This window comes from Homalodisca vitripennis, chromosome 1 (genome assembly GCF_021130785.1).
Source record: "Homalodisca vitripennis isolate AUS2020 chromosome 1, UT_GWSS_2.1, whole genome shotgun sequence".
NCBI classification, from domain to species: domain Eukaryota; kingdom Metazoa; phylum Arthropoda; class Insecta; order Hemiptera; family Cicadellidae; genus Homalodisca; species Homalodisca vitripennis.
The window spans coordinates 182297476-182358423 of record NC_060207.1 but is presented as its reverse complement, the minus strand read 5'-3'; the positions used below and the strand labels follow the sequence as shown (position 1 = coordinate 182358423).

Here is a 60948-nt window from a genome sequence, read left to right as displayed (position 1 = left end):
TTATGTTAACGCCAACATCCACGACACGTGCGAAGGTCCTCTCTACTTCTGCACTGTAATTCTTCATACCTAAATTGACATTCTCTATTTCTGAAAAGGCTTCAGTTACTTGCTCACTTAAGCTATTTTCAAATTTTGACATTAAATATTGATTAGTGAATAAAGGTTTTAACTGTCGTTTAGTCGTTACTCCACAGCACCAATGGGCGAAATCTCCTATCACACTTAAACTCCTCTGGACTCTAGCAGACATACTATTAGACTTTACATATACATCGGATTTCCCACTGAGGCTCGAGTTCAGCCATTTCACTTGCTGTCCTATTCTTTTATCGGCCTGAAGAATCCATGCGAACAACATACATTGGGGATCATTTAATACTCTGTTACAAAAACCATTATTCTGTGGCAGTGACAAATGAGCCATATCGACCTCTGGCAACACACTTTGATACACTAGAGGAACTGATGACTCGTACATCACCATCTCGGGTATCTCTTTCCAGTACACCCCTGTAGTTACAGATATCGGCACCCGGGTGTCGCTGTGCATCCCGGTAACTGCGACTGCAAACAAAATACACTTACACGTAACTAGATACATCACCGCTATCTGGTATTCCATAGCCGCTCACCTCGTTCCTGTCTCTGTCAGGACTTAGGTACACACACAAATAACACAATTAAACAAGAAATAAAATGTTAAACACTGTACGATAAATAGCAATTATTTGAAAATTATTAAATCAGTTCTGAGAATAAACGTATATGAATATATATAATGAACCACGATTATGGGACTCAGGTTGTCTTCAGTTCACTTATGTCCACGCGACACTGACACTAACCGAACGAATTGTCCTCAGCAAGGTCTTCACACTCTCCCCTTCCGTTCGAACTTTGATCTTGCTGACGGCACGTTCATAGTTCATTCACCGGCTATTGATTGTCGTGAAGCACACCTTCATGAGTTCCTCATTTCGTGTACTAATGTTAAGGTTTTACTACCACTCACTACAATTCACAATAAATTGGAAAGTCCAAGAATTGAACATGGTCCTACATTAATAATTATTAATCTACCTTTTACTAAATATTATTTACAACTACTTTTAGTCCATCTTGTTTTGTTTACCATAACCCTCTCACAGTGTCCTAGGGTAGTACCGCTTCAGCCGACTAACGTGAATTGTGTCCTGGAACGGAGGCTTCTTTCCTTTGGTGACTAGTATCACGTAGTTCACGTCCGATAGCTTAGCCTCGACCTGGTATGGTCCATACCATCTGTGTAGCAGCTTAGTCGATCTACCCTTCTTGCGGATGGGAGTCCACACCATTACTTGTTCCCCTGGTTCAAATTCCACATGTCGATGGGTCCTATCAAACCTCTGTTTCTGCTTCTTCTGTGTACCGCTGACTATCTTCTGTACGTCTTCACGGCACTTCTGAACTCTCTCCAGCACTTCCTCGACTTGTGGGTCCTCTGACGCATGTTGGCGTAGGGACACGTCTATGGGGAGTCGTGCTTCTCGACCATACATAAGGAAAAAGGGTGTGTGTCGAGTTGTCTCTTGTACAGACGTGTTATAGCTAAAGCAAGTAAGGCTTACATACAAATCCCAGTCTCTCTGGTTAGTGCTGACATAATTCGACAGCATTTGGGCCAAAGTACCGTTAAAATGTTCTGTCAGTCCATTACACATGGGGTGGTAGGCAGTTGTAAATAATGGTCGTATTCCCAATCCTTTTAACAATTCTTTCACCAAGGAGGATGTGAAATTCGTCCCTCTATCTGACAATATCTTCTTTGGGCATCCGAACTTACAGATTATCCTGTTTACTAGGAACTTCGCTGTTGTTTCAGCAGTCGTGGTTCTCGTTGCCTCGGCCTCTGCCCACTTTGTGGCGTAGTCTACTGCTACTATTATATACACATTCCCTTTCGCTGACCTCGGAAACGGTCCCAAGAAGTCCACTCCTATGGTGTCTAATGGCTGTCCCACGGGAATAGGTTGTAAGAACCCTGCGGCTGCTCGTTTGGGTGTCTTGCGACTCTGGCAGTCCGGGCACGTTTTTACGTATCGTTCAACTTCCTTAACCATATTTGGCCAGTAGTATCTGCTTTTTATCTTGAAGAATGTTTTACTGAACCCCAGATGGCCGCCAGATAACGGACTGTCATGACATTCAAATAACACCTCATCTCTGATACTTTTTGGGACCACTAGTAACTTCTTGTGACCTACATGTGCGACATTCTTCTTATATAGTAACCCGTCTTCAACCATAAAGCTCTTAGCCAACCGTCGATCTGCGCTAGCTGCTCCGTCGGGGTCTTGAACTGCTTCTATTATCCTCTTGCAATCGGGATCTTCTCTCTGTAGACTGGTGAGATCTTTCAGGTTAATTGCTAACATTGGGATATCATTGGTCTTGTCCTGATCCTCCGGATCGTCTGCCCCTCCGTGATTCCTTGATAGACAGTCTGGTACCACGTGCAATCTCCCTTGCTTGTGTTTAATCTTGTAGTCAAATTCCATAAGTTTGAGAGCCCAACGGCCCAGTCTGCCCGATAGGTCTCTGTTCTTGTCTAACCAACATAGCGCGTGGTGGTCCACCACTATAGTAAACTTTCGGCCCCACAAGAACTGCCTAAAATGTTGCGCCGCCCAGACCACAGCGATGCACTCTTTCTCAGTTGTAGTGTATTTCTTCTCGGCATCCGATAACCTTCGCGAACCATACGCTACTGGAAGCACTGTCTCTCCATCCTTTTGCATAAGGGCTGCGCCTACTCCTTGGTCACTCGCATCAGTGTGCAACTCAATGGGCAACTCTGGGTCAAAATGTCTCAGAATTGGAGCTGATGTCAGGCGCTCCTTCAGATCTACAAAGGCTGCCTCCTGTTCAGGACCCCAATGGAATCTTACATCCTTCCTGGTAAGATGGACTAAAGGACCAACTACCTTAGAGAAATTCGGCACAAAAGATCTGTAATAATTACACATACCAATAAAGGATCGCAGAGCTCTTAGTCGTCTTGGAGCCTCAAAGTCTTTTACTACTTGTATCTTGTCAGGGTTGGGACTTATACCTTGGGCGTTTACCGTATGTCCTAAGATCTTGACTTCGCTATACCCGAACGAACATTTGGTTGGATTAAGAGTCATAGAGGCTGATCTAAGCCTTTCCAAGACCTGCCTTAATCTGCTCAGCATGTCATCATATGCTGGTGCCATGACCAATACGTCATCAAGGTAAACCAGACAGCTCCCCCATTTCAACCCTGCTAGTACCTGGTCCATACATCTCTGGAACACCGCTGAGCTAGTCTTGAGTCCAAAGGGGGTACATTCCCACTCCCAAAGGCCGTCTGCCGTTATAAAAGCAGTTTTGTGCTTATCCTCCTCCTTAATTGGTATTTGCCAATAACCAGAGTTCAGGTCGAGGGTGCAGAACCATTGACATCCGTTCAAGTATGTCAATATATCTCCAATTAATGGTAAGGGATACGCTAGATCTTGGATACATAGGTTCAATTTACGGTAATCTACACAGAACCTCCATGTGTCGTTCTTCTTCTTTACGAGTACAACTGGGGATGCGTAAGCGCTGTTACTTTTCCGGATGACTCCTTTCGTTAGCATTTCATCCACCTGCTCCCTGATAATCTCTCGCTCACGATGCGACACCCTATAGGGAGGTTGATGCACTGGGGTATCGTCAGTGAGCGGAATGGCCAGTTCACACACGTTTGTTCGTCCTATTTGAGATTTCTTCCAGGCAAAGCGGTCTCTAAACTCTGTCAGCAGTTTAAGTAGGGCTTTTCTTTTCTCTGGGGATAATTGCGGATTAATATCTATGTTCGCCTCCTCAAGCTCGCTCTTTTCTTGTCTTGCTACCTCAACTTCGTTGGTCGGTTCTTCTCGCAGTTCACAGATTTCATATACCTCCGCTAACACTTCGCCTCTTTGTAGGCACCTTTTATCATCTGCCAGATTCATCACCAATACTTGGTTAGGTGGCTCGGCGTGAGTCAATCCGTAGGGCACTAGAACAGATTTTTCTCTAAATATTCCTTCCTTTGGTTCCATAACTCCTAAAGTGGGCAACAAACCTTCGTACTTAATTTTCAGGAGTCTCTGACTTCTTGGAGGGAGTTCAGTAGAATCATCACATATTACTCTCGCCTGTATCGGTTGTCTTTCTTCAAACTGTATCTGCTTCAACCACGAGGGGTCTGGAGGTGGACGCAAATACTTGGCGTCTTTTTCCGCGCTGAGGAAATCTACTGAGATTTTTCTTCCGTTGGCGATTATAAATTGGGCTCTTCTCCTCGAGAAATCTATTGTTGTACCAAACTTCGGGTGGAAATCGTTACCCAGGATACAACAGTCACCCACTCCTTTGGCCACAAACACTGGGAACAATAACACACAGTGGCTGATTTCTAAGATAATTTCTATTCTACCCAAAATCTGTACCGGCTCATCGGTGGCTGTCTTAACATTCATTCCTTGTACTGCTTTAATCCTGTCTCTCACGTTGGCTACCAGATTCTCATCAACACAACTCACACAGGCCCCAGTATCTAATATTATTGGCATTGTCCTCTGATTTAATTTTCCTTTTATTTCCAATACTCCCACGGTCCTAACAGTACTGGCCTCGGGACGAGGGAATTCCTTGGGTATAGCGTTGGTAAAATCCCCACGGCGATACTCATGGCGTGGATTACGGTTGTATCTCCTCCATGTGTCATGCCATTCTCGGCGCTCATGTTCTTGGCACAAGACGCTCATCCTCTGTTGTCGGGAGCTCATTCTAGCGGAACCACTCGCTCCCTGATTTAGTGGTTCCCTCTGTCGTTTCCCTGATTTCCTGAGCGACAGGCAACAGCATAATGACCGGGTCTATTGCACTGGTAGCATATCACTCGACCGTCACTAGTTCTTCCACGATTCGAGGTGGAGTAGGCTCCTCTTGCTCTCCCTCGGTTCCACCTTCCATACTGTTCACCATCTTGTGCTCTTCTTTCCCTCGGAACTTCGAACTGAACCCTTGGCTGTTGCTTATTGTTCTCAGTCATGCGGCCTCGTGTATCTCGATTCTTCTCCTGCTGTTCTAGAAGACGCATGCTTAACTTGGCAAATTCAGATGTTAAGTTTTCTAGTTTGCTTTCTAGCTCCTGTGTTCTTTCCGTCTTGGATGGCTGACTGGCGTTCCCTGTAGTTGTCGCCTTTGATGAGACTTCCCCCAGTAGGTGGTCTACCCGCTGTCCAGCCATGAAACGTGCGGTCTGGATCTTCCTTACGTTAGCCAGTAGGCTTTCTAGAGTGTCATTGGTCATCACCATCACTTTCTCCAATAGAGATGGCCTTAATCCTCTTAAAACATGTTTGATCTTAGTTCTCTCGTTCATTCCGGGGTCCACTTTTGAACATAAATTTAACACATCTTGTACATACGATTCTACGGGCTCCTCCTCCCCTTGCATCCGCATCCGCAGTCGGAACTCCATCTGTTCATCCCAAGCGATTGCTTGAAACGTATCTTTCATTCCATTCTTTACCCGCTCCCAGGTGATATTGGCTCCTAAAGATTGCTCTAGGTTTTCGTACCATTTCAGAGCTGCCCCTTCCAGGTAACAGGGGAGAATAACCAACATCTTATCCTCGTTCCAGCCATTGGCCTTTGCCACTCTCCCAAATTGGGCTAGATACTCCTCCACGTTGTCCTCCATTCCGCCCCTGAACTTTCCTGGAGTAATAACAGGCCCCCTGGCTTCAGCCATAGCTTCTACTTCCTCTTCACCGTCAGGACCACTACCAGGTAGGGGAATTAAATCGACTTCAGCTACGGTTCTTACTTCCTCAAGATGTCTTTGGGGTTGTCCTGGGTCTTCGGGAACCTCACTAACTGATGTCAGCCTTGACTGACTTCTTGTTTTTACACTAAACTTGATGTTTGGGGACGACATACGATTGCTCCACCCTATCACGAATTAAGATTTAAATAAAAACCAAATCAGAACAAAATTAAATCAAAACAAAATCACAATCACAATCCAAATCAAATCAACAATTTAAATATACATATTCCCCTGAACACAAGGGTTATTCAAAACATCACAACATTTCAATGCCGCGACAGTCGTCGTACCAATTGGGTTTGACCTGGCCTACCCATGGACAAGCTCTCTTTTTTTTTAACTACTTTATAAAAACAAAAACTATTTCTCAAAATTATTCTATTCACCAATAAAAAGAAACAGCTTTGTTTACATCACGGGTAGGTTGCCTCCCTTACCGGTACCTTGGTTCGACGCACTGTGGCTGCTAAGTAGGCTACTCTTACAACAACTACAAAATTATGTTCGGCTTACAAGCTACGAGAAAACAAATAAAATTATTTACTCCAGATTACACTTTGCTTTCAAAAGGTAACTACAATTATTTGGATCAAAAACTAACTTTCTGTCTTGTTCTTTCAATCTACACATTTTTTTTCAACTTAATCAATTTACTTAAAAAAACAATCCGAATGTTAAAAGAAATATTCACTATTATATTATATTACTATTAAATATTATATTACTAACCTGGGATCGTTAATCCGTCTTTGGTTCTGGATCACCTCAGGATACCCGGCTGCCTCCACCAATTTGTCACGCCTCCTGCTCAGCTGGGGGCGAAGGGGGTGTACTCAGGAACCAAACGCAGCTCAGATTACAGCAACTTTATTTAACTTAAACGACAACACTTCCGAACCCACGAACACCACGCGTCACGACCATCACTAGGCTAAGCCCTACACTAGATCGGCCCTCAGGGAGCTCGGACGTCCGCTCGCGCCGGAGTCCTCTCACGTACACACCGCCTCGGGCGCTCACCTTGCTGACCTCCCCCTCCAGTACTTCCAGACGGCGGGAACATGGGCCCCGACGTCACAATATATATATATATGTTTTCTCTTGATAAGAACAGTAATGCAAATGATTTTATTGCTCTGAAAATGTCTTAGACAAGAAGTGGGTTACACAAAGAGACTCATTTTAACTTGAGTAGACTTTTTAGACCAAAATATACATATATAACTTCTAAATCGAGGCAAAATGGCAAATAGTACTACAGCACCAGAAATAACTTAGATTGGAGGTTATTTAATAACTCATAATATATTATGATCTCGTTGACACTTTTGATCGAAGAAGACTAATATATGTATATATTTTCTTAATTGAGGCAAGACAAACGCCACTATGGAACCGGAAGAAAATTAAAATGGCTGAGGAGTGTTCTTGCTGATATGTTCTATAAGATTGTAAACAATCACAATATGACCACGTTAAAAGTATGCTTGCACAAGCAAGGAGCAACAATCATGTCAAAAAGTTGGTTAAAAATATATTTTTGTATCTAATTTTTATAATTATACTGGTCTTTTTTTGTTATTTCACTTTAAAAATGTTCAATATGCGTCTTTTTTAATATTAAAGCAAATCACATAAAAAACTATATTTTTTTAGTTTTCTTTTTATCTATCAAAACATATGTGCAAAGTTTGGTATCTCTAGCTATATTAGTTCTAGAGATACCTAATAATTTTTATATAAGAATAGAAAATGGCAGGTAAACGGCTTAACAATACATTTCTCAACCTATTTTTGTAGGAAATTTTGTTTGAAATGATGTAAGTTGCTTTAATACTCATTAATAGTCAGTAAATATCATTGTACAATTTACTATAGAACTACAATTAACAATAAAACAAACATCTTTATTGAAGCATATACTTTGTAAGGAAAAGAAAATAAATTTTCTTTTTTAATCATCCTCTTCCTCTTCTTCTTCTTCTTCACCACCTTCCTCCTCTTCCTCTCCCTCTTCTTTTGGCGGTGGTTTCTTCTTGTGAGCCACTCGCCAGTCCTGCTCCACCTGCACTGTGGGATCCTGTATCTCCATGATTTCGGGTCCCAACTCATACTCGTACTCAGGGTGGGGAAGTACAGCTGGAGAAAAACCGTATGGCAAATATTTCTGTCCCCATCCAACATAGATGTTTTCGTATGTCCTGTCCAAAAGTAATTTGTGAAAGTAATCATGTTTTTATGTATGAAAATGGACATAATTTTACAAATCCAAGATTTTTTGTGTTACATCACTTTAATGAACAGCATGGTAAGAACAATGAAGGAGGAGGAGCTCTTCTTATTGGAATATAAATTTTCTATTATTTCACAAAAGAAAACTCACAATTATCCAATTGGATAATTGGATAATTGTGAGTTTTCTTTTGTGAAATAATAGAAAAAAAAAAAATGGTAAGAACAGTTGAAATTTTATTAAATGATATATCATAAGCCTCCTTTCCATTGATTTACCATGTCTGTTAATAAAGAATTACCACCAATACTTAGCTGAGTTTTAAAAAACTGAATGATTAAATAATTTATTGTTTGTTTATTATGAGAAAAAAAATAGTTATTAAATGACTATTTTAACCTATATTCTTGTCCAGAAATTGTTCAAAAAATTCTGCAGTGGTCACACTATGAAGCTTTTAGAGTAATCTTGAGAATTTAATTATGTCAACCACTATTTAAAATGTTTTAACACATATTTAATTAGGTTTTGTTCATTTACAGCAACTAGCATCTGCTTGTTTTGGCTGCTCAGGGCCATCAAAAACAGTACAGTTAAATAAAAATTTGGACTTAATCAGATTATAAGTTTAAACAAGCTAAATTATAATTCCTGTTATTGTAGCTCTACTAGTTAATTGGTGGTTAATGTTGAAGTTCAGATAACTATACTTTTTGTTCCAAGAGAAATACATGTTTCTACATTTTTAACTAATTAATAATATTGGACCATTAAAACTGAAATGTTATCCCTTGCATGGTCACAAAGAAATTTTCATTTCTGACCTCAAAGCTTTCCCCAGTGGCTTTGTAACATTAAAAAAATGCTGTAATCTAGTAAACCATTGACCCAAATGTAGCAAAGACGTTGTGTTATTCCTTTGGTGCTCACTATAACAACAAAGACCTCTGCTAACACTGACATTTAAAGAAAAATATTCTTGAACTTAATAAATTTCAAAAATTTGTCTTTCAATTAAAAAAAAAATGTACAAAATAGATAATTTGAATAGCCCCTTATTGTTCATAAAGAAACGTACTCATTTTAGTATCAAACTGTAACTCACTGGAATTTATATGATTAAAAAAAAAAACCAAATAAATTATACTATACCATTATTGTAAACAAACATAAATATTACATTAGGTTATACTCTCTAAGACAGTTTTGTTTTCTGCATTCAGGGATCTTTCATATGGGCCACTGAAATAAAAACTTCTGAAACATTACACATTACCTTGTTGTTGCATGTTGTTCACTTACTCATGCAATTTCACTAAGAAACAGGTTTGTTTTTTTACCTCGGGCTCTACACCACTACATTTTGTAACTCCAATGTTAATCTTAAGGCAACAATAGTACAGTTTTGCATCTTGGTGCAGGTGTTCCTTGTGTATTTATAACACTAAACCGTTGTTATAAAACTTCCCAAGTGGGATATTACAATGATGTATCCCGGTTGGAACCTACAAGTTAACTTATTGTGGTTAAACAGTAACAGTCACTGTCCTTAGGGTTGTTTGGGGAGGTCTAGGCATAGGTAAGGGTGCCCAGTGATAACCTTGTTGGAGCTCATAAGTTTCTAGGCTTTACACAGTGATAATGGATAGTATGTGGAAATCAGAGATTCTCCCAATGACCATCACTTTTGTCAGAGATGTTTGGGAAGATCTCAGCTTCCATCCAATGATTCCCAATGACAGTAAAGTTGAGGGTACAGAAGTGGATGGAGCTCACAGGAAGTGGTAGTACAATTTCTGTTCTAATGTAAAAAAAAACAGGAACATCATAAATTTTTGTTAATATGTCAGGAAGATCATAAAGAAATTCATTGAAGGGCAGATTATAACCATAAATTCTTTAAGAAATTGAAAGAATTCAAATAAGCATACAACATATCAGAAAGAGATGGAAATGAAATTAGTTTCATTATCCTCTAGTACTCAATCAGGACCATATCTCGTGTCCACTGACTTGCCGGCTGCGAAGGTACATGCGCCTGGCCAAAGATTGGATCGTATTACTGCTGCAGCCAGTTCCACATTGTACTTGTGCGTGCTCGTAGTCGTCCAAGCTGGGCTATCTTCAATAGTCTGGTCTTCTGTGACAGGCGACAACAGTGCAGGACCTTTCTCCTTCTCCTCTCCCTCCTTGCCTTCCTCTTCCTCTTCCTCCTCTGCCTCCTCTTCTTCCTCCTCCTACAGCACCAGGAATGGTTAGTCTAAACCCTCAATAAGTAGGCTAATAAGTTAAAGATTGTGTCTAAGGCCACAGAAAATGCTCTTGCTTTTTTAATAATAAAAACATTTAATTTTTACGAGAGTGTTAATTTCTTTGATGGAATACGCTTTCAAAGTGTAATTCACAACACTCAATCTTTCTAAAGTTTTTTTAATAAGCCGAAACAAAAAGAATACATAATATAAAGTATTAGGATGATGCAAATGAATTCCTGTTACATCTGTTTATTTTTTTTAATATTGGATCCTTGAATCGCCTTTCCATTCAATCCATTATTACTTTTAGAGTGGTTTTATTACAGTAAAGAATCAACATGAAAAACCAATAAAAAATGTCAACTTTACAATTTTAAACAGGAAAAGTAAAACTTCAAAAAATATTACATTTTTTTGTATAGTTTTGCTATCATATACTATTAACTTTACAAATTAAGACATAATTGTGGTCTATAATATAGAAATAAATTTCATGTATTAGAAATGGAGTAAATAACTAAATTACTCACCTCTCCTTCTTTTTTTTTCTTAGTGCTCCACCATTCTGTTCTGCCTTGTTTCAGGATGTATGGAGAATGATGCACCCAGGAGGCGAAACTGGGGTCTAGGAGATCTTTCATTGGAACTGGCTTATATTTAGTGTTCTCAACAAAGTTTTTCTTTCCTCCTGGCATGTTTAGAACAAAAATTTATTTACCAATAATCTCTTTTTAATGCTATAATTCATATTTCACAAAATGTCTAGGTGTCACAAAAATTTGTTTGGAATAATTTTAATACTAAAAACTGCCATTTTGTGCATGTATTTCTCTAAATACCATACCATAGTAATGACAAGCGTGTTCTCAACATCCACATGGAAATAACACGAAGGAACCATGGGATTTAATCAATGGTCCATTTACTCAATATTAAAATTATCTGGATTTTTATTAGTTGAAAGTGAGGTTTGTGAAGACAACAGCTTGGATAAATTCTAAGCAATTTGACAAACTAGAATTTGGCTCAATCTTATTTCATTTAAAATACATATTATACTCACATAGATAACAAAATATTTATAACTTTGTTTACTGTTTCTAAATAGATAGGCTTATAGAATGTCAGATTAATGTCTTTTAGCACTTTGCTTATGAAAATCGGTGTATGATAATGTTTTTTATGCTTTTCAAGAAGTTAAACTTGAAAATGTTATTCCCTTTCCCTTAAACAAGATAGTAGTAGGACCATTTTATTTTATTAAATGTAGACAAAAAATATATGGTTTTAATGTTTTAAATTATGTTCTATAATGGTGTATATAAAACAGTTACTGAAATGACTTTACTTTAGTGTATACAAATGGGTACCCAAAAATTGGGATTTCAAAAAAAGTTATGCGCCAATTCTTCCTTAATAAGAGTTTGGACTGCCTTAATAGTCCATGCGCGACGATTGTTCACAACCTTTGCACGCCCTTTAGAAAGTTCTTTGTGCCAAGCAAACACACAGGTTCTTGTTTATTGTCCCAGAACTTTAGTCATAATTGCCAAAAGATTTCAGTTGGCCAAAAACGTGACTATAATATATGACTTGGTTGCTTCACAAAAACATGAACTTCCTGTTCATTCACGATTTCTTTTGATAGTAAAGGGACACAAGAGAGTTGCGGTAGACTTCCCTTCTCTCTAACAGTACCCGCATACCAAATTGTTTTTAGGTGAAAGACTGCATCAGAATTTTTTACATAACCAGCCCCTTTTATATTTAACACATTTTTATTTAACATACTGTCAAATTAAATATCAAAACAATGTTATTTTTCTTTTTTAATGTGTTGCGGGTAATCCCAAAAGTGTTACAAGGTCTAAAAACCACATGAGATGGATTCAGGGTTGTAATGTATACATTGGATGTTTCAAGTCTTGCGTAAGTTATTCTATTTCATCATTATTATTACAAGGTAAGATTTTCATGTTGATACTTTGGGCAAAAAAACTTGCTTCAAACATCTAACAAATTACATTAAGAAGTGTACAGGTGATCTACTGAGTATCTGCAGTCAGAACAGCCTATGTTGCTAAAATATAAATTACATTTTGAAATTATTGATTGACTTGAATAACAGGAGCACCTCTGCAATATATAATGACAACAAATATGACAAAGACACAGTAATCTTTCAAGAGTTACCTCATAGTAACAGTATATATATATATAAAGTTATTTAAAATTATATTTAGTTTAATTGAATACATGTAGCCAAATCATGATTACCGCCTCCTCCTTCTTCCTCCTCCTCTTCTTCTTCCTCCTCTTCTTCCCCTCCTCCTGCTCCTCCAAACTTATAGAAGCCAATTGGTGAGATATGGGTTGTGGCAGAGATACGTGCAATCTGAGTTCGTAAGTAATTTTTCTCTGTCCCAGGGAAGGCTGGGTAAGTTATTATCTGTGAGTGAACATGGCCAATTTCAGAGAGGGAAAGAATTGGTTAACTTCATATTATCTTTATACTGACTTAAGAGATCCGCATAGTGTTACACAATAAATATATCAATAGTTCGGGAGCTGGAGTCAATTTGCATTGCATAAGCAAGCACACAACTGGCCAATTTTTGGAAAATTCGGAGAGTGTTGTAAAAATCCACTATAAATAACTTTGAATAATGTTATTCCAATTTTTGTAACAGAATATAAAATTTGTGTCCAATTAAGGTGATCAATCAATCAAATAGATTTAATTTATACTGTTACAAAACGTGACATGGAAAATAAAATCTGAGAATTTGTGAAATCAGAAAAATGGATTTTATGCTTTGATATTTTTTATATCATAAAAATTATTTTAAGTTTGATGATTACATAATTTTCCACCTTAAGAAAGATCACATGAAAGCAAGAACAAACTTTATAGGCCTACTTCTACTTATCCAATGAAATAGATACTTATATTCTTCAGGAAGGGTAAGTCGACAATAGACGCAGTTGTACGTCTATAGTCGATATGGTTGTAGAGGGGCTAGAACGTCGGGATCCCACATTGAGTGTGTTCCTAGACTTATCGAAAGCATTCGACTGCGTTGACCATGTTACAATGCTTGACAAACTTGAAACTCATGGCATCCGAGGCGTGCCTCTCCAGTGGTTCAGGTCATTTTTAAGCCACAGAACCCAAATTGTCCAGATCTCAAACAAATTATCTGAACCAATTCACCTGAGCTATGGTGTCCATCAGGGCTCAATTCTCAGTCCAATTCTCTTCCTGATCTATGTCAATGACGTAGGTTCATCACTTCTGCACAGAAAACTTGTGCAGTATGCTGATGACACGACTCTCTGTTTCACTAGCAAATAAAAACTGATTCTGGAACAGCAGAGTTTTGTTGAGATCAACAACTGCGTCCAACATTTCAACAGCCTCAATCTTAAGACAAATTCTGCAAAATCTAATTTTCTAAATTTTGCTTTGCGATCAGTAGACAGGCATGACGAGCCAGCTGTTATGTTGGCTGACACAATGCTGGAAGAAGTCTACTGCTCGAAATTCCTGGGAATATACCTAGATCGAGGGTTGACTTGGAATAATCACATCGATCACGTTTGCTCCAAATTGGCCTCAGGCATTTATGTTTTGAGGTCTCTAGCCAAATACTGTCCTATTCAGGTTCTAATGATGGCGTATTATGGCTTGATTTACCCCCATCTCACTTACGGGTTGGTGTTGTGGGGAGCTTGTGCAAACAATCAATTTATGAGATTGTTCAAGCTGCAAAAACAAGCGATCCGCATTATTGCTCTGTTGAAGTTTAGAGAGTCGTGCAAGGAAGCCTTCAAAAATTTACAACTGTTGACGCTGCCCAGTCTCTACATCTTGGAAACAACTCTGTTTTGTATGTCTAAATGTACCATGACGAATGGCCGAGACATACATGCATACTATGAGACTAGAGGCAGACCAGATAACTACCGAACTGGTAGACACAGAACGGTGGTTTATGAACGCTTGCCTTCACAGGCAGGTGTTCATTTTGTCAACAAATTACCAAATTCAATAAAAAAAGCTCCAACGCCCAAGGTGTTAAAAACTCGTTTGAAACGCTTTTTAGTGTCACAAGTATTTTATAATGTAGACGAGTTTTTAGCATATGATTGGGAGACCACCAATTAAAAAGACGGACTGAATCCGTCGCTGGAAGTGGGAATCATTGGCGAATGAATGGATGTATGTAAATTGTATGTCTGAATGAGATCTATTGTGGGGTGTATGACAAAATTCTAGCAAGTAAAAAGTTGACTTTTGCCATGCATTATAGAATGTTCCGGCAATAAAAATCTGATTAGATTTGATTTGATATAGGAGGTATTTATTGTTTTTCACTTGGGACAAGAAGCTGAGAAATTTCTCATTGGCAGGATATTTGGGATAGGTAAAGTTTGGGATAGGAACCATTTCTAGTCAAGGTAGATAAGGGAGACCATACTCTCTCGTGTTTAGGCTTGCAAAACCCTTTAACACTATGACTTATTGAGAACAATTTTTTTCCCAAAACCCCAATATTTTGTCATGTGCGGTTAGTGACGAGCTGTTCCTGGATATCTATGGGATTTCCCAGATAGAAGTGACATATTGATAAAGCAGCCAGAAGTAAACCCTCACAAAGTACAAGGGTTTTGCAATAATTTTACCCTCATTACATATTGCAGTTGTGATAAACCTGGACATTCTTTTCATCAATGAACCCTTTTTATCAATGTGGAGTATATAATTACCACACCTTAGTTTCAAGATCTCCTGTAAAGTATATTCGAGTCTGGCGAGCAACATCTATTTCCTCTGGTGTGACTTTTGGCAATTCTGTCCACTCGAGTTCAGGAATATTGCAAACATAATAGACCTGAAAAATGAATACATTATTCATATTAGATATGTAATGAATAAAGAAATATGCATTTCCTGTAAATGTGTGACTTACCAGTACAGGTTCACTTACTGATTTATTTTAAATCTAACTTATTATTGTTAAATTTGTTTAATCTACAAAAATGAAAATAAACTCGATGATCTCTATAGCAGATGATTCTTAATCACGAGTTTAAGATGATATAATCATGCAGAAATCAACAAAAAGCCTTTTTTGGTTTAAATATCGTTTGTTCATAAATATTAAGTACATATTAAGAGAAAAGTTTTAGGTGACTATTAAAACTTAGTCTTATTTAAACCCAACAAACTGTCAAATACTAAGATAAACAAACGTAAACTTATGTAATTTATACCTATGTTCAGTACCTATGTCATTTTACATGTTCAGTAAAAATAAAGCACAAGTAACATTTAATTGATATTATGTATACATGTGAAAATACCTTAAAATGTTAGAACTTGTTAAAGCCTAATACTTTAAATAGTTGTGTGAAATGACAAATGTGTACCGTACTTTGTATAACTTATGAATTTGTTTGTAAAACAAATAAAACTCTAACAGATAGATGCTAATCAAAATAATACAGGACTTAGTAAACACTTATTCTTAGTTTATATGCAGGGCCGCATTTACAAATTCGGCGCCCCTAGGCCTACAGACCAAAAAGCGCCCCCCCCCCCCCCAGAGGACTCTGATTACACTGACGTAGAAATCCAGTAAATTTCTTAATTACGTAATTTTGATGAAAGATAATTACAATAGTATATATACTCCTATATATATATATATATATATATATATATATATATATATATATATATAGGAGTGTTTTGAATAAATAAAAGCAATGAACCAATGAATGAGTCAAAGTCGCACCCCGGACCTAGTTGACCTTGGCCACCCGCCCCGCCGAGCGCCAACACCACCCGCCGCCGCAACTTTTTTCTTTTGTGTACTTTAAAATTTATGCGCCCCCTAAAATTTTGCGCCCTAGGCCTGGGCCTAGTGGGCCTATAGGGAAATGCGGCACTGTTTATATGTACAATCACATTCTAAGTCATCAAACCTTTCTGTTAGGTACCTATAAACATCCCATTGTAATAAGGTTTTATAACATTTTTTATTATAAACTTTAAATCCTGTGAATTATGAAATTTGATCATTTATTATAGGTCCTAACCATTATCTATGATTATTATATTTAATTTCAGTTAATGCAGCTAAAATCTACATACTACGTTAATTACTCACTTTTCGGTTTAATCCAGATCCTACTTTTTCTGCAGGAATTTTTACAGTTTCTATTAAAACAGGCAGTAATGTTGGTGGAACTTTATATTTAAGAAGTTTTTTTGGAGCAGGCAAAGGTGGTAAAAGGGGATCTTCTTCCTCCTCCTGTTTTTCTTTCTCAGCCTCATCATCCTTTTTAGTTTCTTCTTCAGTAGCATCCTTTTCATTCTCAGACTCTTCCTTTGCTTTTTCAGCATCAGTCTCCTTCTTGTCACCTTCTCCCTCTCCTTTTTCAATTGCACTTTCGTCTTTTTCAGTATCAATCTTCTCTTCTTTATCATCATGCTCTTCCTTTTGATATTCACCTTCTTCCGTTTTACTTATTTTTTCTTCGGTGTCTTCTTTCTCACCAGCTTCCTTTTCCTGCTCATCAACAATTTCTTCTTGCTCATTACTACTCTCCTTTTCTCCAGCATCTTTTTCCCCTTCCTCCTCATGTTTTTCTCCACCTTTTATCACTTCTTCATCTTCATCATAATCAGGATCAGCATATTTTTCAGCGATTCTTTTGGCTTCAGCTTCTGCCTCTTCTTTTATCTTGGCTAATTCATTAATATTTTCTTCTTCAGCTTGCTCTTCTTCCTGAAAAAATACAACAAAATATTACATTAATAACAATATTGCCTTAGCTTAAATGTTATTTAACTATACACAAGAGGAAATTCAACAGTTTCAGTTAAAATCATTAAACTGCAATAATTCTTACCAACTCAAATTATTCTAATTAAATCAACATTAATGATTTAGAAAGACATTACATTACTGTGTCTTTGAAGTAAGTCACATTAAAGTAGGTACTATAGTAATATTATAGCACTAGTTTATAGTGATTATTATGCATACGCTGTTAGAGAATTTTCAAACAAGTAATTAATTTAAAATTTGTTTGATTAGTTTTTCTTTTGTCACATATTAACTTTTGACATCTTATTGTCAGCAATGAGAACAATTTTGTGTAAAACTATTTATGAATTTTTAACTTTTAAGGTGAATACTAAAAGAAGCTAAAATTCTGTCTGGTTTTCAGGGGAATTTTCGTTATAACTTAATATAATTAATGACAGATATATTCATTGTACATTTTTCAGTGCCTTATGTATTTAAGATCAAATTTAGATAACATTCGTACAAGAAGCTTCAAACATTCCTATAATACTAGGTCTGCATTCTTAATTAACTTACCACAAAAAAGGCACCACAAATAAGTGAAAAAGTCCAGAAGTTATATCAGGCCGCTTAATGAATAAAATACCCGACAAAGTAAAGAAACTAAAGCAAAAAAGATTTAAAGCTTGCTTAAGAAACTTTTTTTGTGAAAAATTATTTTTATAAAGTAGAGCGAGTTTTTATCAAAGAGTTGAGCTGAGTCAGATTTTGTAGACTAAAAGAACCTTAATTGTAAGTGTATGTTTAACGAAATATAGGTAAATGTCACAATGTTTTTGTGCTTAATTGTTAGTAGTTTTATAATCTTTATTATTCATTTAATATTTTTAGAATTGTTAATTATTTATTTGTTGAACTATTTATCTATTTGTTATTTATTGGCTATTGACTTGTTATTTGGTGTTTCTTTATGTCATTTGGAGAATCATTATTGAAATTGAATGTTGATTATATTGATTTTATCAATTTGACAAAAATGACATGCTGTGAGCAATATTTATAGTCTATATTGCATATATTTGATAAACTGATATTGATTTTGACTTGCCTGTGTATTTCTGTGCAATAATTTTTGGCTGAATAAATATAATATTCCATTCTAATTTTGCCTCAAATAGAGAAATATTTCATTTCATTACGTTACAGAGGGCAGGAACGCTAACGGGTACTTGACGTAAGATTGTCAGTTCTGATGTAATATTAAGTATACCTTAATGTTATTCTAAATTTCTTACACTAATAAAGTTTAAAATTACCTGAACTCTTTTCTCATATTCTTCTTCACTGAGCTCACACTCCATAATAAAGTAGTCTTGTTTTGTACCAAGTATTTTTCCCCAAAATCTGTAAGATACGTAAAAGTATGATGTATCTATACTTTTATCTAAGTGAACTTTTATATAAAGCTATTATAGTAAACTTGTTACACAGAAACATAGTATAAAATCCAAAGCAGGATAACAACCACCCTGATGTTGAGGACTTTATTCTTTATACTAAAATTATGATAAGACAGGCTAGGTCATACCTGGCATTTTATTTCCTCTGCTACCCAAATAAGCATAAAGAGCAGTAGACTGGACAGCTTTTGCTTTTTTATATGTCAAAGTAAAATATTGTGCTATTACCTGCTTTTCAATAAAGATTTTTCCGATGAGAGTTTCTTCACAGCAATATTCAGAGGGACCAGCTGTGACGTAGGAATGGCAACACCGGCTTGTTTGAAGTAAAACATCACCTCTTCTAGATCCATCTTCTTGAGAGGCTCCTTCATTTCTTCATCTTCTTCTGCTGCTGGCTCTTCTTCATCCTTGATCTTGACTGACTAGCCAACATGAGGATGAGAATAATTAATAGCATCTATGTAAAAAAACACTAGTCAAAATTTTGACAATGTTGCTAAAAATGTTTAAAACTAATTAAGTAGAAACTTTCCAAAAAATAGATTTACTCACAAAGTTTATGGTCAATGTACGTATAGTATAGTATATTGTATGTCAGTCAACCACTTGGAAATAGGAGATTTACAATTTCTTAGTTCATTATATTATTTCCATTTTCCTGGGAATGCCTCTATAGTCCATCTAGTGGGGGGTGGGATTTGAGAATCGCATGAGGCTAAAACTGGAATCAAATGGTTCATATGCCATCTAGAATAATATTATAATGGTGACAATGGTCCCCTTGGTTGGTCAAAGGATGCAATTTTACATTACAATATGAATTTCAACAGTCCTTTAATTTAGACCAGAATTCCCGTGGTTTGCCCATTGGTTGCCTTATATGCTAATTATTGGCATTAATGACAGTTCTGTTTTGAATCAGCGGTAATATCAATTAGTAATGGAATACTTTTCATTTAAATTTTATCTATCATAGTTTATTTGCCTTAGAAATTGTATACACTTAAGTATATATGTGTATATATATTCATGCCCACATTCAATCCCATATTGCATATGGAATAGGTGTGTATGGAGGAACCACAAATCAAAATTTTAATAAAATTCTTATCTTGCAAAAAAAAGCGCTGCGAATAATGTTAAAAATTGATAAGGAAGAATCAGTTAAAAATCATTTTACTGAACTAAATATTTTAACAGTGCATAGCCTTTACATTTTAAAATGTGTGATGTATGTTAAGACTCATCAGTCCAGTTTCAAGAGTCACTGTGAAAATCATACATATAACACTAGAAATAAGAAGGAATTAGTATTACCTAAGCATAATTTGGAGTATTATAAAAAAAAAACTTCTTACGCTGGAATAAAATTTTTAAAATCAATTCCAAAAATAATATCAAGTGTCCGAGACATAAAGAAGTTCAAATCAATGTTAAAAAAGTATTTAATTCAAAAGGCATTTTATTCATTTGAAGAATTTTATACAATATTATGATTTTACTCATAACTATTATAGTAACTTATTTTTAGTGACGCTATTTATTGTACTCATGTGCAAAATATAAATAAAGATATTAAATAAAAAAAAAAAATAATAATAAATAAAAAAAAATATATATGTTAATTTGATCATTGATAACTGATCATTTGTAAATTATTGTCATAAATTTAATTAATAAATAATTATTGGAGAAAAAATATATATTTAAGAATATAAGTATAACTGGTAATGCAAAGTAAATATAAAATGTAATTTCTTAAGAAAGGGTCCGCTAAGGTAGGTAGGTAGTGGTACAAAACGACAGCTGATTCTCTGGAAGTTGGCTAAAATAACCGATTACAATAGAGTAGGAGATTTGACAATAAATTTCTCAAGCCAATCGGTTTTTTTATCAGATAATTTGAAGCCAATCAAGAGCGTTGTTTAAAAGGTAATTTAGGTTAGGGAAGAGGGCGGTATATAAGACTCTGAATCGCGATCTTTGCTGCATTTTTTCAGTCTTTTGCATATTACTCGTATTTTGTTGCGTCTCATATTTTTTTTTTGTCCAAAAACAGTTTTGCATGGATTTTTACCAAAATTTGTTTGATTTTAATACAATTGGATAACAGAAATTCGAAGATTAACTAAATTATTAACGCAAGATTGCAAGATATTACTAGTTCAAGCAAGATTTTGTTCAAGTAAAGTTTTCAATTTCAATATTATTTAAAACTTGTATGCCATATAAATTTAATTCCAAAATTTCAAGGTTTTAAATAAATAATTTTGGAAGAACTAAATACAGTTTTAACTTAGAAATTGAGCCAACTAAAAAAGAGGCTTCACACGTGGTACAATGACGTTTTCAACAAAAATTTTATTGAAATGTCATCTAGTTACGTTATAAGAAAGAATAAGTTTATTTAATTTATTTGAGTTTTATAAGAACGTTTAATTTTAAACTTTCAGTTAAGAAGTACTACGTTTTACATTGATTTATTAAAAAACCCTTTCTTGAGAGAGGTTTGTGGAAACCTAGTGGTCCCATAACCAATTGAAGGCTTAAATCTAAATATTTTTAATATTGGATAAAGATTATTATATTGGATACCAATTTAAATTTGAACTTTTTAGTTAGAAGAACGTGTTAAATAATAAACAGTTTTAAAAATAATTCTATAAAGTATTCTCCCGTCTATTTTTACCAATAATCAATATAAAATAATTTTAAAACTAAAAACAGAAGTGCAGATAACCTAATAAAAAAATTTTGTATGGAGAGGAATTTTACTTGGGCGAGATAAAACAAATAAGCCTATCCTTTATACATGACAAATATCATTACAATGACATCGTCTTACATCCTCCAAAGGAGTTAGTTTAGCGTAAAATGCCTTTTTGTAAAATCAGCATTAGAATTATAATACACAAACAACACACTATTATTCTAAGTGCATGTTTTAAAATAAAGATCAAGTACTGTTCAGATAACGTATGTGATGTTAAACTTAAATTAATGAGTGACAGCTGATTCTTAGCACTCTCCAGGTGTGGCGAGCAGGCCCGTTTTACCGAATAGGCACGGTAGGCACGTGCCTAGGGCGCTAGGCAATTGGCATTTTTGGGGGACGCAAAAAAAATGGAGAAACAAATTGCCGTGGTTGTATCTGCATGCATAATCATCAAACGTTTCTAGGTTGTCTTGAGCTGATAAGTGAATTTTATCTATTTATCGCGAAACACATAGCAACACATGGTAACAAAGGCAAACGTATCATGCCTTTTGTCTGACATTTGCAGTGAATTTATTGAGATTATGAGCAAAGAAGTACTGAAACAAATCTTAAATTAAATCAAGCAAGCTCGCTATCTTTCTATAATCATAGACTCCACACCTGACGTGTCGCACACAGACCAATTGGCTGTAGTACTTCTGCCCAATGCTTGCGCCAACGAACGCCTGATACAACTCTTACCAAGTGTATGCCACGAATCTGGAAGTTTGGAATAAGCAACCCTCAGTTTACTTCAGAAACTTGAGCTGGATGTTGATAACTGTCGTACACAAAATTACGACAATGCATCAAACATGTCGGGCATATACTCAGGTCTTCAGGCAAGGATTAACAGCAAAAATGATCTTGCTGACTATATAACATGTGCAGCTCATTCACTTAACCTTGCTGGTATTTTGCTGCCGAGAAGGCGTGTCCAGATAACACACAATATTTTTTACATCCGTACAAGGGCTGTATGCTTTTTTCTCGGCATCCACTTACAGGTGGAACAACCTAAAAAGGCATATTGAAAAGAGTAACGAAGGAAAATCAAAGAAAGATCAGAGAAAGCTAATGGTAAAACCCCTGACACAAGATGGTCTGCTAGGGCAGACGCCCTTCAAGCTTTAAAAATAAGTCAACATGAATTAAAAGATGCTCTTGATGAGCTAAATAAAGACGATACTCAGACACTAGAAACACAATGCACAGCCACTGGGTTTCTAAAAACACTTGGAAATTTCCAAACCACGTTATTAACTGTGATCTGGGACGAAATTCTCGAGACAGTTGATAAAACAAGGAACAAGTTTGACTCTTCAAAATCAAGATTTAGACCTATTTGGTGCTACAAAGGAACTTGAAACACTATCCTCGTTTTTTAGTAAAAAAAAACCAGATTTATTTGATGATGTCGAGTCCAAAGCATTAAACTTGCAGAAAAAGAAGAAGCTGTATACGACAAAGTTATAAAAAGAAAGTTATTGCCCGATGAAAAGAAGGACAGAAGCATGGAAGAGACATCTCGAGAAAGATTTCGCACCGGAGTGTTTATTGCTATTGTTGACAACATAGCTTCGCAGCTCAAAAGAAGGGAGGCCTATAAAAATCTCGACACAATATTTAAGATCTTACAAAATCTAGAAGAGAAAAATTTCAAAGAGGTGGCTTGTGAAGCTAAACTGTTAGGAGAAGTATACAAGAATGATATTGATGGACAAGACCTTGCCCAGGAATGTAAACATTTCAAACAATACATGGTTTTGGAGAACCTTTCTAAGATCAAAGATATGTACGCCCACATAAAATCAAACAGATTAGAGAACACGTTTCCCAATTTGGAGGTCGCTCTCAGGATATTTCTAACCTTACCTTTGACGAACTGCACAGCTGAACGTAAGTAGCTTTTCAGCTTTGAAAAGAGTAAAGTCAAAAATTAGATCGTCATTGGTTGATGAGAAGCTTAATGGTTTGTTGTTGCTGTGCACCCAAATCGACATTGCTTTAAAATTAGACTAAAAAACATTATTGACGACTTTGCAACACTGAAAAACAGAAAAAAACTATTGTATGAATCTCTATTCAGTCTAGTGGTAAACCAACAAACGAAAAATAATCCAAAGAAAATGTGATTAAACGAATACTAAAAATAATATAAATACTTAAAATGTAAAGAATGGAGGGTGGGTAGTTCGTGATACCGTGAGGTATGTTACACGTATTTACGCATTCCCACGAAGAGGCCAGTAGATACCTCACGGCTACCGTTGCCAGTCCGGGACTCGGCGGGTCCATAGTTAGTGGATAATGGGAAGGCACTCGAAAAGAATCAGGGTAATTTGTAAAAGAGAGTTAAGGGACATTAAGTCTATAGTCCCGCCCGAACCAAAACTAGCATTTCAGAATAAATCTAAATTTACGGGGTATAAGCGTTATGGTAGGGCTGGTGGGAGGGGGGGGGTATAAAAAGGGGCGCAATTCTCGTTGCGCCTAGGGCGCTGGCATGGTGTAAAACGGGTCTGGTGGCGAGGGAACGTAGATATCCCTCAGTAAGTCAAGTTCTCTTAATTGTGATGTTATACTTACATTGATGAGTGACAGCTGGTTCTTAGCACTCTCCAGGTGTGGCGAGGGAACGTAGATATCCCTCAGTAAGACTAGTACTATTAATTGTGATGTTATACGTACATTGATGAGTGACAGCTGGTTCTTAGCACTCTCCAGGTGTGGCGAGGGAACGTAGATATCCCTCAGTAAGTCTAGCTCTGTTAATTGCTCCTCTTTAACTTTCCTGCTGTACTCTTCAAAATAATCAATTACGTTTGCTGGTTGCTCTGCGATTATTTTGTTCAAGACATTAGTCAGATGGTGCCATCTGTATAACATTAGATTGAAAATAATATAGCTTATTCTTTTCATACGGTATGTGTATTACTAATTTCAAACGATCAAACCGTTAATGGTAGTTTTTTACGAGCATTATTACCTATGATTACCTATGATTAAATGAGGATGTGCAAACAAATAAACAAAACATTTACTATGTGTGTTTTATATTGTTTAAGGTCATATAAGCTACAAGACGGAAAACTGGAAAGTCCCATAACTGGAATGGAATGTTTGTTTATCATTGTATTTATCACTATCATTGTGATTTATTAGTCATGTTATTAATTTTAGTAACACGATATCAGAACCCATAAGCTACAAAAATGATGATTATGTATTAAAAATAATTGTAAAATATAAAACTAGCTATGGACTTTACGTCAAAACGTTTACTGGAAAGTTTAGGTCTAATATGCTACATGAAGTGTTTTTAAAGTAGCTTTTCTTTACCAAATTAATAATAATTAATAGTAAATACAAAAATGATCTTTTTTAATATTACGAGACTAAACCCATCACAATGTTTGTTTTGAGAAATGTCAATAAAAATTGACTCACATTGATAAATTGCCAACGCCTTGCTGCTGAAGGAATAGTTTGGTTTTCCTTACGTCATATTTTACACTGGGCACTCCTTTGTTTATAGAATCGACTGCAGACATAACGTTCGGCAAGGCAGGATTCTCCCCACTTCCTTTTGATTGCGAGCTCTCTTCACTTTTCACATGATCAGTGTCGTAACTGTCTTCCGGTAGAAGTTTTTTCCTCCTCTGCAGTGACTGTTCGTCCGCCAGAGCTGTGGTGGTGGCTCTGCTGCTAATTTTCGATTTTGACCATCGCAATGGTCTTTCACTAAAATATTTATGTTCTAAAATCTCACTGTCGAAAGTTGCTCCCATTTTATCTTTTGAAATGCCTCTCCCAAGTGAACCTGAACTCTTCAAAGATCCTCTTACGTTACTGTCCACGTGGGAAACGTTAAATTCTTGACTGGACTTCTTAGTGAAACTCATATTTTCAGTTTTGATAGAACATACAAACTCGAAAACCTTTATAAATAATCAGTTTATAACGGGTTATTCACAACTAACCTCTTTCACTTGTTTTTGGATAAAAGATTTACCTGGTATTATGGTTTTCTATAGTTAAACACATGATTAATGCAGGTAACCTGGAATTAATTCCCATCTGGACAAAACATCTTACAGTACATATTTTGTTCAATTGTTAATAACTAGGAGTTTGATTATTTTTCCGATAACAAATAAAAAACACATTATAAACAATAAAACAAAAATATAAAATATACAAAACTATATAATTAATTTTATACCTTGCCCATAAGCAGATTATACTCGTACAATAGCCTACATTACGCTGCTCATGACTCACGATGATAAAGAACACGAGTGATCACTAGAATTCTAAACACTGTTGATACACGGTGTCTTCTTAATGAAAGAAAATAGAATCTCCGAAGAGCCCCTCTGTACATTAATGTTTGATGTGATAAAACAATATGCTGTAATAGAGGCATATACTCTTCGACCAACACCATTATGTATTATTGAAAGTAGGAGGCCAAGAGGAAATATTACAATTCAGGTTTTATTTAAAGGAAAAGTTAGTTGGAATTTTATTTAACTGATCTCGTGGGAGACAAGTCGTGGGGTTACTTGTGCTGCACGGGCCCAAGGGAGATAAAGACAGAACAACTAATTCACATGTCTGCACTTTATACAAATTCACATGTTGATTGTACCTTTCTTCTGTCTCCTGATTGTGCAGTACGAGGTCCCTCCTTCTTCCCTAAATATCCCTTCTATGAATTTCATGCTAAGATAAGTCCAGTTGCCAAATATATGTAACAGTGTACAGATCTCGTCTCTGCAACATCTTTTATATCGCCTTTAATTTCCTATTTCAGTAAAATATTTACAGTTTGTCTGCTTTTATAATCTTGTTATATTTCAAATAAAAAAAATAATTGTCTGGTTCAAAATAAATGTCATGTTTCAGATTTGGAGCCCTTTGTGAGAGTATTTTTATTATAATTAACATCAGGAATATATGCAATAAGGCTGCTCGCAACTTGGGCTTGATACTGAGACTCACCAAGCCCTTTAACGACATTCACTCGTTGAAGATTTTGTACTATGCGCATGTCAGACCCCATCTCGAGTACTGCAGCGTCGTTTGGTCACCGCAACAGCACTACCTTGTGTATGATATTGAGAAGATACAGAGACGTTTCTTGCGACTTGTTGGGGTTCGTCTTGGTTATAGATACACAGAGGTCCCCATACAAGATATTGCTACTTTCCTGAACATACCATCACTAGACGCTGTATTCAGGATATGATGTTTCTCTACCGTTTGATCAACGCTGAGTTGGACTGCCCTGACCTTCTAGAAAAAATCAACTTCAAGGCATCGTTTGGAACCAGAGTCATGAATTCTTTCACTAAGGTCGCAGCTTCCTCCTTTTATGCAGCAAATAGCCCAATGCTGAGGATTCAGCGGCTGGGGAACAACATTCCATCCAACCTCGACATCTTTATCGCATCCAAATCTGCAATCAAAAGCCGGCTTGCATCACTGTAGTTGTTATTATTGGCTCGTATCTACACCTACCCTGTCTGTGTTGTGTCTCAGTCTTTTATTTTATAGTTCATTTCTTGTTTTGCATCGTTCTTGTTAAGCATCTTTCTTTGTTATTGTTATGTATTTATCTATTTCACATCTATTCTATCTATTTCTATCTGTTACACATTACTTATTATCTATTTATACTTTCTTGTTATGCATCTTACAATTCATATCTATTTGTTTCATTATGTATCTATTGTTTTGTTTACTGGTTGCATATTCTATTGTTTTTGTTTTAGTCTACAAATTAGTTTCTTTGGTCAATTGTTATGCATGTAGATAAAATTGAAACTTACTTGTTAAAATGGTGATGCCGTTGAAATAATAAAAATAAAAAAAAAAATATGAGGTTTAAAAGAGAACAAGAAAGTAATAATTTTTACTGAGATTTTACAACTGGGTAAAGACTTTGAGGATTAAAAGACAGTGTTATTCATTTATGAATTTAGTACAGTATGGTACCATTATATTCATTATAAAGACCCTTCGTGAAAGTGATATTAACAATTATAACTATAGGTGTCATTATTTATTGTAAGATAAATATAAATATATATATATATATATATATATATATATATATATATATATATATATATATACAATACTTTTAAGGTGACTTTGAAGCGTACGTACCGATTTGATTCTAAAAAGATTTTAAAGATAGGTATTTAATTCTCAAGTTTATGCTTTGTTTTATTCAAGGAATTGTCAAATTTTCAGAGAACCGGGTGATTTTATTTTAGCTCATGAAGTGGCTGATTTTATTTTGAAGAAGAAATGAGCAGTCTGTTTATTATTTGGGGTGAAAAATATTGAATTATATATTTGAGTTATTTGAAGATATGAGGTGTCTCATTTATGGCAGTCTGATCTATTCAAAAGCTCTTTGGTAGTATTTTAATTTTAATTAACTACATGTGCGGCATAAGTTGAAATACTGTACATTACTCAAGGATCAAGGAAGTTTTCAAAGGCCGTTATGACGCATCATACTTGTGACTAAATAATTCTGGCCTGGAATGAGGAAGGATACCGCAGGATATGTTTCTTGTTGTAAAATATGTCTGCAATCCAAATCTAATTCGTTGAAGCCTGCGGAATTTATAGGAACTCAATATATAGGGGATCGTCCCTGGCAGATCACCAGTCTGGATCTGATTGGGCCTTTTGACAAATCTCGAAGTCTCGAAGAGGTTACCCTTGGTGGTTGTTAATGGATTATTCCAGGAAGGATTCTTTGTTATTTCAATTAAGAGCTGCGACAGATAAACTAGTGGCGAAGTACCTGGAGGATGAGTAGCCTACTTCTTGTTATTACGCGAATTAAGTAAATTTAGATTAGGTTATCTTAAATATGTTACTAATAGTACCAAAGTTAAACATAACCTAACCTTTTCCGATCTCAGATCACGTTGGATGATCTGGTGCGTGATCTGAGGTCGGGAAAGTACCGATCGGAAATGACCCCGGTGCGTTCGGCGCCACCTCGCAATTCTAGCGAGAACATTCCTCAAGATAGTACCTAAATTCAAGCTCAGATCACGTGAGCGCTCTTAAATTTAAATTTAACTTTTTATACTTATAACATGTAGGCTACATAGCCTATAAAAATAGTACATAGGGATAAAGTCACCTCCTTCCTGCTGACTTCGCTTCCTTTCGAGAGGCAGAAAACAAGAACCGATTTTCATAATGACATGTAATTTTCACAGTAAGTCGTATAAAGTCTGTTCTTTCTAATAATTTAGTTTTTAGGTCCTCAGAAAAGCTACTCTTAAAATAGTAGTCTCCTGATAATACCAAAGCACCGGAATTTCTAAAAGACCTTCTAAGTGAATGCATTTGCATTAGCATCACTACAAAATGTATTAATATCTGTTACCAGTGATGACGCAACTGTCATGCTCGGTAAAATGTCTAAATTAGTTAAACAGCTTTGGCATTGTTCGAACCACAGCAGGATTGCATGACTCAATTGAAAAGGTATGAAGAGTAGACTATTTCAAAATTTCCATGGATAAGATAAGAGAAGTTTATAGTAATTCCTAAAAATAGTACGCAAATTGAGAAAGTTGCATAGTGAGAAAAACCTACCACTTATTCTTAAAGTCCGTTTGGAATAAGTAATGCTTTGAGTCAGCATTTTCAATATGCTTCCAAGGAACCTAGTCGTGATCCTAAAGACATATCAACTTTTATTTAGGTCTTGCCAGCCTGTTGTCCTCTTTTAAATGCATAATGCTCTTGAATGACTTGCAGACCTTTCTCTGCAGTTACAAAAATCAAGGTTAAACTTAATTCAAGCCCACCAAGATATATCACTTATGGTGAAGGTAACTTTTAAAGATGTCCCTCTTTTAGAGAGATCTAAGATTTATAAAATACCTGGGAAACAGGAGCTTAGGTAATAATTTGACTCAAAAAACAAACGTTTTGGGTATAAAAATGTAAGTGAAAAGTTTGAGGATATTTTGAATGACATTAAAATTGTTTATCCCAGTTACTGGCCAGTTCCTGAAATGTTTAAATTACTAACAGAGAAGATAATTTTAAAACTCTTAGACACATTCAAAATCCACGAGATATAATCAGATATTTCAGAACTTATAGGCAAGACATGAAGTCAGTTTTCTCTGGAAACATGCCAATTATCCCGGCAGAGTCTCCGCACCTGAAGATCTCTGTAATAAATATAGTTACCGTTCTCAATTGATGAATGCGAAAGTGGTTTCTCTGCGATGAATTTGATAATGACTACAAAAAGATGCAGATATTATTTTGATGTGTGTGACGTATTTATTATTTACAGGACCTTATTTATGTACACGAACCAGTACAGCACGTCAAATCCAGACTCTAGTCGTAATATCCAATAAATATTTCATTACGACATATAATAAGCTACATTACAAAATATATCACATTTTAATAATATATTATATTATTGAGAAAAATCGTATTTTACGTTTGGTGTAGTAAAGAGTATTTATTTATTTGTACTCGATATTAATAATGTAGCATTTTATTACTGTATTAAAACCAGTAGTTAGTGAAAGAACACTTTTGAAATTTCTCCAAGAGTCTTCAACTATATTAAGAAGTGTACTTATTGTAATAAAAGATTTATTTTTTACTGAAAACATGTTGTTTCATAAGTCCTTTAGTCTATGATTTAATCACCAGTTTATACCAAGAATAAAGTTTATCGTACTTGGAGTTAAAGAGCTGCGTTTTTTTAATATAGTAAAATTAATACATTATATAGAATATAAGTAAGTGATTTAGTCTCACAAATTCATATCGGGGTCTAAAGATACGCAAATGTTAATTTTAATGATTTAATTATAGTTTGTAATATTAGGTCCTTGTACGTTGTGCGCTCGTCATAAATGGTAAATGAATAATAAAATAAAAATGTTCAACCAGTTTTTGAGTAAGTTATTTAACGAAATTCTTAATTCCAAAGTTACGCCAGACAAGCAAATGGGACTGAAGCTGGCTGGCAGAAGCGAGCAGAAATCCCCAGTATCAGAGAATATACAAATTTCATTAAAATTCGAATTAATGGGTATCTTAATGACTTTTAAAAGTAAAGGAGTTAATATTCTATAATTGCCCTTAAAGTTTTAATACTACTAAACTGCTACTATTCATATTATTACAATAGTAATCACAAAATCATAGTTATAGAAGAATCAACACTAAGTTACTTGTTACTCAAAGAGGACCTTCGCCGCAGCGTAAGTGTAAGGCTTGACTGAGAGGTCAGAGGTTCGGTTCTCGAGGAAGTCAATAAAAATTTGCAAATGGTTTGGTCCGTTTTCCTTAGAAAAAAAATGTTTAGTGCGATCAAGTAAAATACCATTGGCGTAGAAAGAAACGTCTAAAGTTAATTTCAACATGGATACAGACATAGCTTCTTTAAACGCTATGAATTCAAATCATACTTTAGACATTAGATCTCTAACAACTAATCAAGGATGTCGTCCAAAATCTCGATATATACCAAGCATGGACATGGGTGGAATTTTAAACAGGAATTACCCAAAGTTAACAAAAACCCACAACTTTTTATTTATTTTAAGAAGGGTTCTTTCAATTTTACGCCAAATGCATTTCAATTGAGAATACTAAACGTTTTCAGGGGAAAACGGTCCAAACCCACTTACAAATATTTTTTGACCTTTCCGAGAATCGAACCCGGACCTCTCGGTTAGAGAGCCGCCGTCTTACCCCTACACTACGGACAATGTAGCCTACATGTTATAATTAGCTGTGGCTGTGACAGTTTCTGTTGACAAGTGATCACTGGGGGCAATAAAGTCGTCACCGAGTGACTATGTAGGCAGGAATGTTTTTACCTGTCAAGGTCAGTGACACTGGTTAGAACTGCCCTGTATTTAAAATAAAGGTAAACCAAATACCAACATTTATTCAATGTTTTTATTCGTACAATTATTCAAATTATAATCAAAGTCTCTTTGAAAAAAGTTGTTAATTTAAAAAGAATTCGATATGGGGCGTAGATAATGATGCATATATCCATATTATCTAAAGACTTGCTTCATTTTTCTAAGGCGATCGTAGGTACCAAGAACTATTATTTTATTCACATACTTGGTACCGTTAACTCTTACACTCTTAATGTGCCTTTTATGGATTTGAGGTACATCCGAAACTCCTAGGCTTTCAAAGTTCCAAAGTTTAACCTAATGAGAGTATTTTGTTGTTTGAAATAGCTGGTTACTAAAACACGTGTTACTTAGGCAGTTCTCAATCCAATAACCGACTTAGGCTAACATCAGTTTTTTGTTTAATAGCAGTTGCCCGCGGTTTCACACGTAATTTCATTTTGAAAATCAGGGACCCCTGTTACAGATTTTAAATGGCATTCTAAACAATCCTGAAATAAGTTATAGTCACTGAAAGATATTCCAATTGCAGGATCAATTTTAGATTTAAGTTTAAAGATGAGGCCCTGAAGTCAGGGAGTGAAACTGGAAGTAGGCCTACCTTTGAAATTTCTCGAATGTCTAAAAACAGTATTTTATGATATTGCATTGAACTGCTCCAACGATTTCAGCAACAATTGAATTATTTTAGGACAGTGTTGAGAAAGACTATAGTAGCTTTTCAGTTCACACACTTATGACGTAAGAAATGATGACATTTTACTGTCATTGATTAAAACTCCTACATAAACAAACCCAGGTAAAGAAAAGCTTCTGGACGTAATATGACATTTGTTAAGAGTCATTGACTTTGACAGATGAATAACACCAAACTTTTGCTATTTCCATACGTCTATCTCTAATATGTATGAATTATTATACTTCTTGATTTTTACAGGTGATTAAAAACACATTTAGCCTATTATCTGCTAATTAAGCCAAAAGGGAGTTTTCAAGTCCAGCGAGGCTTAGATCGGAAGGATTTTCGAAACAGGAATAGGTCTATATATTAACCAGGGATCCTAAGAGTGTCAAGTAAAATGTCCGTACAATCTATCCAGTAATTTTGTTATGATTGAGTAACCCATACAACAACACACACAGACAGACACCATTAGAGTTTTATATAATAATATAAATATAATTCACTAACACAATATCGGTTAATAGTTGAATTTGCATAATTGAAAAAAAAAACTTTTATGTGACCGATACCTGACAAGAGAATTAATCTAATTTATTATTATAAATTTATTTTTGCTATCGTTATTCTCAGAAAATTTTAAATGTCACAGTAATATAAGTAGGCTACGCTGCCATCTAAATATTGGGCCAATATTTATTTATAGTTTTGAAAAGTATTATACAACATTCACAACAGTAAAGATCAAGTTTCACGTATTCCAAACCCAATAACGTCTGAGCACCGTGATGCGTTATGTGTTATATATATAATAATTTCTGAAAAATGTATTACAATAATAATTAGCTATATTTTCCATGTTCCAACTGATTGATGAATCCACATAATGCTCACACGAGCTTTAACAAAAGTTACACTCTTCGGTAGAGGGTTGGATTTTGGGATTGAAATGTTGAGAGATACAAATGAACTCAACTATATAGTTAATTACACATTTTTTGACGTGACAACGTCTTAAATTAGGTTGCGGCTCGGAGTCACTCATGAAAAAGTGTAACGCCCGGTAACGTTACGATACCCGTCCAGTGGGTCCGCCGCACGGGATCCGCACGGGATAAAGCAGATAACTGTGGGACCGCCGCACGGGATAAAGCAGATAACTATTTTTATTCGTGAAAATGTGGAGTGCTTAGATTCGTCATTTACAACAACTACAACAATAAAGGTAAATAATTGTACACTGATATTTTATTATCGTAAACTATGATTGATTGATTAATTGTTAGATTGACACAAAAGTTGAGAAACTGAGTTTATAGGTTATGTCATACTATTGACAAATGTTGATAGTGTTAAGTAAATTATTAGTTTAAATCACTCTGCAATCAATCGTAATTCAGTCGATTGAGAAGAAACAGCGCGTATTGCTAGTCAAACATTTAAAATAACAAATTATAACCTCTAACCTGTCATAACAGTGCGACCAAACAAACGAACTAAACCGACCAATCACCACGCGCGGAGTTAGAATTTAACTGTGTTTAGCAAGAATTTCAAATTCCAATTTTAGTAAATGTTTTATTCAACTTTACCATTTACAATAACAAATTTTAATTAATTTCAAATTATGTACAATGTTTTAGTAAACAAAATATATTTCTATAGTTAAAATTTGTGCAATTCTTATTTTCATTCAATTCCTTGTTCCTATTGTGCAATTTAATAATATTCATATCAATAAATATTCTACCGAGAAAAAGACGTTGTCACGTAAAATCTTCGCCCGTAAAACCGACTTTACAGGCAACCATAATTTTTTTAACTTTTCCAGTTATTCCAATTTTTGTACGATGTATGTTTAAAGGTAATTACAGCTCATCTTTAATCCTTAAAAACTTAAAGTTTTTTTAATCTAGTAAAATATATTAACAAATTGTATGGGGTAAACGCTCATCATTCTATGAAAGAATGGTTTCGTTTTAACCTAAACTCTTTTGAAAGATGAAATGCTTAGCTGCCAGCCGCACTTCTGATCTCTGCCTTTGACATTGAATAAAGTTAAAAACTGCGTTATAAATAGAAAATCGCTTAATATCCATAAAGGTTTCACTTCATAAACTTATGTTTTAGTGTTTCAATGCTAATTGTTAAAAGTACGATTAAATACTAATACTTTATCATTTATATTGAATTGAGATTTCTTATGAGAAAGTCTACATTGAATATAAATTTAAACCATAGCCCTTTTCTCCTGTATTGTCAAATTCAGCTTTCTGGAAAGAATTTTCTTGAGCAAAAGACTGGGCTCACAAAAAAACCGGTCACCCTATTCCTCAGATGACTGTCCAAAAGCCGGCTCGATTCCAGTTACGAAATCAAGTGCCTTTACAAATTTTAGTGCTATATAAAAGCAAAGGCGGTAAGGTATGTCCATTGAGGATATTTGTAAAGACGTTGTTTACATTTTTGATATTCACACCCGTATTCACTTTGCCATCTTTAAGCAAACCACATTCTCAGACCTATTTATTTTTAGTCTACAGATTTTCTTGTCCATTTAGAATATGTTTTTATTCATTTTGGATGCTTTCGAGAATATTATTGCATCCTGTACCGATCAAGTTTCTCAACCGGGTTTTCTTACATTCAATACGGTTTTGGAGGAGGTTTCTTTCACGACGATGATATGCAATTCTTTCTTTAAGTAGCTAATAATTTAAAACCAGAAAACAAAATTTAATTGATTTCCTATTCTGAAAAGGAGTTTTAAGACTTAACCAGCCCTACGTGCACAATGGTTTTAATTACATGCATAAGTACACGCATAAACCTTACATTTGTGCAAAAAGGTTAAATGGCCATCGTGTTTAGTCAACTTAAGATGCAAGCTCACAAGAATTTTTTTACAGGTTCCGGGTCTGTACCGAGAATCAATTCTTAGTTTGAAGTTTGGTTCTAACTAAATGTTACTGATTTTTTTGTATCACTAAACTGTGAGACATGCTCGAAAAACCTCTGTTTCCTTCAGAACCATTAGTATTAAAAGGTAAATCTTATTTGAAAGAATATATTAGATACCCGGATAACCTAATATCATCTAAGTTTCCGGAGTGAAAAATGAATGGATTTGAGACGAGTTCGTATTTATAACGCATTTTGCAATTTTAAACTCATGTTACAAGTGATGTCTCAAGATGAGACAAGCAGCTAACATTAATTCTTGATTACTAAAGCCTTTAAAGGGGAGAGCAGGCCACTAAAAATTGAATAGTCAACAGGACTAACAAGTTCTAGTTGGACAATTCATCAACATGTCACTATGTATTATTAATGGTAGACAAACTATCGGTTGTAAATTCCTAGAACGCGCTGACTCATGTGTACCACAACGTAGTGACTACGTAAATGGTTATGAGAACTGTAGACAGACTGAGCTATAGCCTACAACAAGGAAGGAGTATGTCACACCATGTATCCCGTAACAGGTTTTGCAAAAATTTAAAGCCTGTATGTAGCTCATCTCATTCTCGAAATGTCCTGCGGTCAGACAAAAAAAGAAAAGAAATTTTTACATACTCCGGCAGACAAAAAAGAAATTCTGTCAGCCCAGAAAAAGTACTTTAATGGCGCTCAAAAACCTTAATGTTTGGGCATGCTTGCATCATCATAGAATTCATTCTTTTATATGTAGAAATGAAGTCTCATGCACAATTTAAAGCCTGTAGATCTTTATTGAAATATCTTCTTATGATATATTCCTATTTTTTATCACTGAGTTAGGTTTCATAGCAGTGTTTAAGTATAATGTCCAGTGAGGTAAGGGTCGTATTACAACGTAAAAGTGTGCTGAAATCAGATCATTTCAACTACTTTTAAAATTGATTTGAACTCTGTTTTATTTTTACTGTATGAATAATGTATGTGTGCAGCAATGTAGCACATTAAAATCTCATATGATTGTATTCAGCTTATCCACAAATTGATTTATTCTGATGTTTTCTCGTTGCCATGACGATTACCCAAATATGGTTTCCCACGGAGTGACATGCACAGTTATCGAACTCAATGTTGCTAATGTATACTAAGTAGTATGTAAAAGTTTTATGCAAAATTTCAAGTCTATAGTCAATTTGTTTTCGAGAGATCGTGCGGACAGGTGCCATGAAAATTTCCAGCATCACGAGTAATAAGGCTTCCCTGGAGACCAGCCAATTACATTGAAATCGGCAAACAGAATCTTCCGTTATATTTACAGACAGTGTAATTATTTCTATACATCGTAGTATTACGCCACCCACCTGTCTCTAACAGGCTTCGCCGAGGTTCACTGCACAATTTCAAATCTAAAGCTCATTTCATTATTTACAGGTAGAACGACAGACAATTATACAGCAAACAAAAGAGAAATTGTTTCAGCCTACTGAGTTATAGAGTTCCATGAAGCTCAGCCAAATTCCATAGTTGGACATACAATATCATAGAACTCATTCTTGTTCATAAAAAATGAAATTTGCAGATTCAATCTTTTTCGAAATATCTTGCTACACGATACACTCACATTTTGTTCATTAATTTGGGTTTCATATCACTGTATAATACAAGTCTCCACACCAAGTTACCACAAAATAATGTTCGACGTGTTGGGATAATTAGGATTTGTTAATATGCTATATGTTAAAATCTCTTACGAGCATACTTTCTTATTACAAATTTATTCTGATATTTCCTCGCTGCTGATAAGACCAATGTAAAAATATTCGTTAATGCTCAGCAAATTCCAATCGAGTCTCGCACCATAATCTAATTCAGTGTTCCTTATATAAAAATAAAGCTTCATGCGAAATTTCCAGTCTCTAGGTCAATTTGTTTTCGGTATATTGTGCGGACAGACAGACAGAATTACAATTTTTGTTGCTACAAAGTGATAGGCTTCGCTGACGCTCAGCCAATTAGTGAAGACAATACGAGATAAAAGTAACAAAAAGTAAAGGGAGAATTTACTTTAGATATAAGTTGTCAAACCTCTCTTAAGGTGTTGTAATGGATTTTTTGTTGGAAAAATATTGTTTGTTTCAATTTTGTAGCCCTTCAAGACTCCCGTGAAAGCAGAAAGAAACAGGAAATGTTATTGTCATTGTACAAGTCCAATTAAAACGGCTGAAGATAAACATGTGTAGTTTATAATGCAAAACTATGCATATTAGTTATTGATTCAGTCTTGGTTTTTCAGTTGTGATCTTAGTTATTATAGGGCTATTATTTTAATGAATAGCCTAAAGTGATGAAAATTTCACGTTTTAAAAATATTTTCTTAAAGACAGTTTTCAAAAATAAATATTATGTCACGCCCTCCAGTTTCGTGTATATGTAAACAGTTGTACAATTTTTAAAATTGTTTAAGGTGTTAAAAGTTGCCATGAATAGAATCGTGTGAATATTAATAACTATTATATTTTTAATCCCCGAAAATGCTTACCCGTCAATGTAGAAGCTTAAAATTGCAAAATATAAAAGAACTCAATATTATCTAACCGAGTAAGGGAGTAGCAAATTTTTCAAACAAGAATAGTTTATTGCTGAGAAATATACTTGTGTTATTTTAGTGAATCATAAGATTTCCCTTGATAGGAAAAATGCTTTTGATACGCGCATTCCGATCCTGAAAAATGTTTTGCGCATTTACCGTTCCTGTCTCGAAAGAAAATCTACTTCGCAAAATTTACCGACAATACCATAAACCTCAATAAAGTTATTTAAAAATAATCTTTATAGATATAATAAACAACGTTTAGGGCGAATGGCCTTGGCAGAAATAGGCTTGTGGGCACACAATATTACAGTATTTGTCCCCGCTTGACTCGCCAATTAAGGGGTTAGTTGGAACTGCCAGGTTAGCGTTTGACTTTGAACCCTGTCTTTTGTGTTCTTGGAAGCGGACTCGGTATCTTTAGTGTACCAAAGTCTGCGGCCATCTGCCCGTGAAAAGGTTTACCCATCTATCGATGAGTCACCGGCACTTTTGTACTGCTGTCTCCTAAACAAGCAGATTGGTTATATTTTAACGCCCTTCATAGTATTACTCATCTTAACAAGATTATTTATAGAAATAAAATTATTTACTACCTCAAAATTACAAAATTTAAGGTTATAGAGTGAAAGAATTGGCTTTGTCAGAAATAACATAAAATAAAACTACTAATAAGGAAAGTTATAAACCAAGTTCTAAGAGTATAGACCTAAGTATAGTTTTAAAATAAATTATGAATAACTGAAAAAAGAATGATTCACTAATAAACTTTTATTCCCTATTTTACTCACAGCACAGTATAAATTCATTGATTAGATTTTTGGTATGATTAATGAGCGAAACTTAATTCATGATACTTATATGTACCAAAATTTGACTATGGATGAAGGCATGAAGTTTTACTGTTAGAACAATGTTTACTTGGATTAATTAGGAGGAAAAGCATACGTTCTCGTTTATGATGTGGTTTTATGAAATAAACTTTATTGATAAATTAATAAACTTTACTAATCCAGGCTCATTTAAAATTCTTTCCAGGCTCCATATTGGAGTTTTAGTTTAAACTCGGGTATTTAAGTCCTCGAAAGGAAAATATAAAGTATTATTTCACCATCATTTCACGCAATAAAATTAAAATAGATTTAATGATTGAAACGAAATATTGTGTGGTCATTTCAAAATGAGTACTGGAATTGAAAGAATTTTACGGTCTTTTGTGCTCAAATCTAATTAGAACTAGAGTTCTTTATACAGTAGAAGTATTTAGAGACTCTGTAATTCTCCCTATTTTAGAAAGGGAGAATTTTAGATCAAATAACAAAAATTCAAGGGAGAAATTACCTTAGTTACAAGTATACGCTGTCAAAGTTCTCTTAAGAAAAAGTTTTTCAGGAAAATATTTTTCAATTTTAAATTCATAGAGTTTTAAGATATTTCCACTGAAAACCAAAAAGCGAGAGAAGGTATATGTTCATTTATGAGCGGACATTATATATTTTTAATAAGTATAATTTATAAAAATTAGATGTATTTTAATATTTGTTTTAAGGAACAAATGTGTAAAAAAGTTATAGACTATACTTATATTCAACAGTTTTTCTTTATGTCTGATTGTAAGATGTTCCTTAATTGTGCTTCAAATATCTTCCTCTTCTCATAGAGTATTAACAGAAATTGTATATCTTCAGAAATGTTATTTTAACTCTTTACTTGAACGTATATGGTGAGTGAGTCACACGACAGAGAGACGGCAAGGAAACACCCAGGTTTGTGTATCTAATTAGATACAACCTAAATAAAGGGTTAAATAACTGTGACCAAGGTTTATCGAAAAACTAAACACGTTATTCGATTCGAGAACCGGAAACACTGCCTTAAACCATTAAAGCCTACATATGAGACGTATATAGAATATCCAATAATGCATGCCATTAATGGAACGAGTGATAAAATTTAATTTAATTCATTTCCCAAAATCAAATACAACCATTCAAAATAACATTTACAAATTATTCAAATATTAAAAATGTGTACTACCCGTGCCATATTAATCCATAAAATATAAACGACACAGATGTTCTCTACGATCATTAACTTATTTTTTCAAAGCTTCATTAATGAAAGTATCATGTTGACATGTCCATTGCTCCATGTTTATTGAAATTGCATCAAATGTGCTCTGAATTTTTGTAACAATAATCAGTCTAGAAAAAGTAACAGCACAGAAACAGCTCTTTAGTTTATAACGGTAATACAATAAGTATGTAGCCTATACACTGCCTCAGCGAAACTCTTTTCTTGGAAATTTAACCTAATATAGGCTACTAACAAATAAGAGCGTGGTACTTAACCGCGAAATCAAACATTGAATTCAGCCGAATATAATATATCTGTTCAATAAATAGAATCACAGTCTTTCGACACAGAATCACAGTTGTCGCAAAAGCTTGTAAGGTAATAATTTGGAAACACGGATATTTAATTTAAAAAATTAAAAGGTATTAAAATTTGCCATACATGGAAACGTATCAATATAAATGACCATTATAATTTGGAATCCCCGGAAATGCTTACGGGTCTACCTAGAACCTAAGCATTGTAAACTATAGGGGTGTCTAGATGTTATCTAACGAAGTAAGGGGGTAGCAAATCTTTAAACAAGAATAGTTTATTGCTGTGAAATATACTTGTATTATTTTAGTGAATAATAAACTTTCACTTTATAGAAAAACGTACTTTTTATGCTGAAAAAGCTTTTCCGCATTTCCGGAAAGCGTCGACTTCCGAGTCAGGAAAATCTATCTACTCGGCAAATTTTACCGAAAATATCACAAACCTCAATACAGTTATTTAAAAATAATTTCTTCGGATCTAATTAACAATTTTTAGGACGAACAGCCTAGATGGAAATTAGACTTGTGTATTGCAGGTTTTGTTCCAACTTTAACTCGCCAATTAAGGGGTTAGTTGGAACTAATTTATCTCAGTGTGTACAACATCGTGTTGTAGGCCTACAAACTGCCAAGAAGCGTTTGACCTTGAATCCTGCCTTTTATGTTCTTGGAAGCGGACCCGGTTTCTTTAGTTTACGAAAGTCTTCGGTCATCCGCCCGTGAAAAGGTTTGTCGGTTTATCGGTGAGTCACCGACACGTTTGTACTGCTCAGTCCTAAACAAGTTATATTTTAATGCCTTTCTTATTCTCTTCTTATTCTATATACTCATCTCAACAAGATTATTTATTCTCTAAAATTATAAAAGTTAAGATTATAGGGGCGAAAGAGTACATACGTTATCATAAATCAAATTAAAGAAAACTATTAATAAAGATAGTTACAAACAAGTTCTAAGAGTAGGTTATAGGCTAAGTATAATTTAAATAAAAAAAAACGAATAGCTGAAAAAGTTACAAGGAAGATGAAGTAAAGAAACTCTTTTCTACATTCCAATAAATTTGATAAAATGTGAGTGTAGCTGTTTCGTTCAAAATATAAAACACAAAAGGAGTTTAAAACTGAAATTTCAAAATCTAATCGCAAGATTTATTGAGATGGATTTTCTCCAAAACTACACCAAAATTACATTATTATACATAACTTAATTGTCTTTAGAGCATAATTGTTTGATATACTAATTGTTATTTGCTTTGAAAATTTAACATTTTAAGTAGAGTTTAAAAAAAGACACGCCCAAGATAATGGCGTGACTTATTTAAGAGTTCTTCTACAAGTTGCAGTTTAGTTGAAAAGCGCCAAAACCGGTTCCTTTTCTCATTTTTACTGGTTTAATAACAGAAAGTTATAGTTTAAAAATACTCAATTTGCTTTATATTTCTTTATTTCGAATGGCAGAGCCAATATTTGGATACGATATGGTAGGTATAATATTAATAGCTAATAGGCCTATTAGCCTCTAGACGAAGAAATAAACAAAATAAGTGTCAATGCAACTCAGGTAATCTTTTGAGTTAATAAATGTTTGGTTTACGGTGAAACGCAGGCACCTGTAGGCCTACTTTCTGATTTGAGAACAGTTGAGATATATATATATATATATATATATATATATATATATATATATATATATATATATACACACACATACATTTTTCAGCTATCTTCCATAAATAGATGGTGTTTTTTTTATTTATTCATTTAGGTACTGACAAAAAATGTCGTGAACTATATTAAAACATTCTTTATGGACGTATTTACAATGAATTAGTAATTTATTTAACTTTAAACTTAAACACAAAATACACTCTATAGTTTATTGCGGGCAATTTGGGCCATATGGGTAAAACAATATGAAAACTCTGAAATATGTCAAATATAGCATAGGTAAAACATGGTCATTTATATATTTGGGCTTTAATTAATTATTCATCAAAATTCGTTACAATTTTCGAAAACTTGCTGTTTAATAATCATAGTCATTTTGCTCTGAGGCCACGCCCACTGCGGGTGCTGGTGGGGAGCCCCTTCTTCCTATTGGCTAACTGTTGGACCTCTCCAGGCCACGCCTTCTCTGTATATAAGCAGATTTTCCTCGCAGGACTGTTAGTAGCGCCGTGAGTTTGACCCGTTCTTTGTGTCAGTGCTAATTATAATGCTCTCCAGATTATAAAATTTACTGTTTTCGGTTGTTGATGAGTGCAGTTTCGTGTTTAGTGCATAGGAAATGACTTAATTGCTGCTTCGGGCCCACTTGGCAGAGCCTAGCAGATTCTTCAAATAATGGTGAGTACTTTATTTTTAATTCTTCTAATTAATTTGTGTTTCTGACTTCAATATATCTACCATCGTCTACAGGTAACGTATTAAATTTTCTGTGTTTACGTATTTGCATATTTATAGTTCTGACCCGATTTTGAATACATGTGTTCCCGTGGCTAAGTTTTATTAGCTTCATTATTTTCCACATATCTAAGTTATTTCCGTGGGCCGATTAATCACCCAGTGACTAAAATACTCTAATTTTGACACGCTTCTTCAGAGAAATCGTGTGTATTGAAGTGATTGAAACAATTCCATTCGCTGCTTTATTGTTTATATTTTTCATCGGTAATGACATTTTATAAGTGAACACTATATTATATTCACACACAGGGCTAAATATCCTATATAAAGTACATTACATCGCTAAGGTGTGGTTTATGTTCCTTCAAGTTGCATTACTAAAAATTATCTTTCCACTGAGCAATTGATTCCTCAAATTCCATGATAAGAATTCAAGATATTTTAATAATGAGTAGATATGAAAGTTATTCTTTTGCGTTATTTTTATCTTTTAATAATACGTTTTGTTTGTTTTAATGTTAGTTGAGTTTTGTTGTTTGTATTATTGTCAGCAACTTTTGAATTTATTATTATGTCTTCAACTTACTGTGCTATAAAATGTAATACCATTATCCGTTATATTTGCTAGCTGCATAACTTAGCTCCTTTTGTTGATATAAGTTGCATTCTCACAATTAATTTTTTTTTATTCTCAGGTGCCATCATTTCTTTGATTGACTATAATTATATTATTAGTCATTGTAATTGTATTTCCTTTTAAAAATTGAGTATTCTGTAAATAAATAACTTCTACAGATATGTAGCACATGTTCATTTTGTATTATAAAAAGACATATAATACTGTTATCAAACTTTAAATGTATTTAATCTGATTATTTTATTTCTAACAAAATTAATGGTATGTAATTATTTATGGACTACACATTAAGTTTTTTATTTTCCTTACATTTTCTCAAGTTTATACATAGAAAGCGTAAAACCCACCATAACATAGCATAAACTTCTGAAATCCTGATAGGTTAGATTTGAATAATTAACAATACGGTAAAATGAATAATTCATTAACATATTTTGAACTTACTTTTTCTTCAATGATTTTAGTGCCGATTCTCGAATCAAAACGTTAAGATATTTGAGTTTGAACTTTAACCACACATTAACTATAGAGGAAGATATTTTATAACTAAGCTGATTTGTGTATTTAGACATATAAAGATAATTATTTGCAAACAATAGTATCCAGTTTTTATGTCGGTAAGATAGAAAAAAAGGTGCCGGGTGTAAAAGATGCTCGGATAGTTTTGATCCGATTAGGCCTATGATTAAACGTTTGTACAAGTTGTGCAAATGTAGGGTACTGTAATTTTAGAATATTATGAGTAAAAGTTGTAATAACATTACCATCTTAACTTTTGTTCTTGACCGCCGCGCCGTTGCTCTCGTCCCACCAAATCTTCACGTCAAACAAAATTCGAAACACAAACGCGTTTATACATTTAATCAGTAAAGCCAGTTGCTGTAAAAATTATTTGAAAATTCTGAAATAATATCATCACACACAAATCCACGTTACATATACGTCATATACAAAAAAGAATTATAGAAAAACACTTTACTGAAAGACTGGTTTTAAACGTATTTAACATTAAAGGCATGATCTACTTAATCGCTATAGATAGCTCTGTTTTATAGATACATTTTTAGCGGTTCCACGTACATTTTAATAAGCGGGCGTCTTTAAATAAACTAAGATTATAAGGGAGCTTAGCCCTAATACTACACTTTAATCTTTGGTGCATTGTCAAATGAAAACATTTTTCCTGGGCTGATCATTATTTAGATCTTTTAAATAATCCCTACTTAGGTTGTTAAATTAAATAAGTTCATCTACGAAAAGGGATTGTATGACTATGTCAATATCATTACGTGCTCAACGTTATTTACTGTAGCTGTCATTCCCTATTTTACTCACAGCACAGTATAATTAATTGGTTGATTGGATATATGGTAAGATTAATAAGCAAATTTTAGTTCATATGGATTAAATGTACCAAACTTTTGCTATTAATCAAAGTTTGAAGTTTTACCATTTAAAATATATCTACCAAGATTAATTAAAACGAAAAGCATACGTTCTCGTTTATGATGTCGTTTTATGAAATACATTTAGAAACTTTACTTAAGCCCCAAGCTCATTTAAAATTATTTCCAGGCTCCATATTCGAGTTGTGGTTTAAACTGGCATTTAAGTCCTTGAAAGGAAAATTTAGAGTATTATTTCAACCTACGAACTGTAAGCAACTAAATTAAAATAGATTTAATGATTCAAACGAAATATAGTGTTATCATTTAAAAAGTAGGAATGGAATTTAAAGAATGTGACGGTCTTTTGTGCTCAAATAAAATTATAAAGCAAATTTTTACAGAAGTATTTAGAGACGTTGTAGGCTAATTCCACTTATTTTAGCAAGGGAGAAAGTGAGATAAAAATAACAAATATTCTAGGAAGAAATTACTTTAGTTTCAACACTTCAGTAACAAAAGTATTATGTTTATAATTGCATCAAATGTGGTCTAAATTGTTGTAACAATAATCAGTCTACAAAAAGTAACAGCACAGAAACAGCTCTTTTTATAATTTTAATATCATTTTATAATTATAACGGTAATACAATAAGTATGTAGCCTATACACTGCCTCAGCGAAACTCTTTTCTTGGGATTTGAACCTAATAGACTAACAAATAAGAGCGTAGTACTTAACCGCAAAATCAAAATTTTAATTTAGTGAATTATAATATATTGGTTTTATAAACAATAAAATATAATCACAATTTTTTAGGACCCAAAGCATCTAAGGCAATATTTTGGAAACAGGTATATAATTTTAAAAGTTAATTGAGGCGTTAAAAGATGCCATAAATGAAATCGTGTGAATTTTAATAATCATTAAAGTTTTGAATCCCCGAAAATGCTTACGGGTCCTTATAAAAGCTAATCTTTGCAAAATAATAGAGTTTCTAAATGTTATCTAACTGAGTAAGGGAATAGCAAATTTTTCAAAGAAGAATAGTTTATTGCTGAGAAATATACTGTGTTATTTTAGTGAATCATAAAGTTTCCCTTGATAGATAAAACGCTTATGATGAACGCTTTCCGATCCTGAAAAATGTTTTTGCGCATTCGCCGTCCTGTCTCGGAAGCAACACAAAGAAAAGCTACTCTGGTAAAGTTTACAAGAAATATCATAAACCTCAATACAGGTCTTTGTCCACACTTTGACTCACCAGTTAAGGGGTTAGTTGGAACTGCCAGGTTAGCGTTTGACTTTGAACCCTGTCTTTTGTGTTCTTCGAAGCGGACTCGGTATCTTTAGTGTACCAAAGTCTGCGGCCATCTGCCCGTGAAAAGATTTACCCGTTTATCAATGAGTCACCGACACTTTTGTGTCCTAAACAAGCTGATTTGTCGTCCGGGTTGTCCTGTATGGTTGGAAGATACTGATTTCTTCATACTAAGGAGACAAGATATAAGGCACATTGTATAAGAAGGTCCTTTTGTCACGAATAGAGAGGCATTAGTCGCATTGAATAATGGCGATCTCAGATTTTAGGCAATTGAGAAACATGTTGCAGATATTATCTCTTTGCCAAGGGCATAGTGTCTTAACACTTGTTTTAATTGTGATTTTTACATCCTTTGTTTATTCTATTAGTACTTTGTTATATGTACTGTTGTCATCATTAAGTGAGCAATATTATTTTTGTAAATGGTGGAAACTATGAAATAAATAAATAAATTCCCTGACATTATAAAAGGAGGTGTTCGGAGCAGTTAGACATTTCTCTGAAATGCAAATAAATATATGAACAGCTGACAAATAACTTTGGGATTTCTTTAATTAGACAAGGAGTTTGATGTTTTCCCTCAGACTCCTTGTGTTACTATTGCACGGGGCTTTACGCAAACTTAATTCGTTTTTATGATTACAAAACTCCTTAGTAACTTGATAATAGGTTTTATAGATACAATTTTAAAAATTCATGAAATATATAAACAGTTCCCCCCCAGATAAAAGTTACATGAGGAAAGAAGATGAAGTAAACTATTTTTTTTCTAAATTTCAATATGTTTGATAAAATGCGAGTGTAGCTGTTCGTTGAAAAATGTACACACAAAGGAGTTTAAAAGTGAAATTTCAAAATCTAAACGCAAGATTTATTGAGACTGATTTGATTGAACGCAATATAACAGGCCTATCTTCAGTCACAAAAACATTTTTTTTAAACTACCACACAATTACATAATTGTACATTTTAATTGTCTCTAGTGCATAATTGTTTGAAATATCCTACTAATTGGTATTTACTACGGTCTAAATTTTATAAGTTACAAAATATTTGAATGGTGTTTCATAGCTCGATTTCCAATGGATCAAATTCGTAACATTTCTTTTATGTGAAAATATCTAAATTAATTCAGTTTTAATTAATTTTTGACAAGGCAAATATAATTATAATTAGTTATAAGCTACTCCTAGATGAGAAAGTGCAGATACCCGAGTTTGAAAGTTATCCACATACTAACTAGTAGAGAGCTACAATAATGTAAATTACAAAAAATGTTAATTATAAACAAAAATTTCTAGTTTTTATATCTGTAAGTAAGAAAGAAAACAGGTAGGCTGCTAGTTTTTAACGTTTGTTAAACCAACTGTTAAAATTCTTGGAAACTTGTCATCCAATAAAGACCAATTTTTGTATACAATATCATTACAAGAATACTTTTATTGAGTACTTATTAAAAGTTTAGAATCTTATTTTGATATTAATTTATCATTATAATTTTTATTCTTGACTGGGTGGTTAAGAAAATATGCATTGGTCTTGCTATGGAGCTCTTAAAATCATTATATTTGGCTAGTAATTTTTAACAACTATTTGAAATGTTTAGTTTTTAACAAAGATTTAATTGAGTAGGTTTGAATTTTTTTCAATAAAATTTTAAGTAGAGGTTATATAAATTAAACACCCAAGATAACGATTTAAGAGCTATATACATTGCAGTTTAGTTCACAAGGGTGTAAAACCGGTCCCCTTTTTTTTTTACTGGCTTAAAAATGAGAAGTAATTTTGCAAAATAATTGTATTTTTATTTCTTTATGCGAATGACAGAGCCAATATTTGGATAAGATAAAGAATCTCTGGATGGGATTAATAATTCATAGACCTATTAGCTTCTAAACGAAGAAATAAAACAAATTTTAAAGTAACTCCAGTTGTTGTAGCACTAATTAGTGTTTGGTTAACGGTCACATCACGGGAGATATACTTTTTGATCCGGGAGTAGGTGATATCAATAAGTGTATCGATTTATCTTCCATAAATAGAGTTTTTTTTTTTTTTAACGTATTCACTTAGGTATTGACAAAAATGTTGTGATGTTTATGAATGTATATAATATTATGGATTAAAATCTTATTTTACTTCAAATTTTTAATACAAAATTCTCTTAATACTTCAATGAGGGTCATTTAGGCCATAATTAATAAAAAAACATAAAAAAACTCCTGCATGTGTAAAATATAACAACATTAAAACGTGTGTAATTTATATATTTGGGTTTTAATTAACAATTTATTATAATACATTACCATCTTCAAAAATCGCCTACTGATATTTAATTAAGATACTCTTTTTGTCATATACCTTATATGACATATTAATATAACTTAGTAATGAGTATATTATTATGTATATTTATTTTAAGTTATTTTTTAGTAATGTGGCATGTAAAATAAATAATCAATATTTATGTATATGTTTTATTTTTTATTACAACGTGATTTACACTAGCTTATGTGTAAATATATACTTAATCTTTTAATGTATTTCAAACAACGCTTAGGGGATATTAATTAAATATAAGTATAAAAATAATGTATTTACTTATACCTACTGCTGGAAATCATCTCTTCAAGAATTCTCTAAACTCAATGCTCTATGTATCCCTTGTAACTCTAACTTTAAGTGTACTTAACTACTTAAGTTCGGAGTTACAGGGTTTTTGTAGATCTCACTACAACATAGATGTCATCGGATTTACCTTATATAATAATGAATATATTGTTATATATTTTCATTTTTATTTGAAGTTATTTTTTATTAATTTGGAAAGTAAAGTCAATATTAATGTATATTTCTAAATATGTTTTTGTTTATTAAAACGTGTTTTACAATAGCTTATATGTAGGTATATACTAACTATTGTATGTATTACATATAAAGCTTAGAGTATATTAAATTAATATAAGTGTAAATAATTAGTATATTATTACATATTTTCATTATTTGGAGTTATTTTTTAGTAATGTGGAATGTAAAGTCAATATTAATGTATAATTATAAAAACGTTTTTGTTTATTAAGACGTGATTAACTCTAGCTCATGTGTAGGTATATACTAACTTTTTTATGTATTACATATAAGGCTTAGGGTATAATAAAATATTATAAGTTTAAAATTAATGTATTCACTTATGCTTGCTGCTGGAAATCGTCTCGTCAGAAGTTTCCTAGCTCACAGCTCTACGAATCCCTTGTAATTCTAACTTAAAGTGTACTTAACTACTTAAGTTCGGAGTTACAGGGTTTTTGTAGAGTTTACTACAACGACGTGAATGTCATCTACGATAATCGTCTCTTCAAAGATTCTTCCTAGCTCACAGCTCAACGTATCCCTTGTAATTATATTTTAAGATTGTACTTAACTACTTAAGTTCGGAGTTGCAGGGTTTTTGCAGAGTAATTTATGTACTCGTAATAACGAGTATTATATTATGTATTTTCATTTTTATTTGAAGTTATTTTTTAGTAAATGGATTATAAAGTCAATATTAATGCATATTTCTAAACTTTTTTTAACGTGATTGAACTAGTTTATTTGTAGGTATATATTAACCTTTTTGTATTCCATATAAAGCTAAGGGGATATTAATTAAATATAAGTATAAAAATAACGTATTTACTTATTCCTGCTGCTAGAAATAATCTCTTCAAGAACTCTCTAAACTCAATGCTCTATGTATCCCTTGTAACTCTAACTTAAAGTGTACTTAACTACTTAAGTTCGGAGTTGCAGGGTTTTCTTAGAGTTTATTGCAACGACGTAGATTTCATATGATATAGCCTACCTTATGTAATAACGAGTATATAATTATACATTTTCATTTTGATTTGAAGTAATTTTTTAGCAATGTAGAATGTAAAGTTAATATTAATGTATATTTTTAAATATTTTATGTTTATTAAGACGTGATTAACTCTAGCTTATGTGTAGGTATATACTAACCTTTTTATGTATTACATATAAAGCTTAGGGTATAATAAAATATTATAAGTTTAAAATTAATGTATTCACTTATGCTTGCTGCTGGAAATCGTCTCGTCAGAAGTCTCCTAGCTCACAGCTCTACGAATCCCTTGTAATTCTAACTTAAAGTGTACTTAACTACTTAAGTTCGGAGTTACAGGGTTTTTGTAGAGTTTACTACAACGACGTGAATGTCATCTACGAAAATCGTCTCTTCATAGATTCTCCTAGCTCACAGCTCAACGTATCCCTTGTAATTATATTTTAGATTGTACTTAACTACTTAAGTTCAGAGTTGCAGGGTTTTTGCAGAGTAATTTATGTAATAACGAGTATAATATTAAGTATTTTCATTTTTATTTGAAGTTATTTTTTAGTAAATGGAATGTAAAGTCAATATTAATGCATATTTCTAAACTTTTTTTAACGTGATTGAACTAGTTTATTTGTAGGTATATATTAACCTTTTTGTATTACATATAAAGCTAAGGCGATATTAATTAAATATAAGTATAAAAATAATGTATTCACTTATACCTGCTGCTAGAAATCATCTCTTCAAAAAATCTCCTAGCTCACAACTCTACGAATCCCTTGTAATTCTAACTTAAAGTGTACTTAACTACTTAAGTTCGGAGTTACAGGGTTTTTGTAGAATTTACTACAACGACGTGAATGTCATCTACGATAATCGTCTCTTCAAAGATTCTCCTAGCTCACAGCTCAACGTATCCCTTGTAATTATATTTTAGATTGTACTTAACTACTTAAGTTCAGAGTTGCAGGGTTTTTGCAGAGTAATTTATGTAATAACGAGTATAATATTAAGTATTTTCATTTTTATTTGAAGTTATTTTTTAGTAAATGGAATGTAAAGTCAATATTAATGCATATTTCTAAACTTTTTTTAACGTGATTGAACTAGTTTATTTGTAGGTATATATTAACCTTTTTGTATTACATATAAAGCTAAGGCGATATTAATTAAATATAAGTATAAAAATAATGTATTCACTTATACCTGCTGCTAGAAATCATCTCTTCAAAAAATCTCCTAGCTCACAACTCTACGAATCCCTTGTAATTCTAACTTAAAGTGTACTTAACTACTTAAGTTCGGAGTTACAGGGTTTTTGTAGAGTTTACTACAACGACGTGAATGTCATCTACGAAAATCGTCTCTTCATAGATTCTCCTAGCTCACAGCTCAACGTATCCCTTGTAATTATATTTTAGATTGTACTTAACTACTTAAGTTCAGAGTTGCAGGGTTTTTGCAGAGTAATTTATGTAATAACAAGTATAATATTAAGTATTTTCATTTTTATTTGAAGTTATTTTTTTAGTAAATGGAATGTAAAGTCAATATTAATGCATATTTCTAAACTTTTTTTAACGTGATTGAACTAGTTTATTTGTAGGTATATATTAACCTTTTTGTATTACATATAAAGCTAAGGCGATATTAATTAAATATAAGTATAAAATAATGTATTCACTTATACCTGCTGCTAGAAATCATCTCTTCAAAAAATCTCCTAGCTCACAACTCTACGAATCCCTTGTAATTCTAACTTAAAGTGTACTTAACTACTTAAGTTCGGAGTTACAGGGTTTTTGTAGAGTTTACTACAACGACGTGAATGTCATCTACGACGATAATCGTCTCTTCAAAGATTCTCCTAGCTCACAGCTCAACGTATCCCTTGTAATTATATTTTAGATTGTACTTAACTACTTAAGTTCAGAGTTGCAGGGTTTTTGCAGAGTAATTTATGTATGTAATAACGAGTATAATATTATGTATTTTCATTTTTATTTGAAGTTATTTTTTAGTAAATGGAATGTAAAGTCAATATTAATGCATATTTCTAAACTTTTTTTAACGTGATTGAACTAGTTTATTTGTAGGTATATATTAACCTTTTTGTATTACATATAAAGCTAAGGGGATATTAATTAAATATAAGTATAAAAATAACGTATTTACTTATTCCTGCTGCTAGAAATAATCTCTTCAAGAACTCTCTAAACTCAATGCTCTATGTATCCCTTGTAACTCTAACTTAAAGTGTACTTAACTACTTAAGTTCGGAGTTGCAGGGTTTTCTTAGAGTTTATTGCAACGACGTAGATTTCATATGATATAGCCTACCTTATGTAATAACGAGTATATAATTATACATTTTCATTTTGATTTGAAGTAATTTTTTAGCAATGTAGAATGTAAAGTTAATATTAATGTATATTTTTAAATATTTTATGTTTATTAAGACGTGATTAACTCTAGCTTATGTGTAGGTATATACTAACCTTTTTATGTATTACATATAAAGCTTAGGGTATAATAAAATATTATAAGTTTAAAATTAATGTATTCACTTATGCTTGCTGCTGGAAATCGTCTCGTCAGAAGTCTCCTAGCTCACAGCTCTACGAATCCCTTGTAATTCTAACTTAAAGTGTACTTAACTACTTAAGTTCGGAGTTACAGGGTTTTTGTAGAGTTTACTACAACGACGTGAATGTCATCTACGAAAATCGTCTCTTCATAGATTCTCCTAGCTCACAGCTCAACGTATCCCTTGTAATTATATTTTAGATTGTACTTAACTACTTAAGTTCAGAGTTGCAGGGTTTTTGCAGAGTAATTTATGTAATAACAAGTATAATATTAAGTATTTTCATTTTTATTTGAAGTTATTTTTTAGTAAATGGAATGTAAAGTCAATATTAATGCATATTTCTAAACTTTTTTTAACGTGATTGAACTAGTTTATTTGTAGGTATATATTAACCTTTTTGTATTTCAAATAAAGCATAGAGGATATTAATTAAATATAAGTATAAAAATAATGTAATTACTTATACCTGCTGCTAGAAATCATCTCTTCAAGATTTCTCCTAACTCAATGCTCTATGTATCCCTTGTAATTCTAACTTAAAGTGTACTTAACTACTTAAGTTCGGAGTTACAGGGTTTTTGTAGAGTTTACTACAACGACGTGAATGTCATCTACGAAAATCGTCTCTTCAAAGATTCTCCTAGCTCACAGCTCAACGTATCCCTTGTAATTATATTTTAGATTGTACTTAACTACTTAAGTTCAGAGTTGCAGGGTTTTTGCAGAGTAATTTATGTAATAAGAGTATAATATTAAGTATTTTCATTTTTATTTGAAGTTATTTTTTAGTAAATGTAGAATGTAAAGTCAATATTAATGCATATTTTTAAATATTTCTTTTTATTAACACGTGATTAACTCTAGCTTATGTGTAGGTATATATTAACCTTTTTGTATTACATATAAAGCTTAGGGTATAATAAAATATTATAAGTTTAAAATTAATGTATTCACTTATACTTGCTGCTGGAAATCGTCTCGTCAAGAAGTCTCCTAGCTCACAGCTCTACGAATCCCTTGTAATTCTAACTTAAAGTGTACTTAACTACTTAAGTTCGGAGTTACAGGGTTTTCTGTAGAGTTTACTACAACGACGTAGATTTCATATGATATAGCATAACTTATGTAATAACGAGTATATAACCGTCACTTTTCATTTTGATTTGAAGTAATTTTTTAGCAATGTAGAATGTAAAGTTAATATTAATGTATATTTTTAAATATTTTATGTTTATTAACACGTGATTAACTCTACTTTATGTGTAGGTATATACTAACCTTTTTATGTATTAAATATAAAGCTTAGGGTATAATAAAATATTATAAGTTTAAAATTAATGTATTCACTTATGCTTGCTGCTGGAAATCGTCTCTTCAAGAAGTCTCCTAGCTCACAGCTCTACGAATCCCTTGTAATTCTAACTTAAAGTGTACTTAACTACTTAAGTTCGGAGTTACAGGGTTTTTGTAGAGTTTACTACAACGACGTGAATGTCATCTACGAAAATCGTCTCTTCATAGATTCTCCTAGCTCACAGCTCAACGTATCCCTTGTAATTCTATTTTAGATTGTACTTAACTACTTAAGTTCGGAGTTGCAGGGTTTTTGCAGAGTAATTTATGTAATAACGAGTATAATATTACGTATTTTCATTTTTATTTGAAGTTATTTTTTAGTAAATGGAATGTAAAGTCAATATTAATGCATATTTCTAAACTTTTTTTAACGTGATTGAACTAGTTTATTTGTAGGTATATATTAACCTTTTTGTATTACATATAAAGCTAAGGCGATATTAATTAAATATAAGTATAAAAATAATGTATTCACTTATACCTGCTGCTAGAAATCATCTCTTCAAGAAATCTCCTAGCTCACAACTCTACGAATCCCTTGTAATTCTAACTTAAAGTGTACTTAACTACTTAAGTTCGGAGTTACAGGGTTTTTGTAGAGTTTACTACAACGACGTGAATGTCATCTACGACATGATTGTACGAGATGATTCTCTTCATAGATTCTTCTAGCTCACAGCTCAACGTATCCCTTGTAATTATATTTTAAGATTGTACTTAACTACTTAAGTTCGGAGTTGCAGGGTTTTTGCAGAGTAATTTATGTACTAGTAATAACGAGTATAATATTATGTATTTTCATTTTTATTTGAAGTTATTTTTTAGTAAATGGAATGTAAAGGTCAATATTAATGCATATTTCTAAACTTTTTTTAACGTGATTGAACTAGTTTATTTGTAGGTATATATTAACCTTTTTGTATTTCAAATAAAGCTAAGGGGATATTAATTAAATATAAGTATAAAAATAATGTATTTACTTATACCTGCTGCTAGAAATAATCTCTTCAAGAACTCTCTAAACTCAATGCTCTATGTATCCCTTGTAACTCTAACTTAAAGTGTACTTAACTACTTAAGTTCGGAGTTGCAGGGTTTTCTTAGAGTTTATTACAACGACGTAGTTTTCATATGATATAGCCTACCTTATGTAATAACGAGTATATAATTATACATTTTCATTTTGATTTGAAGTAATTTTTTAGCAATGTAGAATGTAAAGTTAATATTAATGTATATTTTTAAATATTTTATGTTTATTAAGACGTGATTAACTCTAGCTTATGTGTAGGTATATACTAACCTTTTTATGTATTACATATAAAGCTTAGGGTATAATAAAATATTATAAGTTTAAAATTAATGTATTCACTTATGCTTGCTGCTGGAAATCGTCTCGTCAGAAGTCTCCTAGCTCACAGCTCTACGAATCCCTTGTAATTCTAACTTAAAGTGTACTTAACTACTTAAGTTCGGAGTTACAGGGTTTTTGTAGAGTTTACTACAACGACGTGAATGTCATCTACGAAAATCGTCTCTTCATAGATTCTCCTAGCTCACAGCTCAACGTATCCCTTGTAATTATATTTTAGATTGTACTTAACTACTTAAGTTCAGAGTTGCAGGGTTTTTGCAGAGTAATTTATGTAATAACGAGTATAATATTATGTATTTTCATTTTTATTTGAAGTTATTTTTTAGTAAATGGAATGTAAAGTCAATATTAATGCATATTTCTAAACTTTTTTAACGTGATTGAACTAGTTTATTTGTAGGTATATATTAACCTTTTTGTATTTCAAATAAAGCTAAGAGGATATTAATTAAATATAAGTATAAAAATAATGTAATTACTTATACCTGCTGCTAGAAATCATCTCTTCAAGAATTCTCTAAACTAAATGCTCTATGTATCCCTTGTAATTCTAACTTAAAGTGTACTTAACTACTTAAGGTCGGAGTTGCAGGGTTTTCTTAGAGTTTATTACAACGACGTAGATTTCATATGATATAGCATAACTTATGTAATAACGAGTATATAACTATACATTTTCATTTTGATTTGAAGTAATTTTTTAGCAATGTAGAATGTAAAGTTAATATTAATGTATATTTTTAAATATTTTATGTTTATTAACACGTGATTAACTCTAGCTTATGTGTAGGTATATACTAACCTTTTTATGTATTACATATAAAGCTTAGGGTATAATAAAATATTATAAGTTTAAAATTAATGTATTCACTTATGCTTGCTGCTGGAAATTGTCTCGTCAGAAGTCTCCTAGCTCACAGCTCTACGAATCCCTTGTAATTCTAACTTAAAGTGTACTTAACTACTTAAGTTCGGAGTTACAGGGTTTTTGTAGAGTTTACTACAACGACGTGAATGTCATCTACGAAAATCGTCTCTTCATAGATTCTCCTAGCTCACAGCTCAACGTATCCCTTGTAATTATATTTGAGATTGTGCTTAACTACTTAAGTTCGGAGTTACAGGGTTTTTGTAGAGTTTACTACGACATCGTGAATTTCATCTACGACAATCATCTCTTCAAGAATTCTCCTAGCTCACAGCTCTACGTATCCCTTGTATCTAACTTAAAGTGTACTTAACTACTTAAGTACGGAGTTACAGGGTTTTTGTAGAGTTTACTACGACAACGTGAATTTCATCTACGACAATCATCTCTTCATAGTTTCTTCTAGCTCACAGCTCAACGTATCCCTTGTAATTATATTTGAGATTGTACTTAACTACTTAAGGTCGGAGTTGCAGGGTTTTCTTAGAGTTTATTACAACGACGTAGATTTCATATGATATAGCATAACTTATGTAATAACGAGTATATAACTATACATTTTCATTTTGATTTGAAGTAATTTTTTAGCAATGTAGAATGTAAAGTTAATATTAATGTATATTTTTTATTATTTTATGTTTATTAACACGTGATTAACTCTAGCTTATGTGTAGGTATATATTAACCTTTTTGTATTTCATATAAAGCTAAGGCGATATTAATTAAATATAAGTATAAAAATAATGTATTCAATTATACCTGCTGCTAGAAATCATCTCTTCAAAAAATCTCCTAGCTCACAACTCTACGAATCCCTTGTAATTCTAACTTAAAGTGTACTTAACTACTTAAGTTCGGAGTTACAGGGTTTTTGTAGAATTTACTACAACGACGTGAATGTCATCTAAGATAATCGTCTCTTCAAAGATTCTCCTAGCTCACAGCTCAACGTATCCCTTGTAATTATATTTTAGATTGTACTTAACTACTTAAGTTCAGAGTTGCAGGGTTTTTGCAGAGTAATTTATGTAATAACGAGTATAATATTATGTATTTTCATTTTTATTTGAAGTTATTTTTTAGTAAATGGAATGTAAAGTCAATATTAATGCATATTTCTAAACTTTTTTTAACGTGATTGAACTAGTTTATTTGTAGGTATATATTAACCTTTTTGTATTTCAAATAAAGCTTAGAGGATATTAATTTAATATAAGTATACAAATAATGTATTTACTTATACCTGCTGCTAGAAATAATCTCTTCAAGAATTCTCTAAACTCAATGCTCTATGTATCCCTTGTAACTCTAACTTAAAATGTACTTAACTACTTAAGTTCGGAGTTACAGGGTTTTTGTAGAGTTTACTACGACAACGTGAATTTCATCTACGACAATCATCTCTTCAAGAATTCTCCTAGCTCACAGCTCTACGTATCCCTTGTATCTAACTTAAAGTGTACTTAACTACTTAAGTACGGAGTTACAGGTTTTTTGTAGAGTTTACTACAACGACGTGAATGTCATCTACGAAAATCGTCTCTTCTAAGATTCTCCTAGCTCACAGCTTAACATATCCCTTGTAATTCTATTTTAGATTGTACTTAACTACTTAAGGTCGGAGTTGCATGGTTTTTGCAGAGTAATTTATGCAATAACGAGTATAATATTATTTATTTTCATTTTTATTTGAAGTTATTTTTTAGTAAACGGAATGTAAAGTCAATATAATTGCATATTTCTAAACTTTTTTTAACGTGATTGAACTAGTTTATTTGTAGGTATATATTAACCTTTTTGTATTACATATAAAGCTAAGGCGATATTAATTAAATATAAGTATAAAAATAATGTATTCACTTATACCTGCTGCTAGAAATCATCTCTTCAAAAAATCTCCTAGCTCACAACTCTACGAATCCCTTGTAACTCTAACTTAAAGTGTACTTAACTACTTAAGTTCGGAGTTACAGGGTTTTTGTAGAGTTTACTACAACAACGTGAATTTCATCTACGAAACGTCTCTTCATAGATTCTCCTAGCTCACAGCTCAACGTATCCCTTGTAATTATATTTTAGATTGTACTTAACTACTTAAGTTCGGAGTTGCAGGGTTTTTGCAGAGTAATTTATGTACTAGTAATAACGAGTATTATATTATTTATTTTCATTTTTATTTGAAGTTATGTTTTTAGTAAATGGAATGTAAGGTCAATATTAATGCATATTTCTAAACTTTTTTAACGTGATTGAACTAGTTTATTTGTAGGTATATATTAACCTTTTTGTATTCCATATAAAGCTAAGGGGATATTAATTAAATATAAGTATAAAAATAATGTATTTACTTATTCCTGCTGCTAGAAATAATCTCTTCAAGAACTCTCTAAACTCAATGCTCTATGTATCCCTTGTAATTCTAACTTAAAGTGTACTTAACTACTTAAGTTCGGAGTTGCAGGGTTTTCTTAGAGTTTATTGCAACGACGTAGTTTTCATATGATATAGCCTACCTTATGTAATAACGAGTATATAACTATACATTTTCATTTTGATTTGAAGTAATTTTTTTAGCAATGTAGAATGTAAAGTTAATATTAATGTATATTTTTTAATATTTTATGTTTATTAAGACGTGATTAACTCTAGCTTATGTGTAGGTATATACTAACCTTTTTATGTATTACATATAAAGCTTAGGGTATAATAAAATATTATAAGTTTAAAATTAATGTATTCACTTATGCTTGCTGCTGGAAATTGTCTCGTCAGAAGTCTCCTAGCTCACAGCTCTACGAATCCCTTGTAATTCTAACTTAAAGTGTACTTAACTACTTAAGTTCGGAGTTACAGGGTTTTTGTAGAGTTTACTACAACGACGTGAATGTCATCTACGAAAATCGTCTCTTCAAAGATTCTCCTAGCTCACAGCTCAACGTATCCCTTGTAATTATATTTTAGATTGTACTTAACTACTTAAGTTCAGAGTTGCAGGGTTTTTGCAGAGTAATTTATGTAATAACGAGTATAATATTATGTATTTTCATTTTTATTTGAAGTTATTTTTTAGTAAATGGAATGTAAAGTCAATATTAATGCATATTTCTAAACTTTTTTTAACGTGATTGAACTAGTTTATTTGTAGGTATATATTAACCTTTTTGTATTTCAAATAAAGCTTAGAGGATATTAATTTAATATAAGTATACAAATAATGTATTTACTTATACCTGCTGCTAGAAATAATCTCTTCAAGAATTCTCTAAACTCAATGCTCTATGTATCCCTTGTAACTCTAACTTAAAATGTACTTAACTACTTAAGTTCGGAGTTACAGGGTTTTTGTAGAGTTTACTACGACAACGTGAATTTCATCTACGACAATCATCTCTTCAAGAATTCTCCTAGCTCACAGCTCTACGTATCCCTTGTATCTAACTTAAAGTGTACTTAACTACTTAAGTACGGAGTTACAGGGTTTTTGTAGAGTTTACTACAACGACGTGAATGTCATCTACGAAAATCGTCTCTTCTAAGATTCTCCTAGCTCACAGCTTAACATATCCCTTGTAATTCTATTTTAGATTGTACTTAACTACTTAAGGTCGGAGTTGCATGGTTTTTGCAGAGTAATTTATGCAATAACGAGTATAATATTATTTATTTTCATTTTTATTTGAAGTTATTTTTTAGTAAACGGAATGTAAAGTCAATATAATTGCATATTTCTAAACTTTTTTAACGTGATTGAACTAGTTTATTTGTAGGTATATATTAACCTTTTTGTATTACATATAAAGCTAAGGCGATATTAATTAAATATAAGTATAAAAATAATGTATTCACTTATACCTGCTGCTAGAAATCATCTCTTCAAGAAATCTCCTAGCTCACAACTCTACGAATCCCTTGTAATTCTAACTTAAAGTGTACTTAACTACTTAAGTTCGGAGTTACAGGGTTTTTGTAGAGTTTACTACAACGACGTGAATGTCATCTACGAAAATCGTCTCTTCAAAGATTCTCCTAGCTCACAGCTCAACGTATCCCTTGTAATTATATTTTAGATTGTACTTAACTACTTAAGTTCAGAGTTGCAGGGTTTTTGCAGAGTAATTTATGTACTAGTAATAACGAGTATTATACTATTTATTTTCATTTTTATTTGAAGTTATTTTTTAGTAAATGGAATGTAAAGTCAATATTAATGCATATTTCTAAACTTTTTTTAACGTGATTGAACTAGTTTATTTGTAGGTATATATTAACCTTTTTGTATTCCATATAAAGCTAAGGGGATATTAATTAAATATAAGTATAAAAATAATGTATTTACTTATTCCTGCTGCTAGAAATAATCTCTTCAAGAACTCTCTAAACTCAATGCTCTATGTATCCCTTGTAATTCTAACTTAAAGTGTACTTAACTACTTAAGTTCGGAGTTGCAGGGTTTTCTTAGAGTTTATTACAACGACGTGAATTTCATATGATATAGCCTACCTTATGTAATAACGAGTATATAACTATACATTTTCATTTTGATTTGAAGTAATTTTTTAGCAATGTAGAATGTAAAGTTAATATTAATGTATATTTTTTAATATTTTATGTTTATTAAGACGTGATTAACTCTAGCTTATGTGTAGGTATATACTAACCTTTTTATGTATTACATATAAAGCTTAGGGTATAATAAAATATTATAAGTTTAAAATTAATGTATTCACTTATGCTTGCTGCTGGAAATCGTCTCGTCAGAAGTCTCCTAGCTCACAGCTCTACGAATCCCTTGTAATTCTAACTTAAAGTGTACTTAACTACTTAAGTTCGGAGTTACAGGGTTTTTGTAGAGTTGTGGATGAGGGGCTAAGTTCTCATGTAGCGCAAAAATCATCATTTGGTCATTATATAACACCCCCAAAGGATATTAGGTTTATTTAATTCAGTTCAAAATTTAAAGGGGGTCAAGTCAAACGTTTAAACGCATACCCCCAAAAAATGACACTTTCATTTTAAAGGTCTTTATAAAAGAAGAAACCATGCCACAGACTAGAGGTCTAAAACTCAAGCCAGTACTGAAACAGTGGCTTATAAAAGTTTATTGAAAAGTTACGTTAAAAACATCTAATTAATCTTAACCTCATGGCTG

The 60948-nt window shown here is 32.9% G+C and overlaps 1 protein-coding gene across 1 annotated transcript; it reads right to left on the bottom strand.

Annotated features, from left to right (window-relative positions):
- Window positions 1-7758: 7758 nt before the first annotated feature.
- On the bottom strand, window positions 7759-25425 carry LOC124352851 (radial spoke head protein 4 homolog A). Its single transcript, XM_046802560.1, has 10 exons — window positions 24853-25425; window positions 24094-24280; window positions 18870-19066; window positions 18498-18585; window positions 16537-17157; window positions 15136-15255; window positions 12638-12809; window positions 10891-11048; window positions 10119-10342; window positions 7759-8073 (listed from the first exon to the last, which is right to left on the bottom strand). Exons 1-10 carry the CDS (start codon window positions 25305-25307, stop codon window positions 7827-7829), a joined length of 2469 nt encoding a protein of 822 aa, XP_046658516.1. The 5' UTR covers window positions 25308-25425; the 3' UTR covers window positions 7759-7826.
- Between the last annotated feature and the right edge of the window lie 35523 nt (window positions 25426-60948).

What these genes read in the sequence shown, in the direction of transcription:
- LOC124352851 (XM_046802560.1), bottom strand. Translation starts at nt 25,307, where the DNA reads ATGAGTTTCACTAAGAAGTCCAGTCAAGAATTTAACGTTTCCCACGTG. An exon ending in ACCAGCTGTCACTCATCAAT is followed by an intron (nt 19,067 to 24,093) that starts GTACGTATAACA and finishes CATGTTGGCTAG; the next exon opens with TCAGTCAAGATCAAGGATGA. An exon ending in AAATCTTTATTGAAAAGCAG is followed by an intron (nt 18,586 to 18,869) that starts GTAATAGCACAA and finishes CGTATCTTACAG; the next exon opens with ATTTTGGGGAAAAATACTTG.